The sequence below is a fragment of the Ranitomeya imitator genome, chromosome 6 (assembly GCF_032444005.1).
Source record: "Ranitomeya imitator isolate aRanImi1 chromosome 6, aRanImi1.pri, whole genome shotgun sequence".
Classification (NCBI taxonomy): domain Eukaryota; kingdom Metazoa; phylum Chordata; class Amphibia; order Anura; family Dendrobatidae; genus Ranitomeya; species Ranitomeya imitator.
In genome coordinates this window covers 462,729,289-462,801,377 of record NC_091287.1, presented here as the reverse complement: position 1 = coordinate 462,801,377, position 72,089 = coordinate 462,729,289, and positions in this window count along the sequence as shown.

Sequence of the window (72,089 nt, the reverse complement as noted above, 5' to 3'; positions counted from 1 at the left end):
ACCAAAGTAGCATCAATCTCACTAGAGTAAAAATAATATAGTAGGGACCGACAGGTCTTTTACTACACCCAGCCCAGCAGATGGACAGCCAACCAGGAGTGTACACATTTCAAAAAATTAGTGGCAGACACCCACAAAGTGGCATCAATTTCACCACAGTAGAAATAGTTTAATAGGGACCAACAGGTCTTCCACAACACCCAGACCAGCAAATGGACACCCAACCAGGAGTGTTCACATTTCCAAAAAATAGTGGCAGACACCAGCAAAGTGGCATCAATTTCACCACAGTAGAAATAGTATAATAGGAAACGATGCATCTTCCACTACAGCCAACTCAGCAGATGGACATCCAAGCAAGACTGTTCACATTTTCACAAATTATTGTTAATATTTGCAGCAGCAACAGCAGGCACAGAAGCCCCAAGAAAGATATCACAGACTGCAATTATGTGAGAACAATGCAGCACACTAAGAAATACAACATCCAGTAGCAAAATTATTCAGTTGTCCTTGGATAGGACGTGACATTGTTGGTTCACTAGTGCTTTTGCAAACATTACCACCTACCGCGCACACCTGGAACACCAAGCCTAATCCCCCTTTCACTACGACCTTGCCTTTTCCAGTCATGTTGCTCACATAGTATGCTACGATCACAGTATTAGCAACTAAAGATTAGATTTTTTACTCTGCACCACCGCTGTACACAGCTAACTGTCAGCAAAACTAAATGAGAAGGTGAAATTTGGCATGCTGAATTGAGCTAGTCACAGATTAAAGAATTGTTTCAGTGTGGATGAGTCCTGTGTAGTATTGTTTAGATGTGCCAAACAATTTCAAAGTGAGATATCCCCTACTGTATGAACAGGAGAAATACTTGTTTAAGTGTGGATGAGGGCTGTATGACACAGACTATATGCTCCAAACAATTTTAAAATTATATCTCCTCTATTGTATGACATTAGTAACCAACATTTTTTTGGGCCTGTGGATGAGGCCTATATAACATTTACTAGTTTCTACAAACAATTTCAAAGTGAGATATCTTCTACTGTATGATGTTAGAAAGAGAAGAAATATTTTTGGTCTGCGGATGAGACCTGCATAACATTGACTAGTTTCTACAAACAATTTCAAAGTGAGATTTCCCCTACTGTATGATGTTAGTAGCAGAAAAAAATGCTTTAAGTGTGGATGAGGCCTGTATAATCTAGAAAATAGGCTCAAAACAATTTCAAACTCAAGTCTTGGCTGCTGTATCACGTTTGTAAGAAAATTATATATTTAATGTGCAATAGCTCTGCACACAGAACAATTTCAACACCACTAAATGACAAGGTGAAGTCTTCAGACAGCTTCATATCAGCATTTTTCAACAGAAAAACATTTTTTTTTCATCTGCATTAGCTCTGGAGGCAGCTTCTTATCACCACAACAAAATTACAGCATGGGATATGGTGGGATGTATCATGCTTTGCAACTGAAAAACATTTTTTCATCTGCATGAGCTCTGCAGACAGTTTCATATCACCGCCACAAAATTACAACGTAAATATTGTGAGGACTGGTGAAACGCACTGAGTTAATATGGATGTTATAATTGGTGCGTTCGCAGCCTGGGGTCCACTGTGCATGAGACAATCTGCTGCTAAAAAATGACAGCACTATAAGGCGGTATAAGTGAACTCAGTGACTTCACCGAGTCACACAGAAAAGAACACGCTGTGCCCTGTTATTATAGGAGAACACAGCTAACTGCTGAGCTAATGGCAGTCCGTGGTCACGCACGCAGAGAAGCACACAAACTCCTCACCGGAGGTGCCGGTATTCTAGGGGCTTATTTCAAGCCAGGTCCCTGAATAAAATCATACAAACTCCTCACTGAAGGTGCCGGTATTCTAGGAGCTTATTTCAGCCGGGTCCCTAAATGCAATCATACAGGCGCGACCACAATTAGCAAGCTCATAATATGAAGTGATACTAGCGCATGGCTGTGCGGCCATGCAAACCTTTTATAGCTACAGCAGCTTCAGGACCTTCCTAGAGGACTAATGGAAGCTGCTACACTACCAAAGCAACTTCAGGACCTTCCTAGAGGACCAATGGGAGCTGCAGCAGTGCCTGAGCATGTGACCCCTGACCTTCAATGAGAGGTCTTACCTTGGGCATGCTCAGAAGGGAAAAAGCAGGACTTCGTCCCAGAGACATCTGCTCACCGCTGACCAGTACTGGCTACAATGGCTGAGCCTGGGAAAGCAGATCACAAAATCCGCACAGTATCAGGCTGAGCCAGATGCTGGGACTGACGTCTCCACTGCGGCAGGAGATGAATGGGATACCTCAGAGAAGATGGCTCGAGATTCCCCCTGTGCAGAGATGGGAACTCGACCCCTAACAAATATGGCAGGCTGTATCATGTTTTGCAACAGAATTTTTTTTTTTAAAGTGAACCTGTCACCTGAATTTGGCGGGACCGGTTTTTGGTCACATGGGCGGAGTTTTCGGGTGTTTGATTCACCCTTTCCTTACCCGCTGGCTGCATGCTGGCCGCAGTATTGGATTGAAGTTCATTCTATGTCCTCCGTAGTACACGCCTGCGCAAGGCAAGATGGCCTTGCACAGGCGTGTACTACGGAGGAGATAGAATGAACTTTAATCCAATATTGCGGCCAGCATGCAGCCATGCAGCCATGGTGGAAACATCATGCTTTGGGGCTGTTTCTCTGCAAAGGGGCCAGGACGACTGATCCGGGTACATGAAAGAATGAATGGGGCCATGTATCGTGAGATTTTGAGTGCAAACCTCCTTCCATCAGCAAGGGCATTGAAGATGAAACGTGGCTGGGTCTTTCAACATGACAATGATCCAAAGCACACTGCCAGGGCAACGAAGGAGTGGCTTCGTAAGAAGCATTTCAAGGTCCTGGAGTGGCCTAGCCAGTCTCCAGATCTCAACCCTATAGAAAACCTTTGGAGGGAGTTGAAAGTCCGTGTTGCCAAGCGAAAAGCCAAAACTAGGAGTTAGTCATACCGGTAATGGTATTTCCAGGAGTCCATCATGACAGCACCACAGGAGGTTGCTCTTCATATCCTTGATAGGGACAGGAACACAGAAGAGGTTAAATAGCCCCTCCCAACCTCCACCCCTCAGTGATTTTACAAAGTACCACATCAGGATGGATACAACACAATTTTATTGAACTTCCTCTCTACATGTTCGTATCACATATTAGACAAGAGTTCAAGGGGGGGCAAATAATGGGTGCTGTCATGATGGACTCCTGGAAATACCATTACCGGTATGACTAACTCCTAGTTTCCAGGTCGTCCACATGACAGCACCACAGGAGAAATACCAAATAACTCCTATTAGGGCGGGATTACAGCTTGGAGGACTTTTCTCCCAAAGCTAGTCTGCTGCTTTGAGAGAACGTCCAGCTTGTAGTGCTTGCAAAAGGTATTTGAGCTAGACCAAGTTGCCGCCCGGCAAATTTGATCCATGGATGCACCCGCACTCTCTGCCCATGAAGCAGATACTGCTCTCAGTGAGTGGGCTTTTAGGTGATCTGGAGGAGATTCACCGGCTGAAATATACGCAGCGCAAATGGTAGATTTGATCCATCTAGCCAGAGTCGCTTTTGAGGCTTTTTTGCCTCTATTTTTCCCAGACATCTGGATAAAGAGATTTGAGTCAATTCTCCAGCTGTCTGTAAGTTTTAGATACTGCAATATTGTTCTCTTAACATCCAGGGAATGAAGAGAACGTTCTTTTTCGTTATTGTAGTTCTGGCAGAACGTAGGCAAAACTATTTCCTGGTTTCTGTGAAAGTCCGTCACAACTTTTGGAAGAAATGAAGGATCCAACTTTAAAACGATGCAATCTTCCTGTATCTTTAAGTATGGATCTGTTATGGACAGGGCTTGAATTTCGCCTATTCGCCTTGCTGTCGTTATTGCGACGAGGAAAACAGTCTTGAATGTCACAGATTTTAAGTCTGCCTGATCAAGTGGCTCGTACGGAGCTTTCCGTAGCTCATTTAGCACCAAAGTGAGGTTCCATGAGGGTACTGAGCTTCGTATTGTTGGTCTAAGACGTTGTGTAGCTTTGATGAATCTCATTATCCAGGGATGATTTGCTAGTGGATAGTCATAAAAGGCAGTTAAAGCTGAGATTTGTACCTTTAGCGTACTAGGTCTCAAGCCCATATCAAAACCTGTTTGGAGAAAATTTAGTATTTGAGGAATATCTGGTTGTTGGAGAATGGATATTGGAGTATTGGTCTGTGCACAAAATTTCTTCCAAATCTTCTGGTATATAGCTGAGGTCACCGGCTTTCTACTTTTTTTCATAGTTGAGATAACTGACTCAGACAGTCCTTTGATCTCAAGATCTCCCTTTCAAGATCCATGCTGAGAGTTGTAGCATCTTTAGATTTTGATGGACCAATGGTCCCTGTATTAGAAGATCCCGTCTCAGTGGTAGTAACACTGGGTCCTCCACCGCCATCCACTTCAGCAGAGGAAACCAGCTCCTCTTGGGCCAATATGGCACTATTAGGATCACTACCGCTAGACTTTCCTGGATTTTCCTCAGAACTCTGGGAATTAGGGCTAGTGGCGGGAACGCGTATGCGAGTTCCATATCCCAATGTTGGGTCAATGCATCTATGCCAGTTGGATTGTCTCTTGGATTTAGCGAAAAGAATTCTTTCGTTTTTGTATTGCTCCTTGAGGCGAATAAATCTATTTGTGGGGTGCCCCACTGTTGGATTAACTGAGTAAAGATTTCTTCGTTTAGAGACCATTCTGACGGCTGTACCTTCTCTCTGCTGAGAAAGTCCGCTATTTGGTTCTGTGAACCTTTTAGGTGTACTGCCGTGATGGACTTTACGGTATTTTCCGCCCAGGAGAATATTTCTTCTGCTAGTGCCTGAAGTGGACGGTGCCTTGGTCCTCCTTGATGTAGGAGAAAAGCTACCGTGGTCGAGTTGTCTGAGAAGACTCGGATGTGGTGTCCCTGAAGCTCGTGTTGGCACCTTTTTAGTGCTTCCCAGACCGCTCTGAGTTCCCTGTAGTTGGAGGAACTGTCGCGTATCAATGGTGGCCATGTTCCCTGAAGGTATCGACCTTCTATGTGGGCTCCCCAGCCCCTTGAGCTTGCATCGGTGGTTATATTTATGCATGGAGATATTTTCCATGGTTTTCCTCTTTTGAGGTTTTTTATGTTGATGCACCATGAGAGGGACTGCTTTACCCTGCTGGGTAACCACATCCTGTTGTCTAGTGAATCTTTTCTTCCGTTCCATACCGAAAGAACTTCCTTTTGAAGCGTTCTGGAGTGAAACTGGCTCCACTGTACACTGGGAATGCATGAGGTCATGAGACCTAGAATCCTCATTGCTTTCCTGATGGAGATGTATTTCCGTTTTTTTATTGATTGAAGTTCTTTTTTTATTGACCGTTGTTTTTGGTCTGGCAGGAAGGAGTATTCTAGTTCGGAATTTAGTAGTACCCCTAGAAATATCTTCTGCGTCTCTGGTTCGAGACTCGATTTTTTTGTATTTATTACCCACCCCAGACGTTTCAGGAGTGACGTGGTAATTCCTAAGGATTCTTCCATCTGTTGGGATGAATCTGCGATCAGCAACAGATCGTCCAGATATGGTGCGATGAGAACTTCCTTCTCTCTTAAGTAGGCCATGACCTCCGTCATGAGCTTCGTAAATATCCTTGGGGCAGAGGAGAGACCAAATGGTAGGCACTGAAACTGGAAATGAAGTATTTTCTTGTGGTTTCTTATTGCGAACCTGAGGAATTTTTGATCTGAGGGATGGATGGGAACATGATAGTAAGCATGTTTGAGATCTAGCGTGCACATTACAGAGTTCTTTTTTATTAGCGGTGTAATTGATCTGAGAGATTCCATCTTGAAGCGTTTGTACGCCACCCATTTGTTTAATGGTTTTAAGTTTATTATTGTTCGGTAATCTCCGTTTGGTTTTCTTATGGAGAACAGACTGGAGTAATGCCCCTGAAAATGTTGATGATGGGGTACCGGTATTATGACGTTTAATTCTAAGAGTTCCTGTATGTCTGTTATCAGCCTTTGATGTACTGCCGATGACTCTGTCTGTGTTACGCAGAATCTCTTGGGGGGTAGATGAGTAAACTCTATCCTGTAACCTTGTGCCACTGTCTGTAGAATCCACTGATTCTGAGTTATGTTCTGCCATCCTTCTTGGAAGTATTGTAGTCTCCCTCCTATATTGTTGGCGTCATTGTTTGCTGGGTCCTGTTGATTGGTCTCGAAAGGAACCTCTTCCTCTGCCTCCTTTAGGGTAGCTCCACCTACCGGACTTCCCCTTGCCTCTGTAGTCCTGTCTTGGGTGGGAGCGAGTTTTCCGGAAGAATTGCGGTTTCTTTGGCTTCTCCTCAGGGAAACCTTTCTTCTTATCAGATGCTTTTTCAAGTAGCTCGTCAAGGACTGGACCAAAGACGTGAGAACCTGAGAATGGAATCGAACACAGCTTGTTCTTGGATTGGGTATCTCCCGTCCACGATCTCAGCCATAAGGCCCTTCTTGCTGCGTTTGACAGTGCATTATTCCGGGCAGCAAAGCGTACGGATTCCGCTGAAGCATCTGCCATGAAATCAGTCGCCATCTTTAAAACTGAAAAGGATTTAAGGATTTCTTCCCTTGGAGTTCTATTTTTAATATGACTCTCCAGCTCGTCCACCCAAAGACTCATGGACCTTGCTACAGAGGTAGCCGCTATATTCGTCTTCATAATGGCGGCTGACGATTCCCAGGCTTTTTTAAGAAGATCTTCTGACCTCTTATCCATTGGGTCTTTTAACCCTGACGAGTCCTCAAAGGGAATAGCCGTTTTCCTTGTGACTTTGGCCACCGGAATGTCGATCTTTGGAACCGACTCCCAGACTTTAGTCCCTTCTGGGTCAAAGGGAAGACGGTATTTGAAGTCTCTCGGGACTACTAATTTTTTCCCCACATCTTCCAACTCTTCCATTATCATTGCAGTTATGTGATTGTTGACCGGGAAAACTCTATTCCTGCGAGTTCTCAGGCCCCCAAACATCTCGTCTTGAACTGATAAAGGCTCAGACGAGTCTTCTATTTTCATAGTGCTTCTTACTGCTTTTAGCAGTATATCCGTATTTTCGGATGAGAACAAGTATTTCTTCCGTTCTTCCGGAAGCACAGTTAATGTATTGTTCTCTTCGTCCGAGCCCGGATCGGAATAACCTGAGACCTCTCCTTCCTCGGAACTCACATCCATATCCCATCTAGGCCTTTTAGGCCGCGGAGATTGGGGTGGCACCATAGTAGACACTGTAGCTTGGACTTCGTCTCTAATCATAGATTTAATATTATCTAACAGCGAAGCCTGCTCGTCTTTGAGAAGTTTAGCGATGCATTTTTCACATAATTTCTTGTTATAGCCCTCTGGGAGTTTGGTGGCGCACAGTGGGCATCTAATAGTCCTTTTTTTAGTAGTTGACCTCTCGGGAATGTCCTTATCCTGAAATGTAAAGGAGATCCCTGTAGGTACAGAACTAACTTTTTGGAATGCATCCCGTACCACATACTACTCACATGGTCCGTGTGCAGCTCTAAGGATTGGACGTCTGGGCGAGTAGCACCTTCCATGTTACTGGGTCAAGTGTGCTGTCAGATGTCAGTCATTAAGTAGCAATCTTACCCGGCTTCAAGACATCTGATTCGTCCTCCTTCCGAGCTCAGCTGCTGGCCTCCACGGTGATTTCAGGTTCCCAGCTGTACTGCGCATGCGTCATCTGGAACACATGCAGACCAGCCTGGGACCTGGAAACTGGCGCATAATCTCAGCCATTGCGCTCTGATCTCCCCCTGCAGCTCCCAGGCGCCCCGGAAACAACCGGCGCCGCCGACCCCCGGAATCCGGCCACGCCCCCCGGAAGTTGTCACCCCCGGCTAGAGCGCCAGACCGGAAGTTAGGGGAGCGATGCCAGCACCGGCCGCACGTGGAGCCTGAGGGAGCGCCGGACACCGCCGCCGCAGCCGCTGCCTCAGCGCCCCCTTTGATGAGGGGATGAGGCAGCGCATGGGAGCAGACAGCTTGACCTAGTCGCAGAGGGACCTCCAGCGGTATCGTGCGACTTCGGGAGTCGCCAGACTCTCACGGCCAGAGCCCCCTCCAGGAGGATGGACCGCACTCCGGAGCTCCTGCTCCAAGACCTGACCTCGGATCAGGTAAAGAAAAAAACCTAATCTTCTGGAGAACTCTCTCCTGCGTCTGTCCCTGATAGGGACAGGAAAAACACTGAGGGGTGGAGGTTGGGAGGGGCTATTTAACCTCTTCTGTGTTCCTGTCCCTATCAAGGATATGAAGAGCAACCTCCTGTGGTGCTGTCATGTGGACGACCTGGAAAACATCACTGCTCTAGAGGAGATCTGCATGGAGGAATGGGCCAACATACCAACAACAGTGTGTGGCAACCTTGTGAAGACTTACAGAAAACGTTTGACCTCTGTCATTGCCAACAAAGGATATATTACAAAGTATTGAGATGAAATTTTGTTTCTGACCAAATACTTATTTTCCACCATAATATGCAAATAAAATGTTAAAAAAACAGACAATGTGATTTTCTGGATTTTTTTTTCTCAGTTTGTCTCCCATAGTTGAGGTTTACCTATGATGTAAATTACAGACGCCTCTCATCTTTTTAAGTGGTGGAACTTGCACTATTGCTGACTGACTAAATACTTTTTTGCCCCACTGTATATATATATATATATACACATATGTATATTTTTTAATGTTCATGAGCTACACATACTGTGGAATTTCACCACCACCAAATAACAAGGTGAGATATGGCATGATGAATCATGGAAGCAACTCCCCCCCCATTTGTTTTCATGCCCAGCAGCTTAAATCACAGAACAATGTCACAACAACACTAAATGACACAGTGGGATATGTTATGCTGTTTCACCTTTAACAAGTGAAAAATTGTTATCTAGAATGCTATACTTGTGCATGAAGCACAACACACTTATTATTAATATTAATTTTATTATTTATTTATATAGCACCATTGATTCCATGGTGCTGTACATGAGAAGGGGTTACATACAAGTTACAGATATCACTTACAGTAAACAAACTAACAATTACAGACTGATACAGAGGGGCGAGGACCCTGCCTTGCGGGTTTACATTCTACAGGATTATGGGGAAGGAGACAATAGGTTGGGGGTTGCAGGGGCTCCGGTGTTGGTGAGGCGGTAGCTTCAGTAGTGATGAGGAGGCAGCGGGGTTAGTGCAGGCTGTAGGCTTTCCTGAAGAGATGGGTTTTCAGGTTCCGTCTTAAGGATCCGAATGTGGTTGATAGTCGGACGTGTTGGGGCAAAGAATTCCAGAGGATGGGGATATTCAGGAGAAGTCTTGGACGAAATTTGGATGAGGAGCGAATAAGTGTGGAGGAGAGAAGGAGGTTTTGGGAGGACCGGAGATCACGTGAGGGAAGATATCGAGAGATTAGTTCAGAGATATATGGGAGTAGACAGGTTGTGGATGGCTTTGTAGGTCAGAATTAGTCATTTGAACTGGATACGCTGAGGGAATGGGAGCCAGTGAAGAGATTTGCAGAGGACGGAAGCAGAGGAGTAGCGAGGAGAGAGGTAAATTAGTCGGGCAGCAGAGTTAAGGATGGACTGGAGAGGTGCAAGGGTGTTAGCAGGGAGGCCACAGAAAAGGATGTTGCAGTAGTCAAGGCGGGAGATGATGAGGGCGTGCGCAAGCATTTTAGTAGATTGACGGTTGAGGAAAGGACGGATTCTGGAGATATTTTGGAGCTGGAGGCGCCAGGAGGGGGAAAGAGCTTGGATGTGCAGTTTGAAGGACAGGGCAGAGTCGATGGTTACTCCGAGGCAGCAGACTTCCGGTATGGGGCAAAGCATGATGTCATTGATTGCGATAGATACGTCAGGTAAGAAAGATCTATGGGATGGAGGAAAGATGATGAGTTCAGATTTGTCCACATTGAGTTTGAGGAAGCGAGAGGAGAAGAAGGAGGATATGGCTGATAGGCACTCTGGGATTCTGGACAGCAGAGCGGTGACGTCTGGGCCAGAGAGGTATATCTGAGTGTCATCAGCATAGAGGTGGTACTGGAATCCATGGGACTTTATGAGTTGTCCCAAGCCAAGTGTATAGATTGAGAAAAGTAGGGGTCCTAGAACAGAGCCTTGGGGGACTCCAACAGAGAGAGCGTGGGATGAGGAGGTAGTGTGGGAGTGGGAGATGCTGAATGTGCGGTTGGAAAGGTACGAGGAGATCCAGGATAGGGCGAGGTCTTATATGAAATGTGTCTTTGTATGTGAACCTAAGTAATGACACACACAAAAAAAAATCTGCTGCATGGTCAATTTCACAGCCACACAGGACACTATCTAGCTAAACTGTCTGACTAACTAACAACAGCCTAGTTAATTACCTATAATCTAGCTGCAAACAGTGCCAGCATCCGAAGCAACCTCTCTGAGCTGTTACAATGTTAAAATGATGCTAAAACAAGATGTCAGCTCTTTATATGGAGAAGGACATGTGATTTCAGCAGCCAATGACACAAGCCGTTGTGTCAGGACGTTGTGAATGTTTCATGCACTCTGAATGGCTAGCCGCAATGAGCACATATAAAGTTGGAAGAAAAAATTACAGTTCACAAGCACGTGGCAACCCTACCCTCAAACACTTGCCCCACGCTAATTATACACCACCATTATCATTGCAAAAGTGCTGAAAATACTTTAGTGGCAGCGCAAATATTTTCCTGCACTTTTTACCAGAAGTTTCCGATTCTTTCTACTTTTATAAAATGTTGCTTGTGTTTCCGATCACGAATACAAATGTGCCATATTTTGCTGATATTTTGTTTGGCGATTGTTTTTTGAACAAATTCTCTCATCACTAGTGTTGAGCGATACCGTCCGATACTTGAAAGTATCGGTATCGGATAGTATCGGCCGATACCCGAAAAATATCGGATATCGCCGATACCGATATCCGATACCAATACAAGTCAATGGGACATCAAGTATCGGAAGGTATTCTCATGGTTCCCAGGGTCTGAAGGAGAGGAAACTCTCCTTCAGGCCCTGGGATCCATAGGGATGTGTAAAATAAAGAATTAAAATAAAAAATATTGATATGCTCACCTCTCCGGCGGCCCCTGGACTTCACGCTGCTAACCGGGAGGCTTCTTTGTTTAAAAAGCGCGCCTTTCGGACCTGTGAATGACGTCCCGGCTTCTGATTGGTCGCGTGCCGCCCATGTGACCGGCACGCGACCAATCAGAGGCCGCGACGTCATTCGCAGGTCCTTAATTCCTAGAATTAGCAGTTTTGTGAATGAGAATGACGTCGCGGCTTCTGATTGGCCGCGTGCCGCCCATGTGACCGGCACGCGGCCAATCAGAAGCCGCGACGTCATTCTCATTCACAAAACTGCTAATTCTAGGAATTGAGGACCTGCGAATGACGTCGCGGCCTCTGATTGGTCGCGTGCCGGTCACATGGGCGGCACGCGACCAATCAGAAGCCGGGACGTCATTCACAGGTCCGAAAGGCGCGCTTTTTAAACAAAGAAGCCTCCCGGTTAGCAGTGTGAAGTCCAGGGGCCGCCGGAGAGGTGAGCATATCAATATTTTTTATTTTAATTCTTTATTTTACACATCCCTATTGATTCGATACCGATACCCGATATCACAAAAATATCGGATCTCGGTATAGGAATTCCGATACCGCAAGTATCGGCCGATGCCCGATACTTGCGGTTTCGGAATGCTCAACACTACTCATCACTATTAATAGGATTCTTGATGAGCAGAAAATAATACAATATACTGGTTTCTGACTATAACTTTCTACAACAGAATTTTTACTGAATGCCAAATTGATGAATAGCAAACCTACTAATGCATTGTAACATCAACAGTTGATGATTTTAAAACTATAATTTAGATTTGAGTAAAGTTCATTACTCATATAGAAAAGTGGTATAATTTGCAATAATTATCATATAATTACAGTACTCATCCTTGAGATTAATCATAACACTTATATGATATTCTAATTACTGTAAACTCAAAGGTTCTGTTCTGAATTGCTAATTTTGTAAGCTAACACAATTTGAAATAAATCTAAAAAAGAGGTAATTTTATAAGAGTTTTATACAAAAACCATTGTCTTCCCACCGTGAAGATTCAGATGAGTTTTTCATAAACAATATGGAACACAACAGCACAACAATCACCAGAATGATATATCATTAAGATGGCTTTAGCTGCGTCGAAAATTATTTCATTTTTTCCTGATGGCATGACTATGGGGTTTATTTATTTTAGAAAAGAGGCAATAAACAGGACACTATGCACTTTTCATGTTATTACTTCCATGGGATTGCAAAATATGAAAGATATATGAGGTCTATAAAAAGAAAAGATTTTTTATTGCAGTAAATTTCTTTTAATATAATGAGTCCTGGAGACTAGTTCACCGGCAGGCTATGGAAAATGTGTTCTTATGTACATGGCTTAAAAGTGTAATTATTATTTCATATTAATTTAGCACAATACGTGTTTTGGCTCTGCGGTTGTTGTATTTGTTGTCCGACTTTTAATTGCTAGGTTTGATTGACTTAGTCAACATTTTCTCCTCCTTCTGGTCCTTCGTCTTGTCAGTTGTGGCTAGATTGATAAAATGCAAATGAACAAATCATTAACGAGTACAAGTTATGAATCTCTCAGGCAGTTCAGGACCCTATCAAATCCTGCACCTATTACTTTGCGTGATTGATGTACTATTGTAAGTGATTGTTCCTGATCTTATTAAATCTTATTGATTTTTTTTTTCCCAGTTTCTATTTTATGCAGGACCAGGCTTGGACTATTATGAATGTTGCTGAACACCGTTAATCAAGCTTACACAGCTATTTTGATGGGAAACAATTAAAACTCTTGTGCTCTACCTTGCAGTTTGCTGCGGGGATATGAACCACAGCTCTGTAATAATGAAAAAGAAATTCTCCTCCAAGCAGTGTAAGCCAATTTACAATTATGACGCCAAATAACAAATTGATAGAATATACACATACATTAACATTTCATTATGAATAAAATAATTGCAAAATAAATCTATAGTTGTTGGGGATAAGACATGAATAACAAACATGTAGTTTATGGAGTAGTAAAATTTACTAATTGTCATCTGGAATTAAGTAATAATGTTCCTCCTTCCATCTCAATATATAAATACAAATGTTATAAACTGAAGGTCTCAATGCAATAGAGATAGACCAGAGTATATCATTCCTGCTCATAGTTATTTCTTGAATAGCTTATTCACAGATTTTCACCCTGATGTTATTTAAGAGTTTGGGCTTGCCACACCATTGCCATAGTGTTATGCTGTTTATAAACCATAATTTTCCCATGAAATGTTTAAGTGGGACAGTGTAAAATAGGGTCCTGGGTTCAAATCCCACCTATGACAACATCTGCAAGGAGTTAGTATGCTCTCCCCGTGTTTGCGTGGGTTTCCTCCGGGTTCTCCGGTTTCCTCCCACACTCCAAAGACATACTGATAGGGAATTTAGATTGTGAGCCTCATCGGGGACAGCGATGATAATGTGTGCAAAAACTGTACAGCGCTGCGGAATATGTTGACGCTATATAAATAAAGAGATTATTATTATTCCGTCCTGATTTCTAATCACCTATTTACAAAAAATACCCCAAGGTTGGTTTGACAACTTTTGTCCTTATATTTTAACTTGTATCACATATTCCTTTGCAAATTCTTCAGATATTTTTCCTACAATGGATATTAAGAATACTGGTCAATAATTACAAAGGAAAGACCTGAAGCCCTTTTTGAAAATGGGCACCAAATTAGCTTTACAATAGCTGCTTGGCACCGCACCGGTCACTAGAAAGTGTCTAAAAATCATATAAGGAAACATAAGAGTTCCTTATGAACTCTTAGATGCTGTCAGGAGTTCAGGATTTTTTAAATTCATTGTATTTATTTAGCTGTGCTTGAACCACATCTATATTTAAGCAACTAAGTGTATTAGATAATCTATTAAGAGCACTTGGATCAACTACATCCAAAGCTCTCTCTTTCTTTGGTATCTACAGAGCTAAAAATCCCATTTAATTATTCTGTCTTCTCTTGACCCTCAGTAACCAACACCGTGTAACAAATCACTTAACGTTTCCACCTGTGCAGACCTTGATGATTTAAAATTTATATATTTAAATAATTTACTTGCATTGCTCTTGCTTTCCTTGGCTGACTGCAGATAATTTTCTACCTTAGCTGATTAATGAGAAAAAAAAGTGAACTTTTTTGAATTTACCAAATGGCTGCAATGAAACAAAGAGTGAAAAATTTAACGGGGTCTGAATACTTTCCGTACCCACTGTATGTGTCTATGTAAGAGAGCGGAGTGTGAATAATACACACGACAGAGAGTCATTACTAATACATTTTTTATGTCCCTATTATACTGAAATGCTTTAAATTAGTGATAAAGAATAGTGATGAGCAAGCATGCTCCCCACTGCTCGATACTCAATCGAGCATTGGGATGCTCGATCACCATGATTGAGTCCCCGCCAAGCATTTTTTGCAGCTTTTAGACAGTCAAACATCCGGGATTGCCTGACTTACATGGTTATACAGTGCCATGTTCGCTACGGGCATTACTGGTACTGGCTGGGAGCAGTGCTGCATTGGGCCTTATATAAGACCCAGTGACGCAATGCTCGGCAGCAGTTCAGGCAGAGTTGATCTAGGAGGAAGAGCTTAGATTAGAGCAGGCATATAGGCACTGTTTAATTGCTATTGCAGTACTTATTGCTGCTGTACCCTTAAGACAAAAGTTCTTTTCAGGACAACATACTGTCCTTTCTTTAGTAAAATTACTGTTACCTGCATTCAGTGTAGGGATAACTGGTGAAGGAGAGATAGTTTTGGAATTTATTGTTTTTCAGTTCTTCTATAGTTATACTGCTGCTGCAACCTAAAAACAAAATTCCTTTTCAGAGCCACATATATTTTTATCCTTATTAATAACAAGGTGTGTGGTACGGGACAGGGAAGTGGGCGTGCTGCTGATGGTGCACACTGAGGCTGTGGGCCACGTAAACATGTCATCAAAGCACCTGACTACATGGGATGCACACCTGAGTGACACCACAGATTCTTCCAGGGCTTCATGCTTGACAGACTGTTTGCATTAAAAATGTTGCCATTTAGACTTGTGAACACAGAGGTTTTCCGCAACCTCATAGCAGCAACCATTAATGATACTCAGTCCCCAGTCACCACTATTTTTCCTGGTGTGCTGTCCCCGACTTACTCCAACACATGTCCTATAACATCATCCATGCCCTGACCGATGCATTTACTGGGAGTGTCCATTTAACGACACATGGAAATAGTGCATGTGGCCAGGGACGCTGCATTTCCCTGATGGCACATTGGATGAACCTTATGTAGGCCAGGACCAAGTTAACCCTGGGACAGCACATATGTTACCAATAGGGTTGAGCGAAATGGATCGGTCATTTTCATAAGTTGCCGACTTTTGGCAAAGTCGGGTTTCATGAAACCCGACCCGATCCCTGTGTGGGGTCGGTCACGCATTCAGCGCCATTTCTAAGCCAATGAAGGTGGACGCAGAGTGTGCGCAGCGTGATGACATAGTTCCTGATCCCCGCCATCTTAGAGAAGGGCATGGCAGTGATTGGCTTGATTTCTGCGGCGTCACAGGGGCAATAAAGGGGCGTTCCCACCGACCGCCATCTTACTGCTGCTGATCTGAGCATAGGGAGAGGTTGCTGCCGCTTCGTCAGAAGCAGGGATAGCGTTAGGCAGGGTACATTAACCCCCAAACCGCTTGTGCTGTAGCGATTTCCGCTGTCCAACACCACCTTTTGTTTGCAGGGACAGTGGACGCTACATTTTTTTTCCTCAGCGCTGTAGCTCATTGGGCTGCCCTAGAAGGCTCCCTGATAGCTGCGTTGCTGTTTGTACGCCGTTGTGCAAACCAACTGCTTTTTTCAAAGCACAAATCCTGTTGCTCCTTCCTTTCTGCACAGCTATCTTGTTTGTTTGTCCACACTTTTGACTTTTTTGTGCAGCAGTCCACTCCTTTTTATTGCTGCCTGCCATACTTTGCTGAGATTACTGCAGGGAGATAGTAATTGTAGGACAGTCCCTTTTTTTTTTTTCGTTATATCTCTTCAAGCCACTTTCTGCCACAGAAAATATACTCTAATACAGTGGCCCAGATTTATTCACTAGTCTCCCTGAAGAAAAAAAAAAAGGGTGCAGGTTAAAATTGGCAAATCTGCATCAGTGGCAGTCCTGTGTGTGGCATCTGTGTCTCATTTTCTGGCACAGAAAACATACAGTCTAACAGTGGGCCTGATTTCTTGCCAATTCTCCCATAAATAAAAAAAAAATCGTGGGAGATTAAGATTGGCAATTCTGCCTCAGTGCCAGTCCTGTGTGTGGCATCTGTCTCTCATTTTGTGCCACAGAAAACCTAGTGTGTAAGACTGGGCCTGATTTCTTGACAATTCTCCCACAATAAAGTAAAACAAGTGGGAGATTAAGATTGCCCATTCTGCCTCTGTGCCAGTCCTGTGTGTGGCATCTATCTCTCATTTTGTGCCACAGAAAACCTAGTGTGTAATACTGGGCCATATTTTTTGACAATTCTCCCAGGAAAAAAAAATAGTGGGAGATTAAGATTGGCAATTCTGCCTCTAGCTTTCCTATAAAAAGGTCTTGCTTGTGGACTGGTCTTACTGACTGTTCCAATCTCTTAATTTGCAGCTGCTGTTTGTCCAGCATATGACATGTTTACACCTCCCTAAATGGGCTAACTCCCCCCACAGGGCCGTGGTCTCGCCACTTGGCGCAAGCACCCGTGAGAGTGCCGTTTGTCTGAAGAGGTGGGTGTGCCCGCTTTTGGTCGACGGCACTGCCACTGGGTCCCTCATAGTACAATAAAGTCTCTCTGGCGGTGGTGGTGCGCACCCAACGTCAGACACACCATTGTAACATGAGGGGCCCTGGGTCTGTACCGCCGGCCACAAGAGAGTTTCCCCCCCAGCTCAAACAGTGCTCTACCACTTGCAAAATTATCTCTCACAGCTCCACCAATGTTTGGTCTATGCGCTGACATCCTTCAATGCCTGGCACTGACAATACCAATTTGTTGACATGTATGATGCTAGTTAAAATAGTCAATGTCAGTGTCCTATATTGACACCAGTAAATACTTAGCGCCAAATTACTATGTCTGAAACTCAGCAGAGGAGCCCACCCCTGTACCTAAGTATGCCACCTTTTTTTTTTTTTTTGTTGTTGTTTTGCGAGGCATTAACATCTATTTCTTTTTTGGGAGTACTAACTGTGTCAGACACTCCTTCCAATTGTCCTCCGCTGACCACAGCAATGCTGCCTGTGTACCCCTGCCACATAATCGAAGCTGCTTTGAGCCTATTTTTTTAATTTTAGGCCTGCTAAGTCTGTCTGTGGTCCCTCCTTCCAATTGTCCTCCACTGAGCACACCAATGCAGACTGTGTACCCATGTAACCTTTTTTAATCCTGCATCGAGCCAACTTTGTGGTGTAAGGCCTACTAGCAGTGTCTGTGCCACTCAATACAGCTGTCCTCTTAAAAAAAATGACCTGCAATTGTCAGGTTTTCAGCCTATTGGAATTTTAAAACTGCAGTGGGGCACTTGGGCTACAAGTTTGGTTGGGGCCTACTAACACTGTCTGCCGCTCCAAGGTGTTCTCCAGGTTAACTTTCCTGACCTTCTATCTTCAGGCTCTTGTTAAATAGTTGTTAAATTGAAGAAATGCAGTGGGGCTCCAAGTTTGGTTGGGGCCTACTACTTATAGTGTCTGCCACTCCAAGGTGTTCTCCTGGTTTCCTGTCCTGAAATTCGATCTTCAGGCTCTCGTTAACTAGTTATTAATATTACACTGCATTTGGCCTATTAGTGTGGTTGGGGCCTACTAACTGTGTATGCAGCTCCGTGCTGTTCTACTGGTTTCCTGTCCTGAACTTCCATTTTCAGGCTCTCGTTAAGTAGTTGTTAATGTTACACTGCATTTGGCCTACTAGTTGGGGCCTACTAACAGTGTCTGCCGCTCCTTGCTGTTCTCCTCCACTGAACAAAGCTGTGCCACCTGTTTACTACTATTGCCAATTTTGAACTGCATTTAGACTACTTACTGATTTGGGCCTACTCTCTGTGTCAGCCTCTCATTACAGTTGTCCTCCACTGAACAAAGCAATGCCACCTGTTTAGTCCTGTTACCAATTTTGAAATGCATTTAGCCCACTTTATTATTTGGGCCTAGATCTGTGTTTCCTCCTCATCCTGCCCATTGCCCAGCCAGTGCTAGATGACACTGCTGGTACATTGACCCAGACTGCTACATTCTCCTTGCACGCTACACAGCCAGATTCTGACCCTGCTGAATGTGAGGTTCCCCTTCCCGCATACTATACCACCTTACACGGGGACAAATAGGAAGGTGCAGATGAAAGTGCAGGTTCCTTCATCAGGTGGGGGGGCCCAGTTGTTCGCATTGCCACTGGCACAGGACCCCTCATAGTACGCAAAAGTGTCGCTGCCGGTGGGAGGCGCCCCCGCCGTGCAAACACACCACCTTACTTTGAGGGGCCCTGTGCCAGTGGCAATGCGAACGAGTGGGCCCCCCCTGCTTGCTCAGGATCACAGTACTTGCAAAGTTGAAATACTTACCTCTCCCTGCTCCACTGCCGTGACGTGGTCCACGTTTCCTGGGCGCACTAAATACTTGACCCAGCCATACCCCCCACAAATTTTGCTAAATTACCCCCAATGTCCAATGCCTAACTATTATTATAAGGTAAATTAAGATTGACAAGCTTCAGTACCAAGAATGGATGTTTTGGCCATTAAAATGGGCACTGTAGGTGTTTTCCTGGCCTCCACTCACTGCCGACTATGCTTCCCCATTGACTTGCATTGGGTTTCGTGTTTCGGTCGATCCCCGACTTTTTTGCGATAATCGGCCGATTTCACTCGACTCGACTTTTGAGATAGTCGGGTTTCGCGAAACCCGACTCGACCCTAAAAAACTAAAAGTCGCTCAACCCTAGTTACCAACACTGAGAATTGCATGCTTTATTTCCAGAATTGTAATCTTGAAATGTGTCATCAATATCATTCAGAAGATGTAAGCACTGCAGCATTGCCTCATGATGCAGCAACAGGCTCTGCTGATATTCATTTATTTAGGTGACAAGTAGCACACCATTGTAGAGCTCTGGAAAAGCATAACAGACCCTACAGATCCGTGGCTCTCATCGCTGAACCTACAAACAGGTATGGTCGTGTGTGATAATGGCTGTAAAGTGGAGGTGGCTCTGAAGTTTTACAAGCTCTCATACATACCATGCCTTGCCTATGTGCTCAACTTTGTGAGCAGCAGAGGGCAGAAGTTGAATATCAGATACCAACATGCCCATCCGCATTCCAGTCAGCCTCCGCACATCGCAGCCGATGACTTACCAAGAATGTGTGACATCTCTGAGATTCTTCGAAACTTTGAGGAATCAACCAAGATGGTGAGCGGTGATGATTAGTGTTGAGCGATACCGTCCGATACTTGAAAGTATCGGTATCGGATAGTATCGGCCGATACCCGAAAAATATCGGATATCGCCGATACCGATATCCGATACCAATACAAGTCAATGGGACATCAAGTATCGGAATGTATCCTCATGGATCCCAGGGTCTGAAGGAGAGGAAACTCTCCTTCAGGCCCTGGGATCCATATTAAAGTGTAAAATAAAGAATTAAAATAAAAAATATTGTTATATTCACCTCTCCGGCGGCCCCTGGACATCAGCGGGAGGATCCGGCGTCCGGCACGGCTTCTTTCTTCAAAATGCGCGCCTTTAGGACCTGTGGAATGACGTCCCGGCTTCTGATTGGTCGCGTGCCGCCCATGTGACCGCCACGCGACCAATCAGAAGCCGCGACGTCATTCCTCAGGTCCTAAAAGGCGCTCATTCTAGGACTTTAGCTGAGGAATGACGTCGCGGCTTCTGATTGGTCGCGTGGCGGTCACATGGGCGGCACGCGACCAATCAGAAGCCGGGACGTCATACCACAGGTCCTAAAGGCGCGCATTTTGAAGAAAGAAGCCGTGCTGGACGCCGGTTCCTCGCGCAGATGTCCAGGGGCCGCCGGAGAGGTGAATATAACAATATTTTTTATTTTAATTCTTTATTTTACACTTCCGATACCGATACCCGATATCACAAAAATATCGGATCTCGGTATCGGAATTCCGATACCGCAAGTATCGGCCGATACCCGATACTTGCGGTATCGGAATGCTCAACACTAGTGATGATGCCATAATTAGAGTAACCATCCTGCTTCTGAGTCTACTCAAATGTTCACTGCTTACAATTTAAGAGGAAGCTTTGCATGTGGAGATGGAAGAAGAACGCACACAAGGAGGCTGAGCAGGAAAAGGAGATGGAGAGTCGTCCTCTTTGTGGGAACAGGGAAGTCTTGCTTGTTGGGAATCTGGTACTCATAGGTGTCTTTATGTCTCTCTGTGTTCCCCATGACCCTCGCGTTATACGCATTATGGCCAACAATGATTACTGGTTGTTCACTCTTCTTGATCCACCCTACAAGTAGAACTTTCCATCTCTCCTTTTTGCGGCGGAGAGGGCTAGTAAAATGGTGCAATACTAGAAGGCCCCAGTGAAACAATAAGCACAAAGATTCTCATCTAATAACACTGACGGCAGAGGTAATAGTTACTTGGGCAACCAAGAAGGAGAGAGGAGGGAGACACACACACACAAGTTCCAGCAGAGGCAGGGGAACACTATCAAAGATCTAGGACACTTTCATTAGACCCTCAAAGCTCTCAGGCCCTGATGTGCAGGGTTGTCTGCAAGGAGGGAATTGTTTTGGATGATGGTGAAGGGGTATCTAGCAGGCAATACCAGCTTCCTCCATGATTCCTCTGTGGCTTACAACTTTTGAGTATCCAAGCTGGACAAATGGAACTGCTCGTCTACGATTTGGAGGTGCTGACCTGCCCTGCCACTCGAGTTTTGTCAGAGAAGGTTTTTAGTGCCATGGGGGCATAATAACTGATAAGCACATCTGCATGTCACCTGAAAATGTTGACAAGCTGACTCTTATCAAAATAAACATGGCTGGATTGGCACAAACTTCTCAATTCTACTGGATGACAGCAGAGGAACATAAAGCCAATTAGATGTTCCTTTTTTTATGTATTCCCATGCATCCCTTCTGACCCAAACGAGGAAAAATGGTTCAGGGTTTCTTCATTTTCTTGTCCTCCTCTTCCTACTTCACAATATTAACAGGGTCATCAGGTGGCCTTCATTCAAATTTTTTTAAGCATAAATAGGCAGCCCTTACTAATAATTTGTAGCCCTTTCATAAGTGATTTTAATAAATCCTTGGTTTAAAATTTTGTCTTGAAGCACTCTCAACATTTTCTTCCTTCTCCTGTATATCTACAGTGTGTAAAGTAGTGTAGGCGCATCAATATACTTATTGATTGCCTTTTCTAGGTTTTTTGAGAACTTCTCTTTGCCGGCTCACCCAGGTTCCATTTTAAGGGGTGGTGAAACTTTCTCGATGTAATCCTCAAGGGCCATAGAACAAGGCTCTGTAGCCTTGCATTGTGATAATTAGGGTTGAGCGACTTTTCTTTTTTTGAGGTCGAGTCGGGTTTCTCAAAAGTCAGGTCGAGTGAAATCTGCCGATCTTATTGAAAAGTCGGGGTCAGGGATCGGCCGAAACACGAAACCCAATGCAATGTCAATGTGAATTTTTTTTTATATATATTTGCTTCAGCTCGATATAGCAGAAAAGCCGGTAATTCAATTGCCGGCTTTTCATTTCTCCTGCCTAAACCCGACATGATATGAGACATGGTTTACATACAGTAAACCATGTCATATCCCCCTTTTTTTTGCATATTACACACTACTAATGTTAGTAGTGTGTATGTGCAAAATTTTGGCGCTCTAGCTATTAAATTTAAGGGTTAAATCGCGGAAAAAATTGGCGTGGGCTCCCGCGCAATTTTCTCCGCCAGAGTGGTAAAGCCAGTGACTGAGGGCAGATATTAATAGCCTGGAGAGGGTCCATGGTTATTGACCCCCCCTGGCTAAAAACATCTGCCCCCAGCCACCCCAGAAAAGGCACATCTGTAAGATGCACCTATTCTGGCACTTGGCCACTCTCTTCCCACTCCTGTGTAGCGGTGGGATATGGGGTAATGAAGGGTTAATGTCATCTTGCTATTGTAAGGTGACATTAAGCCAGATTAATAATGGAGAAGCGTCAATTCTGACACCTATCCATTATTAATCCAATTGTCAAATTGCTGATCTGTTTCGCTCAACCCTAGTGATAATGTCTTCCAGTTTACACATAAACCAGTGTGAATTCAGCAAGTCAAAATTTAAATCATGTGACCCAGGAGAGGAAATAACCAGTGCTGGAATCTGGGGAAGACATTGATTTGTATGTAAATCAAGGTATATACATTAAACTACATATATACACAGAATTAATGGAAACAAATAGATGGGAGCCCTGATTTAAGGAAGCAAACAGTGGTCACTTTTTTTTACATAGTTAGCAATGAATTGCAGAATCCACTTTAAAAACTATTAACTGGGATTTTCCCAAATGTGGGGTCTTTCTCAACTGCAATTTTAATAGTGGTGAGCGAACATGCTCGCCTCTACTCATTACTCGCCTGAGTATCGCTATGCTTGGTGTACTTGGCGAGCAGCGAGCATTTCCGGGATTATTCGGCGGTAACTGCAGTCTCCACCCATATATCTGCATGCTCCAAGTTTGGTCATTGTAGGCCGGTTTACCCCTTTTTTTGCTGTTTGATAATCTAATTCTATACAGCACTATTTAGTTTCCAAAATAAAAAAAGACATATTTGCCAGTGTGTTATCGCTGTCAGACGTCTGATGTATTTGTGGCCTACAAAATGTGGAAATTCAGGCCTACATTCAGCTGTATTTGATGTCTGTTACTCTAGTTCGGTACACTATTTTAGTTTACAAAATTAACAAATACAGGTCACATATCGAACAGTGTGGTATCTCGTTAAAAATACTTCTCTTTCAAGTTGTTAGGGCTGCTTCGTGACTGTGTTAAATGCTCCAACTCCAACTACCACCATCATCATCTTCTGCCTAGTGGCAGTCACTGCGCACAAAGAAAGTCTGAGTAGCAGAGTGTGAATGCTTTTGCGGTGTTGCACTCTGTCTCTGTATTACGAAGGCATGAGCTCCCGCCAATAAAAGCATTACTGCCAGAAAGCGAGGAGCCATGTTCACAGTGACAGCCAGAAAGTGAGGCACCGTGCGCTCCATGACCGTGAGTACAGCACACGTTCGCAGTAGGGAGACAGTTCATGTTCCGTGTTCAGCTTTGAAAAACAATAATTAAAGGCCACAAAGGAATGACAGAGGACGTTGGTACAGTCAGCAAGGCACTCCCTCAGCATTTTCCAAAACAAAGCACTCCTTGTTATAGTCCTCCACGCCTCAGGGCCAGGGCGATAGGAGGGTGTGAGAAAATTCTCCCCGAACCTTGGCAGTGGTCCACTGCTTCTGCTGGATTGGAGTTGTGTCTCTCTCACCTGTACTACTTGCTTGGCCAACGAACTGTGACCTCTTCTGGGAGCATTTTCAGATGAGAAATATTTTAATAATTCAGCATCAAGAAGGGCCCTATGGTCCTCCAACATTGTACTACACCTCTCTGCCTATGGAATAAGATAAATTAAGTTCTCCTTATAGCATGGGTCTGGAAGTGTCACTAATCAGTATTCCCTGTCACCCAAAATTTTGAGAAGGGGAACGGCAGCGGAACATAAACTCAGGCATGCGTGTAAGACTGCTAACAATCGATACTTCCGTGTCATCACCAAGAGGACAACTGACCATGCTCTCCTCCTCCTTGTCCTCCGGCCTCCACAACTTTCAACAAACCTCAGTAATATCATTGTAAATACATCTCCCTGTAGTTTTTATCTCCCCCACCTCATTGTAGATAGTAAGCTGTCACGAGCAGGGGGTTTAATTATTGTTCTCGTTGTTACTTTGTGTAGATTGTAAGCTGTCATGAGCAGGGTTGTTTTATTTCTGTTTAATTATTGTATTATTGTTATGGTTGTTACTTAGGACTGTTGTGTTTCAAACTGTAAATATGTTGAAGCTATATAAATAAGTGTAAATATTTATATTATAACACAGAGAAGCAGGATGGAGATGTTAATTATGGCGTCATTGCCACTCACCATCTTGGTGAATTCCTCAAAGTTTTGGAGGATGGTACATATGTCTGACATTCATATCCACTCCTATGATCTTATGTGTGAAGTCAGAACTGAATACCAACGGCCTTGTTGATGTTGGTAGTCAACAACTGCCCTCTCCTGCTCACAAATCCTTTCCAAAATATGCAGTGTAGAGTTCCAATGCATGGGGAGGACATCACACACCAGTCGGTGAGCCAAAAGCTGCAAGTGCTGCAGAATCACGGCAAGGGAGGATAAATCTGTAGCTGACTTTCCAAAATGGGTACGCAGAGCCTTGTACTTTTCCTAGCAGATCTGGCACCTGCGTGTCGCTTTTCAGGAAATGATGAAGAACGTGGTTAATCACATGGGCCAGGTATGGCACGTGTGTGAGCTTGCCTTGACACATAGCAGCCACCAGGTTCCAGCCATTGTCACACATGACCATGCCTGGCTGTAGGTTCAGTGGTGTCAGCCACAGATCAGCCAGCTCTTTCAGAGCGGTCCACAACTCTTCATCATTTTGCGGTTTGTCACCTAATCATATTAGCTTCAGCACAGCCTGTTGCCGATTGCCTGAGGCAGTGCTTTAGTGCTTCCAGCTTGTGACTGATGTGTTACTTTCGGAGATGGAGGCTGAAGAGGATGCGAAGGAGGAGGAGGTGCAGGAGCTGTTGACTGTGGTGGCAACCCAGATTGATGTAGGGCCAGCAATACTCGTTGGGATGACGTGCACTATCCCAAGGTCGGACTGTGTCCGCTTCCACTATGTTAACCCAGTGTGCCTTTAGTGAGATGTACCGTCCCTGACCACAAACACTTGTCCACGTGTCTGTGGTTAGGTGTACTTTCCCAATAACAGCATTGTGGAGGGCACGGGTAATGTTGTGGGACACGTGCCTGTGTAATGCCGGGACAGCATACCGGTACAAATAGTCCCACATGTTCGGGGTCTCGGGGTGATCCTCGACTCTGCCCTTTCTTTCAAAGAAACATATCCAAGACCTTGACCACTACAACTCAAACACTTCCAGGATGCGTACATTCAAACAAACTGCAAAAATGTTTGCACACGCCCTCATGATCTCTCACCTACACTATTGCGACCTTCTACTCTCTGGCCTCCTCTCTAGCACTCTTGCACCACTCCAATCTATCCTAAACTCTGATGCCTGAGTAAACCAACTGTCCCTCTGTTATTCCCCAGCCTCTCCTCTCTGCCAGGCCCTTCACTGTCTTCCAATTGCCCTGAGGCTACAGTTCAAAACCCTAACTATGACAGACAAAGCCTTCCACAACCTGTCTCCATACATCTGCAACATGGTCTCCGAATGTCCGACTCGTTCATGGCTTCCTCTACGCTAACCAGTGTGCCGTCAGTGAGATGTACCATCCCTGCCCACATGCTCTTGTCCAAGTGTCCGTGTTTCAGTGCACTTTCCCTGTAACAGAATTGTAGAGGGCCCGGGTAATGTTGTGGGATATGTGCTTGCTTGTTGAATGTCATGACAGCAGACAGGGAAAAATTGTGGCAGCTGGATACCTTGTGATGGTAACCACCATCAAGTTGCTGAAAGCTTAGGTTTCACACGGGCATAAAATGCAACATTTTGCACGTAAGCACATGAGAAATGTGTGAATTTACTACTGTGGCACTGGCTGCTTATTTGCGCTTGCGTTCCAAAGAATGGGGTATGGACAACTGAACGCTGCACTGGGACAAGGACGTGAGTGTGCTTGTTGATGGTGCTATTTGAGTTTGTGTGCAATTGCAGATGCAGAGCATGAGGCATCTTTGCATGCACCATGGACAGGGGATTTGCTTGCACGCACAACATTGGAAGAAGCAGTGGAATCCCCCGCAGACACTGTTCATGGTCATGGAGCCTTGTGTTCAACCAACAAAGTCCGGTGCTTTGCTGCCATGTGCCTGATCATGCTTGTGGTGGTTAGGATGGGAGTTTTGCTACCCCTGCTGATGCGCGCCTGGCTGTTGGTGCAAATTGCCTTCTGGTGGTTATCGGCAGAGTCTTTAAAAAACAACCTGGGTGTTACGGGGCCATTCAGTGTCTCCCTCTCCCCAACCACCTCCTCACCTTGACCACGGTTTTTTGTTGTTCCCCAAGGCTCAGTTCTAGGACCCCTACTCTTTTCCATCTACACCTTTGGCATGGGACAGCTGATGAAATGCACAGTTTGCAATATCATCAGTACGCCGATGACATGCAGATCTACCTATCTGTAACTGACAGTACCCCCTTACTGACCCAAATCACACATCTTGCCGCTATTTGATCCTTCTTTTATGACTGCTTTCAAAAAGTGGACATGGATAAAACAGAATACACTAGATCAAATAATTTGTGACTGTGACATTTGAATATTATTGGTAATATGTATGGGTGTAAATGAAGAAGCTTGTGCCACGTGTGTGTTTATAGTTACGGACGGTGCACTCCTCTTTTTTTAAATCTTATAGTTTTGTATTAAAGCATATGACACACAGTAACACAGTCTGACACATTTTCCAGACAGGTACCACTAATACCAAATCGATTAATACATTTTCATTTTACGAAAACAGGAACCTTACCCCATAACCAACCCTCCCTCATCCGTGTCCCTTACCCATTATCCAATACAACCAACTGACAACATCACCTCTTGAAAATTGTCCAACAGTACATGTAAAAGTCCCTCCAGTATGCTCCGACCCATCCTTTCCCTTCAAAGCAGCTATATGTGTGGAGTCTCTCTGTGCTGCCAGTATTCTAGAATGGAGGTGACCCGCCTTGTCCCTCTCCTCGTGCACTCCTCTTTAAACTTAGTTTTTCACAAGTATCCCTCACTTTGTTTTGTTTTCCTCCAACACTGATCTGCTTTCTATAATTCAGCATCTCACAAACATGTTGCACTTTGCCCTTTAGACAGACAAGTGCGTCTTTGGTTTGGCAACATATTTTTGACAGGTATTTTTTAAGGCCGAGTCAAACACGCGCATCTGTTACACCGATCTTCTGACAGGCATGAAACACATTCTGGTAATCGGTGATGGCTAAATCACCACTGTTAGTAATCATGCACGTTCCCATTCCTGTCATCACCATGGCACTTTTCCTGATCACTTCATCCAAAGATTTGTCCGCCATATTTTTACTACAAACCTGCACCTTCCCAGCAGCAACTGCATACGAACCACTTTACAGTTTTGCAAGATGCTTATGATGCCCGTAAACAATTAAAAAAAAAAATTGCCACCGCCATGGGGAAATGTTTGTCAGCCCATGCACTTAGTGTATAGGTATTACAAGTGTAGGAGACATAATCCTTTACATTGGGCCTATGTTTTAATGAGGCCTTCAGCAATGTCTGCTCATATTCCACCACTAGAACACCATGGTTTACGTGTTCCCTGCTGCTACAAAAGGTAAATTTTTGGGAAAGGGTGTCTAGGATCCACATGAACAATTTTTTACAAATTAACCACCTATGAACAAATGCTTGTCAGGCCAGGCACTCCATCACAAGTCTAAGAGACCCACACCCCAAGATTGGGCCTACTTCTTAACTGTGTCTCCTGCAATGTGTCCTTTACCTGCCACTAGATGACCAGGGTTAACGTGCTCTGTACGGTGTATTTTGGGCAAGGGGCTGTTATGGCACTATTTTTTTTAAGTCCAAATAGGACACCACATTGGGGAATTGGGTACGACATTCCATTGAGCCTGCTTCTTAACTCGGTCTCCTGCAATGTGCCCTTTAACTGCCACTAGATCACCAGGGTGAACGTGCTCTGTACTCTTATAGGCCAGTGAATTTTGGGCAAGGGGCCTGCGATGGCACTAGAATATTTTTAAAAAAGGAACCCCACATTAGTGAAACCACATCCTTGTTGGCAAAGACTTCATAACATTTGTGTACCTTAAAGGGCTCCCTTAAAAGGCTCCTTTTTGTGTTGCCTGGTTGCTTACATTGGACACAATACACTTCGTATAAATTTGATAAAGCAAAGCTGTTAGTTTGGCTCTGTAGTTCATTACAAATGTTTCTTTGTAGACTACATTAGTTTCTCTCCATGAGAGCCATAACTTTGTCTGCCTCAAATATACAAATGGCGATTTGTAACCAAGATTTAAATACTGTTTACAAAATCCATTCAGACAATCACATAGCTGCATTTCTTAATTTACAGATGTGACAGACAATGCTCATAGTGACAGAATCTTGATAAATGTTTGTTTATTTACTTCACAAACAGTTCTAAGCCTCTATATATGTTTGCTGATTGTCATTGTAAAACATTAAACATTAAGGGTTACTGAAAACAATGACGGTGGTGGTTTGATCTAAATCCTTGTGGCTATTATTTTCTAGGGATTTATGGACCCTCGTCTGATGAGTCCATGATATCTCCGCTGCATCCAACCTTGAAAAGTGGCCTCTTGAAGGTCTGGGTTAAACTAGAGTTAAAACACAGCGTAAATCACTATATAAAACCAGAGAAACATGACTAAGACAGATGCCAATACGGAAGTACCTGTATATGTACTGATACCTAAATATAAAAAAACTCAAGGCACAGTGCACACAGGTACTTATGTTTTGTGAATTCTGTTGTCGGGCTCCCTCCTGTGGTCATGAATGGTACTTCGGCTGTTTCTATCCATGGACTTCCTCTGGTGGCTGTGCGTGTTTCTGAGTTTCCTTCCACAGGTGACGAGGTTAATTCGTTAGCTGGCTGCTCTATTTAACTCCACTTAGATCTTTGCTCCATGCCACCTGTCAATGTTCCAGTATTGGTCTTGTTCTCTCCTGGATCGTTCTTGTGACCAGTCTTCCCAGCAGAAGCTAAGTGCCTGCTTGTATTTCTCTGGTTTGCTATTTTTCTGTCCAGCTTGCTATTTGTTTGTTGTCTTGCTTGCTGGAAGCTCTGGGACGCAGAGGGAGCGCCTCCGCACCGTGAGTCGGTGTGGAGGGTCTTTTTGTGCCCTCTGCGTGGTCTTTTTGTAGGTTTTTGTGCTGACCGCAGCGCTACCTTTCCTATCCTCAGTCTGTTCAATAAGTCGGGCCTCACTTTGCTAAATCTATTTCATCTCTGTGTTTGTATTTTCATCTTTACTCACAGTCATTATATGTGGGGGGCTGCCTTTTCCTTTGGGGAATTTCTCTGAGGCAAGGTAGGCTTTATTTTTCTTTCTTCAGGCCTAGCTAGTTTCTTAGGCTGTGCCGAGTTGCATAGGGAGCGTTAGGAGCAATCCACGGCTATTTCTAGTGTGTCTGATAGGATTAGGGATTGCGGTCAGCAGAGTTCCCACGTCCCAGAGCTCGTCCTATATTATCAGTAACTATCAGGTCATTCCGTGTGCTCTTAACCACCAGGTCCATTATTGTCCTGATCACCAGGTCATAACAGTACAGGTGGCCCAAAGTACTAATGCATCTCAATAGAGGGATAGGAGAAGTTCTGAGACCATTTTTTTTTCTTTGCAGTGTGTTTTGTCTCTCTTTTCCCCTTTACATCTGGGTGGTTCAGAACACAGGTGTAGACATGGACATTCAAGGTCTGTCCTCTTTGATGGATAATCTCACTATAAGTGTACAAAATATTCAGGATTTTGTGGTTCAGAATCCGATGTCAGAGCCTAGGATTCCAATTCCTGATTTGTTTTTTGGTGATAGATCTAAGTTCTTGAATTTCAAAAATAATTGTAAATTGTTTCTTGCCTTGAAACCTCGCTTCTCAGGTGACCCTGTTCAACAAGTAAAGATCATTATTTCTTTGTTACGTGGTGACCCTCAAGACTGGGCATTTTCCCTTGCGCCAGGAGATCCGGCATTGCGTAATGCTGATGCGTTTTTCCTGGCGCTTGGATTGCTTTATGACGAACCTAATTCAGTGGATCAGGCAGAGAAAATCTTGCTGGCTCTGTGTCAGGGTCAGGATGAGGTAGAGATATATTGTCAGAAGTTTAGAAAGTGGTCTGTGCTCACTCAGTGGAATGAATGTGCCCTGGCAGCAATCTTCAGAAAGGGTCTCTCTGAAGCCCTTAAGGATGTCATGGTGGGATTTCCCATGCCTGCTGGTCTGAATGAGTCTACGTCTTTGGCCATTCAGATCGATCGACGCTTGCGTGAGCGTAAATCTGTGCACCATTTGGCGGTACTATCTGAGCATGGGCCTGAGCCTATGCAATGTGATAGGACTTTGACCAGAGCTGAACGGCAAGAACACAGACGTCGGAATCGGCTATGTTTTTACTGTGGTGATTCCACTCATGCTATCTCCGATTGTCCTAAGCGCACTAAGCGGTTCGCTAGGTCTGCCACCATTGGTACGGTACAGTCTAAATTTCTATTGTCCGTTACTCTGATTTGCTCTTTGTCATCCTATTCTGTTATGGCTTTTGTGGATTCAGGCGCTGCCTTGAATTTGATGGACTTGGAGTTTGCCAGGCGCTGTGGTTTTTTCTTGGAGCCCTTGCAGTATCCTATTCCATTGAGAGGAATTGATGCTATGCCTTTGGCCAAGAATAAGCCTCAGTACTGGACCCAATTGACCATGTGCATGGCTCCTGCACATCAGGAGGATATCCGCTTTCTGGTGTTGCATAATCTGCATGATGTGGTCGTTTTGGGGTTGCCATGGCTACAGGTTCATAATCCAGTATTGGACTGGAAATCTATGTTTGTGTCCAGCTGGGGTTGCCAGGGGGTACATGGTGATGTTCCATTTTTGTCTATCTCGTCTTCCACTCCTTCTGAAGTTCCAGAGTTTTTGTCGGATTATCGGGATGTATTTGATGAGCCCAAAGCCAGTGCCCTACCTCCTCATAGGGATTGCGATTGTGCAATTAATTTGATTCCTGGTAGTAAGTTTCCTAAGGGCCGATTGTTCAATTTATCTGTGCCAGAACACGCCGCTATGCGGAGTTATATAAAGGAATCCTTGGAGAAAGGCCATATTCACCCGTCGTCATCACCGTTAGGAGTAGGGTTCTTTTTTGTGGCCAAGAAGGATGGTTCTTTGAGACCTTGTATTGATTACCGCCTTCTCAATAAAATTACAGTCAAATTTCAGTATCCTTTGCCGTTGCTGTCTGATTTGTTTGCTCGTATTAAAGGGGCTAGTTGGTTCACCAAGATAGATCTTCGAGGGGCGTATAATCTTGTGCGTATTAAACAAGGTGATGAATGAAAAACAGCATTTTATACGCCCGAGGGCCATTTTGAGTACCTGGTTATGCCATTCGGGCTTTCCAATGCTCCATCAGTATTTCAGTCCTTTATGCATGACATCTTCCGAGAGTACCTGGATAAATTCCTGATTGTGTATTTGGATGATATTTTGGTCTTTTCGGATGATTGGGAGTCTCGTGTGAAGTAGGTCAGAATGGTGTTCCAGGTCCTTTGTGCGAATTCTTTGTTTGTGAAGGGGTCAAAGTGTCTCTTTGGAGTTCAGAAGGTTTCATTTTTGGGGTTCATTTTTCCCCTTCTACTATCGAGATGGACCCTGTTAAAGTCCAGGCCATTCATGATTGGACTCAGCCGACATCTGTGAAGAGCCTGCAAAAGTTCCTGAGCTTTGCTAATTTTTATCGGCACTTCATCGCTAATTTTTCTAGTGTTGCTAAACCATTGACTGATTTGACCAAGAAGGGTGCTGATGTGGTCAATTGGTCTTCTGCAGCTGTAGAGGCTTTTCAGGAGTTGAAGCGTCGTTTTTCTTCTGCCCCTGTGTTGTGCCAGCCAGATGTTTCGCTCCCGTTTCAGTTTGAGGTTGATGCTTCTGAGATTGGAGCTGGGGCTGTTTTGTCGCAAAGAAGTTCTGATGGCTCGGTGATGAAGCCATGTGCTTTCTTTTCTAGAAAGTTTTCGCCTGCTGAGTAGTGTTGAGCGATACCTTCCGATATCGGAAAGTATCGGTATCGGTTTGGATCGGCCGATATTCAAAAAATATCGGATATCGCCGATACCGATACCCGATCCCAATGCAAGTCAATGGGACCAAAATATCGGAATTAAAATAAACCCTTTCTTTCCTTGTAGGTTCATTCTACATGAAGGAAAACAACTAAGAATAATGTAGGATGTATGGGGGAGGTGGCGGAGACATTAAAGGCAATGAGGATTAGTCCAATCAAATAGAATAGCATGATTTTTTTTTTTTTTAAAGACGTTCGGATTGAAAAAGATATTGACTATGTAAATTTTTTTTTATTTTGTCAGATATTGATGTTTCACTATTCCACGACCTTCCCCTTCTTTTTTTTCCTTTTCCCACACTTTCATCTTCATCATCATCAGCATCTTTGACATCAACTTCTTCACCTTATTCATCTTCTTCTTCATCTTCTACCTATTTTTTTTTTTTATTACATTCTTCATATTCATTTTCTTCAACTATTATTATTCTTCCTATTCTACATATTCTTTTTATTCCACTGTTATTATTCTTCCTATTCTACTTCTTCATCATATTCTCATTTGTGACAGGCATTCCCGTAGTTGTTATCTATAAAAGTTGGAAGATTACACCTTCCGTTCTGCCAGTCACAAAAGTTACATTTGTCCGCGTTCAGTTTGGCCTGCAGCATCAGGCTTTATCCAGGGGCACCACGAGGAGGAACGGACTCACCCCCATACACTGCTTAGTCTTCTTCTGCATATAATTTAGATAATATCTTTTGCTCTGATATTAAGTGTTATGCTTAATGTTCTTCTGCTCTTTGTTCTGCAGCCTCTTGTTCTTCTGCTTCTCGGTCTTCCATGTCGTCGTCTCCAGGGTCGTCGTCTTCAGTGTCGTCATCTCCGCCGTCGTCGTCTCCGCCGTCGTCGTCTCCGCCGTCGTCGTCTCCGCCGTCGTCGTCGTCGTCATCGGGGTGGTCTTCCGGGTCGTCGTCGTCGTCGTCATCGGGGTGGTCTTCCGGGTCGTCGACTTTAGGGTCTTAAACTTGGAAATGTAGCAGAAGGTACAAGAAGGCTGAGAAAATGCCAAGAACCAGCTGATGGAACTGGAACTCGGATGGCTACCCGAAGGTTCAAGAGCCTATGGAACTACCGAGGACCAGCTGATGTTACTGGAACCCGGTTACTAAGCAGGAGGTACCCGTGCTAAAAAGCACTACCAAGGACCGCCTGACGTTGGCGGAACTCGGATACCCAGAAGGAGGCACCTAAGCCAAAGGCTCTGCCCGGAACCAGCTGACGTTACTGGAACCAGGATGGGGAGCAGAAGGTACAAGAGCAAAAGACACTGCCGAGAACCAGCTGACGGTACTGGAACCCGGATGGGTAGCCGAAGGTCCAAGAGCCAATGGAACTACCGAGGACCAGCTGACGTTACTGGAACCCGGTTACTAAGCAGGAGGTACCCGTGCCTGAAAGCACTACCAAGGACCACCTGACGTTGGTGGAACTTGGATACCCAGAAGGAGGCACCTAAGCCAAAGGCTCTGCCCGGAACCAGCTGACGTTACTGGAATCAGGATGGGGAGCAGAAGGTACAAGAGCAAAAGACACTGCCTAGAACCAGCTGACGGTGCTGGAACCAGGTGGTGGACCCGAAGGCCCACAGGAGAGGAGAGAACAGCTAGGCCGCGAGGCAGCCGCAGTTACCGAACCCCAACAGTCCTACAGGGGGAGCTGGGCCTACTGGCACTACAGAACCAGCCTTGACTACCAGTTCACGCAGTCCACATAGGAAGCTCCTAAACTGGAGGCACCCTGGAGTTGGCTAACTCGACCGCACCACGACGGGGCAAGCATAGGCGTCTCAGTGAAGTTGACACAACCCGGAAACAGCTGACGGTGCTGAAACCAGGTTTGGCACGAGGGAGTACCTGTGACAAGAACACTGCCAAGAACCAGCTGGCGGTGCTGGAACCCGGATGCGTTGCCCCAGTGTGCAAGAGCCAATGGCACGACCGAGGACCAGCTGACGGTGCTGGAACCCGGTTACTAAGCTGTAGGTGCCCGCGCTTAAAAGCACTACCAAGGACCGCCTGGCGTTGGCGGAACTCGGTTACCCAGGAGGAGGCACCTAAGCCAAAGGCTCGGCCCGGAACCAGCTGACGGTGCTGGAACCAGGTGGTGGACCCGAAGGTCCACAGGAGAGGAGAGAACAGCTAGGCCGCGAGGCATCCACAGTTACCGAACCCCAACAGTCCTACAGGGGGAGCTGGGCCTACTGGCACTACAGAACCAGCCTTGACTACCAGTTCACGCAGCCCACATAGGAAGCTCCTAAACTGGAGGCACCCTGGAGTTGGCTAACTCGACCGCACCACGACGGGGCAAGCATAGGCGTCTCAGTGAAGTTGACACAACCCGGAAACAGCTGACGGTGCTGAAACCAGGCTTGGCACGAGGGAGTACCTGTGACAAGAACACTGCCGAGAACCAGCTGGCGGTGCTAGAACCCGGATGCGTTGCCCCAGTGTGCAAGAGCCAATGGCACGACCGAGGACCAGCTGACGGTGCTGGAACCCGGTTACTAAGCTGTAGGTGCCCGCGCTTAAAAGCACTACCAAGGACCGCCTGGCGTTGGCGGAACTTGGATACCCAGGAGGAGGCACCTAAGCCAAAGGCTCGGCCCGGAACCAGCTGACGGTGCTGGAACCAGGTGGTGGACCCGAAGGTCCACAGGAGAGGAGAGAACAGCTAGGCCGCGAGGCAGCCGCAGTTACCGAACCCCAACAGTCCTACAGGGGGAGCTGGGCCTACTGGCACTACAGAACCAGCCTTGACTACCAGTTCACGCAGCCCACATAGGAAGCTCCTAAACTGGAGGCACCCTGGAGTTGGCTAACCCGACCGCACCACGACGAGGCAAGCATAGGTGTCTCAGTGAGCTTGACACAACCCGGAAACAGCTGACGGTGCTGAAACCAGGTTTGGCACGAGGGAGTACCTGTGACAAAAACACTGCCGAGAACCAGCTGGCGGTGCTGGAACCCGGATGCGTTGCCCCAGTGTGCAAGAGCCAATGGCACGACCGAGGACTAGCTGACGGTGCTGGAACCCGGTTACTAAGCTGTAGGTGCCCGCGCTTAAAAGCACTACCAAGGACCGCCTGATGTTGGCGGAACTCGGATACCCAGGAGGAGGCACCTAAGCCAAAGGCTCGGCCCGGAACCAGCTGACGGTGCTGGAACCAGGTGGTGGACCCCAAGGCCCACAGGAGAGGAGAGAACAGCTAGGCCGCGAGGCAGCCGCAGTTACCGAACCCCAACAGTCCTACAGGGGGAGCTGGGCCTACTGGCACTACAGAACCAGCCTTGACTACCAGTTCACGCAGCCCACATAGGAAGCTCCTAAACTGGAGGCACCCTGGAGTTGGCTAACCCGACCGCACCACGACGAGGCAAGCATAGGTGTCTCAGTGAGCTTGACACAACCCGGAAACAGCTGACGGTGCTGAAACCAGGTTTGGCACGAGGGAGTACCTGTGACAAAAACACTGCCGAGAACCAGCTGGCGGTGCTGGAACCCGGATGCATTGCCCCAGTGTGCAAGAGCCAATGGCACGACCGAGGACTAGCTGACGGTGCTGGAACCCGGTTACTAAGCTGTAGGTGCCCGCGCTTAAAAGCACTACCAAGGACCGCCTGATGTTGGCGGAACTCGGATACCCAGGAGGAGGCACCTAAGCCAAAGGCTCGGCCCGGAACCAGCTGACGGTGCTGGAACCAGGTGGTGGACCCCAAGGCCCACAGGAGAGGAGAGAACAGCTAGGCCGTGAGGCAGCCGCAGTTACCGAACCCCAACAGTCCTACAGGGGGAGCTGGGCCTACTGGCACTACAGAACCAGCCTTGACTACCAGTTCACGCAGCCCACATAGGAAGCTCCTAAACTGGAGGCACCCTGGAGTTGGCTAACTCGACCGCACCACGACGGGGCAAGCATAGGCGTCTCAGTGAAGTTGACACAACCCGGAAACAGCTGACGGTGCTGAAACCAGGCTTGGCACGAGGGAGTACCTGTGACAAGAACACTGCCGAGAACCAGCTGGCGGTGCTGGAACCCGGATGCGTTGCCCCAGTGTGCAAGAGCCAATGGCACGACCGAGGACCAGCTGACGGTGCTGGAACCCGGTTACTAAGCTGTAGGTGCCCGCGCTTAAAAGCACTACCAAGGACCGCCTGGCATTGGCGGAACTCGGATACCCAGGAGGAGGCACCTAAGCCAAAGGCTTGGCCCGGAACCAGCTGACGGTGCTGGAACCAGGTGGTGGACCCCAAGGCCCACAGGAGAGGAGAGAACAGCTAGGCCGCGAGGCAGCCGCAGTTACCGAACCCCAACAGTCCTACAGGGGGAGCTGGGCCTACTGGCACTACAGAACCAGCCTTGACTACCAGTTCACGCAGCCCACATAGGAAGCTCCTAAACTGGAGGCACCCTGGAGTTGGCTAACCCGACCGCACCACGACGAGGCAAGCTTAGGTGTCTCAGTGAGCTTGACACAACCCGGAAACAGCTGACGGTGCTGAAACCAGGTTTGGCACGAGGGAGTACCTGTGACAAAAACACTGCCGAGAACCAGCTGGCGGTGCTGGAACCCGGATGCGTTGCCCCAGTGTGCAAGAGCCAATGGCACGACCGAGGACCAGCTGACGGTGCTGGAACCCGGTTACTAAGCTGTAGGTGCCCGCGCTTAAAAGCACTACCAAGGACCGCCTGGCGTTGGCGGAACTCGGATACCCAGGAGGAGGCACCTAAGCCAAAGGCTCGGCCCGGAACCAGCTGACGGTGCTGGAACCAGGTGGTGGACCCGAAGGTCCACAAGAGAGGAGAGAACAGCTAGGCCGCGAGGCAGCCGCAGTTACCGAACCCCAACAGTCCTACAGGGGGAGCTGGGCCTACTGGCACTACAGAACCAGCCTTGACTACCAGTTCACGCAGCCCACATAGGAAGCTCCTAAACTGGAGGCACCCTGGAGTTGGCTAACCCGACCGCAACACGACGGGGCAAGCATAGGCGTCTCAGTGAAGTTGACACAACCCGGAAACAGCTGACGGTGCTGAAACCAGGCTTGGCACGAGGGAGTACCTGTGACAAGAACACTGCCGAGAACCAGCTGGCGGTGCTGGAACCCGGATGCGTTGCCTTGCCTATTAAAGATTGTCTTCCTAGAGCCCCAACTAGCGGTGTTGGAGCAAAGGGTAAGCAGGGGGAGATGAGTGTAGGCCGAAGCCTGCACTGGAGGCAGCTTTGTGTCTGCGTTGCGTTTGCAGGACACTTTGCCGGCTACACACTGGGGGAACAGCTGGCGTTGCTGAACCCCACTAACACAATGGCGTGTGTTTTTCTCTGTGCAGCTAGCACTTGCGGGCAAAAACTAGCGATGTTAGAGCCCGTGTTGAAGCAGGAGGAGGAGGAGAGGAGCAGAGTGTAGGCCGAAGCCTAGTTGAACCAATTTCAAAGGAAACCTTTAACCCCCCCCTCAGGTGTTACAAAGTACAAGAGACACACCTTGTGCAGTATTAATGCTGCACAAGTGAAAGGTTGCTCTATTAATTTGTCTACTTGCACACGCTGAATGAAAGACATACACAATTTACCCCATTCTACAGTCAAACTGTAGTGGATGCGTGACTTGGTTTTTTGATGAGACGCAGCACAGGTGTCCAAAATAACGCCTTGGTGCTTGGCGCAGCTTCCTGAGCGTTGTTATTTGCTGTACAGGAGTCTGCGCTCTTGTGTTATCCCTTGGCAATGCCCTGTTAGCGCTGCCCATCTTATGACATCATTTCATGTTGGCCGGTGCGGTTAACGATGGCCATAAATCCCAGACCCACAGTGCCTTTTCATAAAGTCACACTGCGGTGCTGTGATTCGTGGCCTTGAGCAGTAAATATTTTGGCCGCTCACACACGTCCTTACACCTGCTTCAGACTGGGCGGCCTCTGCTGATCCCTTCTCGCATGCCGCGGCCATGAGGCTGCACAGTCTGAAGAAGGCGGAAGGAGATGAGTTAAGACAGGCGAAGATATGCACTGCTCGTGCCCATCAATCACACCCTCGCAGTCAAAATAATTAAGACAACGAGGAGCATTTTATTCAGGCAGGGCGGACGAACAGGCGCAAGTAGCCAACCAATGATGTCAGAAGACGGGAAGCGCTACCAAGGGGGGTGCTGCGTATCATTACAAAGGAAAGTCACACCTCAGGGACAGTGGAATGGTCTCAAAGAGACACATTTTGTACGTGTTGAGTTCCACGTGGGCAAGGAGAAAAAGTCAGCCACCTTGTACAAATGCAGCAGTACTGCTGTACAAGGTGGCTGTTATACATAGAAACACCTGGGGGTGGGGGCCAGGCTCCCTTCAATTTCAGTTCATGTGCCTGCGTGGCGTTTGCAGGTCACGTTGCAAGCTGCACAGCAGGGGAACAGCTGGCGGTGCTGAACCCCACTAACACATTGGCTGGTGTTTTTCTCTGTGCAGCTAGCATTTCCGGGCAAAAACTAGCGGTGTTTGAGCCCAGGGTCAGCAGGAGGAGGAGGAGAGGAGCAAAGTGTAGGCCGAAGCCTGCACTGGTGGCAGCTTTTGGTCGGTTGTGCCAGCGTGGCTTGTGCTGGACACGATGCCGGCTACACAGCGGGGGAACAGCTGGCGGTGCTGAACCCCACTAACACATTGGCTGGTGTTTTTCTCTGTGCAGCTAGCATTTCCGGGCAAAAACTAGCGTTGTTAGAGCCCAGGGTCAGCAGGAGGAGGAGAGGAGCAGAGTGTAGGCCGAAGCCTAGTTGAACCAATTTCAAAGGTTACCTTTAACCCCCCCCCTCAGGTGTTGCAAGGTACAAGAGCCACACCTTGAACAGCATTAATGATGCACAAGTCAAAGGTTGCTCTATTTAATTTTGCTCCTTGCACACGCTGAATTAAACACGTACACTATTTAGCCCATTATACTGTCAAACAGTAGTGGAGGCGTGACTACTAGTCTTTTTAAGGAGACGCAGCACAGGTGTACAAATTTACACCTAGGTGCTGTGCGCAGATTCCTTACCGTTGTTATTTGCAGTACAGGAAACTGCGCTCTTGTGTTATCCCTTGGCAATACCCTGTTAGTGCAGGCCGTCTCATGACCTCATTTCATGTTGGCCGGTGCGGTTAACGATGGCCATAAATCCCAGACCCACAGTGGCTTTTCCTAAAGTCACACTGCGGTGCTGGGATTCGTGGCCTTGTGCAGTAAATATGTTCGCCGCTCACACATGTCCTTACACCTGCTTCAGACTGGGCGGCCTCAGCTGATCCCTTATCGCATGCCGCGGCCATGAGGCCGCACAGTCAGAAGAAGGCGGAAGGAGGGGAGTGAAGACAGGGGAACATATGCACTGCTCGTGCCCATCAATCACACCCTCGCAGTCAAAATATATGAGACAACGGGGGGCGTTGTGTCGGGCAGGGGGGACGCACAGGCACAGCCAGCCAACCAATGATGTCAGGAGACGGGCAGCGCTAACAATGGGGGTGCTGCGTGTCATTAAAAAGGAAAGTCACACCTCAGGGACATTGTAATGGTCTGTAATGAGACACATTTTGTACTTGTTGAGTTCCACGTGTGCAAGGAGAAAAAGTCAGCCACCTTGTACAAATGCAGCAGTACTGCTGTACAAGGTGGCTGTTATACATAGAAACACCTGGGGGGGTGGGGGGCAGGCTCCCTTCAATTTCAGTTCATGTGCCTGCGTGGCGTTTGCAGGACACGTTGCCAGCTACACAGCAGGGGAACAGCTGGCGGTGCTGAACCCCACTAACACATTGGCTGGTGTTTTTCTCTGTGCAGCTAGCATGTCCGGGCAGAAACTGGCGTTGTTTGAGCCCAGGGTCAGCAGGAGGAGGAGAGGAGCAAAGTGTAGGCCGAAGCCTGCACTGGTGGCAGCTTTTGGTCAGTTGTGCCAGCGTGGCTTGTGCTGGACACGATGCCGACTACACAGCAGAGGAATAGCTGGCGGTGCTGAACCCCACTAACACATTGGCTGGTGTTTTTCTCTGTGCAGCTAGCATGTCCGGGCAGAAACTGGCGTTGTTTGAGCCCAGGGTCAGCAGGAGGAGGAGAGGAGCAAAGTGTAGGCCGAAGCCTGCACTGGTGGCAGCTTTTGTTCTGTTGTGCCAGCGTGGCTTGTGCTGGACACGTTGCCGACTACACAGCAGGGGAACAGCTGGCGTTGCTGAACCCCACTAACACATTGGCTGGTGTTTTTCTCTGTGCAGCTAGCAGTTCCGGGCAAAAACTAGCGGTGTTTGAGCCCAGGGTCAGCAGGAGAGGAGCAGAGTGTAGGCCGAAGCCTAGTTGAACCAATTTCAAAGGTTACCTTTAACCCCCCTCAGGTGTTGCAAGGTACAAGAGCCACACCTTGTGCAGCATTAATGCTGCACAAGTAAAAGGTTGCTCTATTTGTTTTGCTCCTTGCACACGCTGACTAAAACACGTACACTATTTAGCCCATTATACTGTCAAACAGTTGTGGAGGCGTGACTTGTCTTTTTAACGAGACGCAGCACAGGTGTCAAAATTTGCACCTAGGTACTGGGCGCAGATTCCTGAGCGTTGTTATTAGCTGTACAGGAGTCTGCGCTATTGTGATCCCTTGGCCATGCGCTGTGAGCGCTTCCTGTCTTCTGACCTCATTTCATGTCGGCCGTTGCGGTTAGCGATGGACATGAATCCCAGACCCACAGTGTGTTTTCAAAAAATCACACTGCATGGCTGGGATTCGTGGCCTTGTGCAGTAAATAGGTTTGCCGCTTACACATGTCCTTACACCTGCTCCAGACTGGGCAGCCTCAGCTGATCCCTTATCGCCTACCACGGCCAGGAGGCCGCACAGTCTGAAGAAGGCGGAAGGAGATGAGTTAAGACAGGCGAACATATGCACTGCTCGTGCCCATAAACCACACCCTCGCTGACAAAATAAATATGACAACGAGGGGCGTTGTTTCTAGCAGGGCGGATGCACAGGCGCAGCCAGCTAACCATGATGACAAAAGACGGGAAACGCTACCAAGGGGGGTGCTGCGTATCATTACAAAGGAAAGTCACACCTCAGGGACAGTGGAATGGTCTCAATGAGACACATTTTGTACGTGTTGAGTTCCACGTGGGCAAGGAGAAAAAGTCAGCCACCTTGTACAAATGCAGCAGTACTGCTGTACTAGGTGGCTGTTATACATAGAAACACCTGGGGGGGTGGGGCCAGGTTCCCTTTAATTTCAGTTCCTGTGCCTGCATGGCGTTTGCAGGTCACGTTGCTGGCTACACAGCAGGGGAACAGCTGGCGTTGCTGAACCCCACTAACACATTGGCTGGTGTTTTTCTCTGTGCAGCTAGCACTTCCGGGCAAAAACTAGCGGTGTTTGAGCCCAGGGTCAGCAGGAGGAGGAGAGGAGCAGAGTGTAGGCCGAAGCCTGCACTGGTGGCAGCTTTTGTTCTGTTGTGCCAGCGTGGCTTGTGCTGGACACGTTGCCGACTACACAGCAGGGGAACAGCTGGCGGTGCTGAACCCCACTGACACATCACCTAGTGTTTTTTCTGTGTAGACAACACTTCCAGGTGGCAACTGACAGTGTTGAAACCCAGGGAATCAAAGAGGAGCAGAGTGTAGGCCGAAGCCTGCAGTGGAGCAAGTTGAAAGGGAACCTTTAACCCCCCCCCCCCCCCCCCCCCAGGCATTTGTTGCTGAAAGAGCCATCTTGTACAGCAGTAATACTGCACATGGAAAATGGTGGCTCCGAAAATTATGCTCCTTGCAAACGCTGAAGTACACACTCATATAATGTGTCCCCTCACACCGTCAAACCATCCCGGAAGTGGGACTTTCCTTTGTAATGTGACACAGCACAGCCGTCATTCCAGCCCCCTTGGTGCCGGGCGCCACCTCCTCAACGTTGTTTGGTTCTGTCACGGAGCCCGCGCTGTAATGTTATCCCTTGGCCATGCACAGTTAGCGGTGCCCGTCTTCTGACATCATGTAGGTGTCAGGCTGGCAGTGCCTGTGCGTCCAAGCTGCCCGAGATCCAACCTTGCAGTGTCATCTAATGTAGTCCCACTGCGGGCCAGGGATCCATGGGCATGCGCAGTGCATATCATCGCCTCTCACTCACCTCCTTCCTGCTTCTTCAGACTGTGCGGCGTCACGGCCATGGCATGCTATTAGGGATCAGCTGATGCCGCCTAGTCTGAAGAAGCGTGAAGAAGGGGAGTGAGAGGCTAGTATATGCACTGCGCATGGCCATGGATACCAGGCCCACTGTGGGATCACATTAGACGACACTGCGAGGTGTGATTTCGGGCAGCGTGGACGCACAGGCGCAGCCAGGACGACAACAAATGATGTCAGAGGACGGGCAGCGCAAACTGTGCATGGCCAAGGGATAACATAACAGCGCAGGGTCCATGACGGAATCAAACAACGCTAAGGAGGCAGCGCACGGTGCCAAGGGGGTAGCAATGATGGCTGTGCTGCGTCACATTACAAAGGAAAGTCCCACCTCCGGGACGGTTGGACGGTGTGAGGGGACACATTACATGAGTGTGTAGTTCAGCGTTTGCAAGGAGCATAATTTCAAGAGCGACCTTTCCCTTGTGCAGTATTAGTGCTGCACATGGTGGCTCTTTCAGTAACAAACGCCTAGGGGGGGGGGGGGACAGGTCCCCTTACATTTTAGTTGTGCCAGCGTGGCGGTCGCATGACACATTGCCGGATACACAGCTGGGGATCAGCTGACGTTACTGAACCCCAATAACAGAGGAGCGACTGTTGACTGTGCACACAGCACTTCCAGGCACCAACTGGCGGTGTTAGAGCCCAGGGACAGCAGGAGGAGCAGATTGGAGGTATTGCCGCACACACAGCTGGGGATCAGCTGACGTTACTGAACCCCAATAACAGAGGAGCGACTGTTGACTGTGCACACAGCACTTCCAGGCACCAACTGGCGGTGTTAGAGCCCAGGGACAGCAGGAGGAGCAGATTGGAGGTATTGCCGCACACACAGCTGGGGATCAGCTGACGTTACTGAACCCCAATAACAGAGGAGCGACTGTTGACTGTGCACACAGCACTTCCAGGCACCAACTGGCGGTGTTAGAGCCCAGGGACAGCAGGAGGAGCAGAGGAACAGAGTGTAGGCCGAAGCCTGATTGGAGCAAGTTGAAAGGAAACCTTTAACCCCCCCCCCAAGACGTTTGTAGCTGAAAGAGCCATCTTGTGCAGCACTAAGGATGCAAAAGGAAAAGGTTGCTCTTTTAATTATGCTCCTTGCAAACACCGAAGTAAACACTAAAAATGTGTCCCTTTATACCGTTAAACCGTTCCGGAGGTGCGAATTTCCTTCGTAATGGGACACAGCACAGCTGTCATTCCTATCCCCTTGATGCCGTGCGCTGCCTCCTCAGCGTTGTTTTAAAGCTGTCACGGAGCCTGCGCTGTTCTGTTAGCCCTTGGCCATGCCCAATTAGCGCTGCCTGTCTTCTGACATAATTTGGTGTCAGGCTGTCAGTGCCTGTGCGTCCACGCTGCTCCAGATCCCACCTCGCAGTCTCATCTAACGTAATCCCACTGCGGGCCTTGGAACCATGGGCATGCACAGTGCATAACCTCGACTCTCACTCCCCTCCTTCCCTCTTCTTCAGACTGTGCGGTGTCACGGCCGTGGCATGCTAGGGATCAGCTGACGGCGCACAGTCTAAAGAAGGCGGAGGGAAATGAGCGAGAGCCCGAGGGGAAGATATGCACTGCGCATGCCCATGGATCCCAGGCCCGCAGTGTGACTCAATCAGAAGACACTGCGAGGCGGGATCTCGGGCACCGCGGCCGCACAGGCGCAGCCAGCCTGACACCAAATTATGTCAGAAGACAGGCAGCGCAAATAGGGCATGCCCAAGGGATAACAGAACAGCGCAGGCTCCGTGACAGCTTAAAACAACGCTGAGGAGGCAGCGCATGGCACCAAGGGGGTAGGAATGACGGCTGTGCTGCGTCACATTACGAAGGAAAGTCCCAGCTCCGGGACGGTATAACGGTATCAGTGAACACATTTTGTAAGTGTTAAGTTCTGCGTGTGCAAAGAGCTAAAAAAAAAAAAGCTACCTTTTCCTTGTGCAGCATTACTGCTGCACAAGATGGCTCTTTCAGTAACAAACGACGGGGGGGGGGGGGGACAGGTTCCCTTACATTTAGGTTGTTGTGCCAGCGTGGCGGTCGCAGGACACATTGCCGGCTACACAGCTGGGGATCAGCTGACGTTACTGAAACCCAATAACACTGGGTCGTATGTTTTTACTGTGCAGCCTGCACTTCTGAGCCGCAACTGGCGGTGTTGGAGCCCAGGAATAGCAGTTCAGGTGGTAGAAAGATGAACACAGCAGGAGACCTGGATGACACCCAATTACTTAATCAGGCAGAGGAGTGGCAAATTCCTGCGAGATCCAGGCCTGGTTCATTTTCAGGAAAGTAAGCCGGTCAACGTTATCGGAGGATAGTCGCATGCGACGGTCTGTTAGTACACCACCTGTGGCACTAAAGACACGTTCCGATAAGACACTAGCCGCAGGGCAAGCCAGCACCTCCAATGCATACTGGCTTAGCTCTGGCCATGTATCCAGCTTAGAGACCCAAAACTTGAACGGGGAAGAGCCGTCTGGGAGTACAGTAAGAGGGCAAGCCATGTAGTCTGTCACCATCTGACGGAACCGTTGCCTCCTGCTGACTGGAGCCGCCGGTGATGGTGTAGACATTTGGGGCGGGCACACAAAAGTGTGCCAGAGTTGTGCCATACTGGGCTTGCCTTGGGCAGAGGCACTGCTTCTGCTCCCTCTTTGGGCAGAGCCTCCCCCACTGCCTCGACGCACTGAGCTGCTTTGTAAAGCACTAGCAGCACTCCTCTCAGTTGGACAGGAGAAGATGATGGAATTCACCAGTGTGTCGTGGTACTCCCGCAATTTACGCTCCCGGGTCAACGCAGGGATGAGGTTTTGGACGTTGTCCCGGTAGCGAGGATCGAGGAGGGTGAACACCCAATAATCAGGCATGTTGAGAATGTGGTCGACGCGGCGGTCGTTTCTCAGGCACTGCAGCATGAAATCCACCATGTGCTGCAGAGTGCCAACTGGCCCAGAAACGCTGTCCCCTGCTTGAGACATGATCTCTGCCCGCTCGTCATCACCCCACCCTCGCTGTACACACTGACCACTGGACAATTGTGTCGCTCCCTCCTCTGGACGGAGCTCTTCCTCCTCCATTGACTCCTCCTCATCCTCCTCACAAATTGGCCCCTGCGTACCCCTTTGTGAGGAACCACGTGGCGCTGACTCTCCAGAAGCTGATGGAAAAGGTGACTCCTCATCCTCCACCTCTTCCACCACATCATCCCTTAACCCTTGCAAAGTTTGCTGAAGCAGGCAGATAAGGGGGACAGTCATGCTGACTAGTGCATCATCTGCACTTGCCATCCGCGTGGAATAATCAAAAGGTCGCAAAACCTGGCAGACGTCCTTCATAGTGGCCCACTCTGTGGTTGTGAAGTCTGATCGGCGCTGACTGCGACTTCTTTGCGCCTGATGCAGCTGGTACTCCATAACTGCTTGCTGCTGCTCACACAACCGCTCCAACATATGTAACGTGGAATTCCACCGGGTAGGTAGGTCACATATGATGCGGTGTTCCGGAAGGCGGAATCGGCGCTGCAGAGCAGCAATGCGGGATCTGGCCAAGCTGGAACGCCGCAAGTGAGCACACTCTAGGCGGACCTTGTGCAGCAGGGCATCAAGATCCGGATAGTCCCTCAGAAAACTCTGCACAACCAAATTGAGCACATGTGCCAGACATGGGATGTGAGTGAGGTTGCCAAGGGCCAAAGCTGCCACCAGATTTCGGCCATTGTCACACACTACCATGCCTGGCTGGAGATTCGCTGGCAGTAACCACACATCGCTCTCCTGCTTTATGGCATTCCAGAGCTCCTGCGCTGTGTGGCTTCGATGCCCCAATGAAACTAGTTTCAAGACGGCCTGCTGACGTTTGGCCACGGCTGTGCTCATGTCGGTCATAGGTAAACGTTCACGGGTCCATGTGGGGGTGGACTGTGACGGATCCTGCAGAGAGGAATCAGAGGAACTGGTGTAAGAGGAGGAGTCGATGCGTACAGACTGGATTCCTGCAATCCTTGGAGTGGGCAGGACACGTCCTGCGCCACTCGCACGATCTGTACCTGGCTCAACAACATTAACCCAATGGGCAGTGAGGGAAACATATCGCCCCTGTCCATGCTGACTGGTCCACGCATCGGTGGTGAGGTGGACCTTGCTACTGACGGCGTTCAGTAGCGCATGTTTTATGTTTGCCTCAACATGCCTGTGCAGGGCAGGGACAGCCTGCCTGCTGAAGTAAAAGCGGCTGGGCACCTTGTACTGTGGGACTGCCAATGCCATCAAGTCATGGAAGCTGTCAGTCTCCACCAGCCTGAACGAGAGCATTTCCAGGGACAACAGTTTGGCAATGCCTGCATTCAGAGCCTGTGCTCGGGGGTGGTTGGCCGAGAATGCCCGCCTTTTCTCCCATGCCTGTACTACCGATGGCTGTAGAGTAGACTGGGAGTGTGAGGATGACTGGGAAGGTGGTGCTGTGGGTGGAATTACACAAGGTCTCTGGGAGGAAGCCAAACCAGCTGTGCGTGAGCTGGAGGAAGAGGCAACACGAGCTGAAGAGGTGGTAGCTGCCGCTGTTGGTTGGCCTACATCTTCAGTGTGTTTCTGTAACTCCACCGCGTGCCTGGTCCGCACATGTTTCCACATATTTGTGGTATTGAGGTTGCTGACATTTTTCCCTCTTTTTACTTTATGATGACACAGCTTGCATTTGACAAAACAAATGTCATCTGCAACTGTGTCAAAAAAGGACCAGGCACTGCAAGTCTTGGGAGCGCCCTTTTTGGCTTTGGAAAGAGACAGGCTCCTAACGGGTGCCAAAGTGGAGGCTACAGGCTCCGCAGTCTTCCCCCTCCCTCTCCCTCTTTGGCCCGTAAGAGGAAGCTCTTCCTCTGAGCTGCTCCCACCACCTTCCTGTTCCTCACGCCACGATGGGTCAAGGACCTCATCATCTCCACTACCCTCTGCCACCAACTGCTCCTCCTGGGTAGTCTCAGCAGCACAGTACGCACGAGAAAGCGGCACCTGAGTTTCATCATCAGATGCGTACTGCGCTGTGGTCACCGGAGGCACTGGCCCACCTGCCTCTTCAGAGTCAGAGAGAAAAAGGTGTTGGGCATCACTGCACACTGCCTCTTCTTCCATTTCTCCAATGCTGCTTGGCTGGCCCCCTGTTTCCAAGCCAAGAGATTCAGAGAACAGAAGTAGAGACGGCTCCTGTCCTGGGCTCTCTGACTGCCTGGCCAATTTGGCAGGTGGTGAAGAGACAGATGGCTGCTCTCCAGTGCTCTGTGCCTGAGAGGATGTGGCACTAACTGAAGTCGATGCCGAGGCGTTAGCTGCCATCCACCCGACAACGGCTTCAATTTGGTCTTCACGCAGCAGCGGTGCACGGCGCTCTCCGACAAAGCTGCGCATGAAGGACTGTTCCCTGCTGAAACTGAGTGACGACGAGTCACCGGCGCCCGCAGCAGGCACAGAATCACCACGTCCTCTCCCTGCTCCTCTCCCTGCTCCGCGCCCACGCCCACGTGCCTTACTCCCTGCCCTCTTCATCTTGGTTGACAGATAAAGATAAGCAGAAAAGTACTAAGGCCTTAGTGTGCTTATTCCTGTAATGCTCCTCCTAACAGGTGTAAGAAACACTAATGTTGTAAATTGTGGACTAAACTTTATTATTTTTCAAATGTGGCCTACACAAGTGTTAAGTTGTGTTTGGTGAACTTAACTTTTTTTTTGGTGCAGATCGGGCTACAGAGCTAGTTTAAATCACACGGAGACCGTGCAGACAGCCGTAAACGGCGCTGCAAGGCCAAAAAACCCTCCTCTAGGTTATCCTATATAGTATTTTTCCACTATTTAGCTGGATACAAGTGGAAAGACACTAATAGGAATTTTTTTTTTCAAATTTTAAACTGGCTGCACTATTTGAAAAAAAGGAAATTGTTTTTCAAGGTATGAGGCAGTAACGCACCCTGAGCTGAATCCAACCGGCTATGGCTGCACACAGACTACAGGGCGAGCTGCGCTCACACAGAGACCGTGCAGACAGCCGTAAACGGCGCTGCAAGGCCCAAAAAAAAACCTCTAGGTTATCCTATGTAGTGTTTTTCCACAATTGAGCTGGAGACTGGTGGAAAGACACTAATAGGAATTTTTTTTTTTTCAAATTTTAAACAGGCTGCACTATTTCAAAAAAAGGAAAATTTTTCTCAAGGTATGAGCCAGTAACGAACCCTGAGCTGAATCCAACCGGCTATGGCTGCACACAGACTACAGGGCGAGCTGGGCTCACACGGAGACCGTGCAGACAGCCGTAAACGGCGCTGCAAGGCCAAAAAACCCTCCTCTAGGTTATCCTATATAGTGTTTTTCCACTATTTAGCTGGATACGAGTGGAAAGACACTTATAGGATTTTTTTTTTTCAAATTTTAAACAGGCTGCACTATTTGAAAAAAAAGGAAAATTTTTCGCAAGGTATGAGCCAGTAACGAACCCTGAGCTGAATCCAACCGGCTATAGCTGCACACAGACTACAGGGCGAGCTGGGCTCACACGGAGACCGTGCAGACAGCCGTAAACGGCGCTGCAAGGCCAAAAAACCCTCCTCTAGGTTATCCTATATAGTGTTTTTCCACTATTTAGCTGGATACGAGTGGAAAGACACTAATAGGAATTTTTTTTTTCAAATTTTAAACAGGCTGCACTATTTGAAAAAAAGGAAAATTTTTCTCAAGGTATGAGCCAGTAACGAACCCTGAGCTGAATCCAACCGGCTATGGCTGCACACAGACTACAGAGTGAGCTGCACACACACACACACACACACAGAGACCTTGCAGAACGCTGTTAAAACAGCGCTGCAAGGCAAGAGCAAGGTGAACAGTGAAGAACACACAGCGTTTTGCTAAATTAACCTTTGGAAAGGAAAATAAAGCAATTAGCAAGCTCAACTGGCCCTCAGTTAGAACACAGCGTCCTGTCCCTAACTGAAATCACAGCAGAGTGAGCGCAAAATGGCGGCAGCGCTTTTTTATAGTGCAGAGTGACATCATTTCAGCAGCCAATCCCAGCCTTGCCAGTACTTACATGCCCACCATGCTAAACAGGATGTGCCCACACTTTCATTCATTCCTCATTGGCTGCTGCGTTCAATTTGAATTCTGGGAACTTCCGATTCCGGTATCCGATACGCGGGAAGTATCGGAATTCGGTATCGGAATTCCGATACCACAAATATCGGCCGATACCCGATACTTGCGGTATCGGAATGCTCAACACTACTGCTGAGCGCAATTATGATGTTGGTAATCGTGAGTTGTTGGCCATGAAGTGGGCATTCGAGGAGTGGCGTCATTGGCTTGAAGGAGCCAAGCATCGCGTGGTGGTCTTGACAGATCACAAGAATTTGACTTATCTTGAGTCTGCCAAACGGTTGAATCCGAGACAGGCTCGATGGTCGTTATTTTTCTCCCATTTTGATTTTGTGGTTTCGTTACTTCCGGGCTCTAAGAATGTGAAGGCTGATGCCCTGTCAAGGAGTTTTGTGCCTAACTCTCCGGGTGTTCCTGAGCCGCGAGTATTCTCAAAGAGGGGGTAATTTGGTTTGCCATCTCCCCTGATTTGCGGCGGGGGCTGCAAAAATTTCAGGCTGATAGACCTGACCGTTGTCCAGCGTAGAAACTGTTTGTCCCTGATAGATGGACTAGTAGAGTTATCTCTGAGATTCATTGTTCAGTGTTGGCTGGGCATCCTGGAATCTTTGGTACCAGAGATTTGGTGGCTAGATCCTTTTGGTGGCCGTCTTTGTCACGGGATGTGCGTTCTTTTGTGCAGTCCTGTGGGACTTGTGTTTGGGCTAAGCCCTGCTGTTCTCGTGCCAGTGGGTTGCTTTTGCCCTTGCCGGTCCCGAAGAGGCCTTGGATGCATATTTCTATGGATTTTATTTCGGATCTCCCCGTCTCTCAAAAGATGTCGGTCATTTGGGTGGTTTGTGATCGCTTTTCTAAGATGGTCCATTTGGTACCTTTGTCTAAATTGCCTTCCTCCTCTGATTTGGTGCCATTATTTTTCCAGCATGTGGTTCGTTTACATGGTATCCCGGAGAACACCGTTTCTGACAGAGGTTCCCAGTTTGTTTCGAGGTTTTGGCGATCTTTTTGTGCTAGGATGGGCATTGATTTGTCTTTTTCCTCGGCTTTCCATCCTTAGACTAATGGCCAAACCGAACGAACTAATCAGACCTTGGAAACATATCTGAGATGCTTTGTTTCTGCTGATCAGGATGATTGGGTGTCCTTTTTGCCATTGGCTGAGTTCGCCCTTAATAATCGGGCCAGCTCGGCTACTTTGGTTTCGCCGTTTTTCTGCAATTCTGGTTTCCATCCGCGTTTCTCTTCAGGGCAGGTTGAGTCTTCGGACTGTCCTGGTGTAGATACTGTGGTGGATAGGTTGCAGCAGATTTGGACTCATGTGGTGGACAATTTGACATTGTCCCAGGAGAAGGCTCAACATTTCGCTAACCGCCGGCGCTGTGTGGGTCCCCGACTTCGTGTTGGGGATTTGGTTTGGTTGTCGTCTCGTTATGTTCCTATGAAGGTTTCCTCTCCTAAGTTTAAGCCTCGTTTCATTGGTCCGTATAAGATTTCTGAGGTTATCAATCCTGTGTCATTTTGTTTGGCCCTTGCTGCTTCTTTTGCCATTCACAATGTGTTCCATAGGTCGTTATTGCAGAGATACGTGGCGCCTGTGGTTCCATCCGTTGATCCTCCTGCCCCGCTGTTGGTTGAGGGGGAGTTGGAGTATGTGGTGGAGAAGATTTTGGATTCTCGTATTTCGAGACGGAAACTCCAGTACCTGGTCAAGTGGAAGGGTTATGGTCAGGAAGATAATTCCTGGGTTTTTGCCTCTGATGTTCATGCTGCCGATCTGGTTCGTGCCTTTCATTTGGCTCATCCTGGTCGGCCTGGGGGCTCTGGTGAGGGTTCGGTGACCCCTCCTCAAGGGGGGGTACTGTTGTGAATTATGTTGTCGGGCTCCCTCCTGTGGTCATGAATGGTACTTTGGCTGGTTCTATCCATGGACTTCCTCTGGTGGCTGTGCGTGTTTCTGAGTTTCCTTCCACAGGTGACGAGGTTAATTCGTTAGCTGGCTGCTCTATTTAACTCCACTTAGATCTTTGCTCCATGCCACCTGTCAATGTTCCAGTATTGGTCTTGTTCTCTCCTGGATCGTTCTTGTGACCTGTCTTCCCAGCAGAAGCTAAGTGCCTGCTTGTATTTCTCTGGTTTGCTATTTTTCTGTCCAGCTTGCTATTTGTTTGTTGTCTTGCTTGCTGGAAGCTCTGGGACGCAGAGGGAGCGCCTCCGCACCGTGAGTCGGTGCGGAGGGTCTTTTTGCGCCCTCTGCGTGGTCTTTTTGTAGGTTTTTGTGCTGACCGCAAAGCTACATTTCCTATCCTCAGTCTGTTCAGTAAGTCGGGCCTCACTTTGCTAAATCTATTTCATCTCTGTGTTTGTATTTTCATCTTTACTCACAGTCATTATATGTGGGGGGCTGCCTTTTCCTTTGGGGAATTTCTCTGAGGCAAGGTAGGCTTTATTTTTCTTTCTTCAGAGCTAGCTAGTTTCTTAGGCTGTGCCGAGTTGCATAGGGAGCGTTAGGAGCAATCCACGGCTATTTCTAGTGTGTCTGATAGGATTAGGGATTGCGGTCAGCAGAGTTCCCACGTCCCAGAGCTCGTCCTTTATTATCAGTAACTATCAGGTCATTCCGTGTGCTCTTAACCTCCAGGTCCATTATTGTCCTGACCACCAGGTCATAACACTTATGTAAGGGAGGAAACCATCACCACCAGTGTGCACCAATAGGAATTGTACTGGACCATCGGAAAACAAGCAATAAGAACGAAGAAAGAACCCAACACACAGTCCAAAATGGAGTATGCTATAACAATCTTTATTATTAAAAATATATGTACAAAAGGGACAAAAATATGGCAATAAAACAATTCAAAATGAGACCACAATGGGAATTTTTGATATACGTGCATAAATATATATATATGTATGCCATACAATATAAATGGCAGAATACCAGATATAACCAATAAAGTGCATGTGCAAAATCAACAGGGTGGCTGCAGCATAATAGGGCAAAAAGGGGAAAATTATATATGGGGCAACTAAATCTGTGCTGTGACACAAAGTATGCAAACCTATTTAGTAGTGAGCAATGTGTAAGCCAAATAGCTAATATGTGTGCCAAAGAATGAAGAAAGAAAGCCACCTGGTATTACCTGCATGCTATAGTAGTAGTCCCTGGGATGTGCCGAGCCCCGACGTGCGTTTCGGCGTCTGCCTTCGTCAGGGGGTGGCAACATCCAAGGGAGATGAGGTATATATAGGGCCTTGTGCAGGCGTGTACTATGGAGGAAAGAGAATAAACTTCAATCCAATATTGCAGCCAGCATGCAGCCAGTGGGTAAGGAAAGGGTGTATCAAACACCCGAAAACCCCGCCTCCATGGCTGAAGATTGTTCCCTCCAAATTCAGGTGACAGTGTCCCTTTAAAAAGACCCCCGGGGGATCGCGGTAAAAATAGTCGGGTCTCCCATATACTTACATTGGGCTTGTTGTTCTGGCCGAGTACCCAAGTATTCCAATTTGCTCGACCCGAGCAACGAGCACCCGAGCATTTTAGTGCTTGCCCATCACTCATTTTTAAACTAGAACATGCTCTAAAATGGAGCTCATGTTGATCGTTGTAACTTATCCAATTAGGTATTGCTGGGAAACACAGACAGCAGCATGCAGTGATGCAATCCTAAGGCTGCTTTCACACATCAGGTTCTCTCATTCTGGCTGATTATGGCTCTTTTCTGAAAAACCGGAAGCGGCAAAAATAAAAACCAGAACCGGTTTTTCCCCATTGCCTTATTAGCGCCGGATTGCACCGGATGGCACAGCGTTCCTTCCGGATCCGTCGCAAATTTCGATTCCGGCATCTGGAAAAAACCTCTACTGTAACTTTTTTTGTCTGCGGTGAAAAAGCTGGAAGGGCCGGATCCGGCTCTTCCGGCTTTTCGCTACAATGCATGTCTATGGACGCTGGATCTGGAAAAAGGTAGATCCGGCGGCCTGATCCAGTTTTTTATCTGAGCATGCTCAGAACCTATAGGGCTGCCCCCAGGACACATACAGTTAGGGCCAGAAATATTTGGACAGTGACACAAGTTTTGTTATTTTAGCTGTTTACAAACACATGTTCAGAAATACAATTATATATATAATATGGGCTGAAAGTGCACACTCCCAGCTGCAATATGATAGTTTCCACATCCAAATCGGAGAAAGGGTTTAGGAATCATAGCTCTGTAATGCATAGCGTCCTCTTTTTCAAGGGACCAAAAGTAATTGGACAATGGACTCTAAGGCCTGCAATTAACTCTGAAGGCGTCTCCCTCGTTAACCTGTAATCAATGAAGTAGTTAAAAGGTCAGGGGTGGATTCCAGGTGTGTGGTTTTGCATTTGGAAGCTGTTGCTGTGAGCAGACAACATGCGGTCAAAGGAACTCTCAATTGAGGTGAAGCAGAACATCTTGAGGCTGAAAAAAAAGAAAAAATCCATCAGAGAGATAGCAGACATGCTTGGAGTAGCAAAATCAACAGTTGGGTACATTCTGAGAAAAAAGGAATTGACTGGTAAGCTTGGGAACTCAAAAAGGCCTGGGCGTCCACGGATGACAACAGTGGTGGATGATCGCCGCATACTTAATTTGGTGAAGAAGAACCCGTTCACAACATCAACTGAAGTCCAGAACACTCTCAGTGAAGTAGGTGTATCTGTCTCTAAGTCAACAGTAAAGAGAAGACTCCATGACAGTAAATACAAAGGGTTCACATCTAGATGCAAACCATTCATCAATACCAAAAATAGACAGGCCAGAGTTAAATTTGCAGAAAAACACCTCAAGAAGCCAGCTCAGTTCTGGAAAAGTATTCTATGGACAGATGAGACAAAGATCAACCTGTACCAGAATGATGGGAAGATAAAAGTTTGGAGAAGAAAGGGAACGGCACATGATCCAAGGCACACCACATCCTCTGTAAAACATGGTGGAGGCAACGTGATGGCATGGGCATGCATGGCTTTCAATGGCACTGGGTCACTTGTGTTTATTGATGACATAAGAGCAGACAAGAGTAGCCGGATGAATTCTGAAGTGTACCGGGATATACTTTCAGCCCAGATTCAGCCAAATGCTGCAAAGTTGATTGGACGGCGCTTCATAGTACAGATGGACAATGACCCCAAGCATACAGCCAAAGCTACCCAGGAGTTCATGAGTGCCAAAAAGTGGAACATTCTGCAATGGCCAAGTCAATCTCCAGATCTAAACCCAATTGAGCATGCATTTCACTTGCTCAAATCCCGACTTAAGACGGAAAGACCCACAAACAAGCAAGACCTGAAGGCTGCGGCTGTAAAGGCCTGGCTAAGCATTAAGAAGGAGGAAACCCAGCGTTTGGTGATGTCCATGGGTTCCAGACTTAAGGCAGTGATTGCCTCCAAAGGATTTGCAACAAAATATTGAAAATAAAAATATTTTGTTTGGGTTATGTTTATTTGTCCAATTACTTTTGACCTCCTAAAATGTGGAGTGTTTGTAAAGAAATGTGTACAATTCCTACATTTTCTATCAGATATTTTTGTTCAACCCTTCAAATTAAACGTTACAATCTGCACTTGAATTCTGTTGTAGAGGTTTCATTTCAAATCCAATGTGGTGGCATGCAGAGCCCAACTCGCGAAAATTGTGTCACTGTCCAAATATTTCTGGCCCTAACTGTATATAAAAGAATGCCATTGAGGCCCTCACTCATTTCCAGCCTTCCAGCAAGAGAGCCAACATCCTGCCACACCCTGCCTTCCAGCAAGAACCTAGCCTGCCTGCCAGCAAGAGCCTAGCTTGCCTGCCTTCTAGCAAGAGCCTAGCCTGCCTTCCAGCAAGAGCCTAGCCTGCCTGCCTGCAAGAGCCTAGCATGCCTGTCTTCCAGCAAGAGCCTAGCCTGCCAGCAAGAGCCTTGCCTGCCTGACTTCCAGCAATAGCCTAGCCTGCCTTCCAGCAAGAGCCTAGCCTGCCTTCCTTCCAACAAGAGCCTTGCCTGCCAACAAGAGCCTAGCCTGCCTGCCAGCAAGAGCCTAGCCTGGCTTCCAACCAGAAAGAGCCTAGCCTGCCTGCCAGAAAGAGCCTAGCCTGCCTGCCTTCCAGAAAGAGCCTAGCCTGCCTGCCTTCCAGCAAGAGCCTAGCCTGCCAGCAAGAGCCTAGCCTGCCTGACAGCAAGAGCCTACCTGCCATCAGCCATGTCTTCTTCTGGGAGCCCTCCCTCTAGTCAGCAGCGCACTGAGATGAATATATCTTTTTTATATAATTTCTAGCTCAAGCTCTCTTGCGCTCTCTCTCTGTCTTGCTCTCTCTCTAGCTCTCTCTTTGTCTAGCTAGCTCTCTATTTCTCTGTCTAGCTCTCTCTCTGCCTAGCTCTCTCTCTGCCTAGCTCTCTCTCTGCCTAGCTCTCTCTTTCTCTCTGTATAGCTCTCTCTCTGCCTAGCTCTGTCTAGCTCTCTCTCTCTTTGTCTAGCTCTCTCTCTCTTTCTCTAGCTCTCTCTCTTTCTTTGGTGCTTCCGGATGAAGACTGAAGGGGTAGAGAAAGATCTGGAGTGGGATCACAATTGGTATGTTTTTTTTTCATGCATCGTGGAACCACAAATCACACACTACACCCAACACATAAAAATAAAAGATTACAGAAAGAACAATGCACACAACACTTAGAAACAGATCATTGGACACATCGCACGACATGAACAAAATGATCATTAACAGATATCAAAATGTACACAACACATAAAAAGGCAAGCTACAAGCACATAATTGTTATGTTTTTCTTTTAGAGTTCGGATTCTGGTGCTCCATCAAGAGGTCCTCCGAGTGGCTCCCAGGGTCGTCGGCGAGAGAGTCGTGGTGGCCGTCATCATGTAAGCATCTTTTTTTTTGTTTGGTTTTTGGTATTTTCTTTGCTTTGAATCTAATTTTATTTTTTGGCCCTTTTTTATAACTGGCTTTACAGCGTGCTCCTGATTCGGACAGTGAGGAGGTCGGCCTCAATATTGACTTCCTCATCGATCTGATCCGAGACAGGGAGCTGCTGTGGAACATGGGTGACCGCCGCCATGCTGATGTCATAGTGACCCGTTGACTCTGGGAACAAGTATGCCAACAGCTATTTGAGAACTGGGAGGACCTCGATGTACAGGCCCAGAATCAAGAACATAAGTATACACAGTTCAGTTATGTTGATGCATTCAAAGGATTGTATCTCAACTAATTTGTGTTTCTCCTTTTTTACAGGTGAGAGGATTGTGAAGCGGTGGCGGTCTATCAGGGATCGCTTTAAGAAGGAGTTCGACAAAGAGATGCGGGCCCCGAGTGGTTCTGGAGGATGTAGGAGCAGATACAAATATGCCCAAGCCTTGTCGTGCCTCAGGTCAACGATGGTGACCGGAAGGTAAATATTACCCACCACATGTAATAAGCAATGTTTTACATGTCTAACCCTCTTTTATTTTTTCAGCAAGGGCCATGCAATATCAGTATATTAATTAGTTTTTAATTACAGCACTGTCGGGAGCACTCAAGAGCCTGCAGCTGCGCTGAACACTTTTGGGGCGATCCCTCAGGAGTCCGCCACCGTGGGATACTTGACAGTCCCGGCCCCTCTGCACCTTCCCAGCCTTCCCACCCATCTGATCCCTCGGTACCATCCACCAGCGCTGGAGCATCCTGGCGGGTTCCATTGCATGAATCTGCTAGTGAGTATATAGCTTTTCCTGTACCCACCCCTCTGCTGCTGCCACCTCTAGTACACCTGTGGTTTTGGGGCGCCAGCGGCAGAGGGTCAGGTACAGAGCTATGCGCCCGAGTTCTTGCACCTGAACGCATCCTTTCAGAACTGTCTCAAAGTTTTGTCCGAGCAAATGGCTGCAGGTTTCAATTTAATAAATAAAACATACTCGAGTTGCATACACTTCTGCTAACGATGCGTTCAGAGGCAAGTCAGTCACCGAACTACACTTTATTCCAGTCGGTACTCGAGCAAATGGAGAAGCTATCTACTTATCAGCAGATGCAAGTAATGGAAGCCTGCCAGTCTACTCTAGCGCTCATTGCCTCCAAAGACACTGCACTTGCCACCCCTTCTGTACCTGCCCCCCCTTCAGCCACTGTCCCTCACTACAGCCACTACATCCACCTAACCCATACCAGCAACGTGCCCGGGCCCCGTCTCTCCAACCTCACCATTGCCCACATCGTAACCGTACCCCGTCCCACCATCCAGACCACTTCCTGCGTCCCACCCGTGCCCCTTCCCACCATCCAGACCAGTATGAGCATCCCTCCCCATACCAGTTTAAAACAACATCTTCCATGCCTCCTCTCCCTGCCCACTACCATCAGCCTCATGTCATATCCCAATCCCCATCTCCACCCCTCAACGCTTCAGCCTCCCAAACCATCAGCAACACCCCTCCATCATACCAAATTACTAACCCAACTCCCAGTTTGCTGTCCACCCGTCCACTTGCTTTCTCCACCCCATCACCACTGCCTATTGATCCTTCCCCACCCCCACCACCACATTCCTCTCTCCACACTGCCACTGTCGACGGGTCCCTATCTGACAGCTCCTCCAGCATTATGTCCACCCCGACGTATTCAAACCTCTAAGTTTTGGCGCAGCCAAATAAAGTTTATTTTTGTTTTGCCAAACAGAATTTTATTATTGTTTTGTTCAAAAAAGTTTTAATAAAACTGTGTTTTTAAAGCAAATTTGTATTTTCTTTATAAGGTATAGGTAACACTTGGGTTAAAGATGGTTTATTGGTAGAGGTAAAATACTTTGGGTAGAACCCAAACAGGTACACAACTTGTGTAATAGAAGGTAAAATACTTTGGGTACAACACAAACAGATATACAACTTGGGTAAAAGAAGGTATAATACTTTGGGTGCAACACAAACAGGTATACAACTTGGGTAAAAGAAGGTAAAATACCGTTACAAGGTCAAAGACAAATTGTTCAAACTTGCTCATCCTGCCAGTTGATTCTTCCTTCCGGTGACATAAAGTATTCTGTGAATTGGTCCCTAATTTTGGAAACTGTCACAGAACTTCTATACATTATGTTGTTATAACCAGCCAAGGTGGTTTCTTCAGAGTGGTCTTCAATGGAAATCTGTTCCTTGGAAATCACAAAATTGTGCAGGGCAACACACGCTTTCACCACCTCGTCAACAGTGTCTGTATTCAAGTTCATAGATGTCAGTAGAACTCTCCATTTGGCGGTCAAAATCCCAAAAGCGCACTCCACCATTCTCCGTGCACGTGTGAGGCGGTAGTTAAACATTTTTTTAGTTTGGGTTAATCCACGACTGGAGTAGGGTTTCAGCAGATGTTCTGACAGCTGGAAGGCTTCATCCCCAGTTTGAAAACTTGGGAATCATTAGAGCCGCCATATGCCCCAATATCCACTGCTACAAATTTGTAATCCGCATTGGCGATGGCCATCAGCACAATGGAAAAGTACTTTTTATAGTTAAAATATTCTGATCCACATGCAGCCAGTTTCACAATACGAATTTGTTTCCCGTCCACCGCGCCCAAGCAATTGGGAACCTGACACACTTGCTGGAATTTCTCGGCTACTTCCAACCAATTCTCCATTGTGGGATGTGGTATAAATTCACTGTGCAAAGAGTCCCACAGTGCACGGCAAGTGTGCTTTACAATTCCAGAGATGGTGGAAATTCCCAGTCTGAACTGGAAATGTAGTGACGAAAGGGATTGTCCAGTAGCAAGGAATCTGTGAGCAAACTCAAGGCAGAAATGACTACAAAATCAATTTACAATCAATCAAAGTGTACTACAGGAGTACATACAATAAAAATGGTTTACCAAAGAGTGACCATCAGACGCTCGGCCAGTGAAATAGAGAAATGGCAATACGTATCACTCCTTCGGATGAGATGTTCAATTCGGTCCACCAATAGATCAAAGTACTCCGCTTTCATCTGCACATATGAGAAAAATTTATCTGGGTTTCCTCGTAGCTCCATGTGCAGAGTAGAAAACACCCCACGTGTCATTCACGTTCAAACACCAGGGATTGTCTTACCGCTGTCTCTAACATCATGTCCTCCCTCTATCTGAAACTAAACCTGTCAAAAACTGAACTCCTCATGTTCTCTCCCTCTACTAACCTACCTTTGCCTGACATTGCCATCTCCGTGTGCGGTTCCACCATTACTCCAAAGCAACATGCCCGCTGCCTTGGGGTCATCCTTGATTCTGACCTTTCATTCACCCCCCACATCCGATCACTGGCTCGCTCTTCTTACCTGCATCTCAAAAACATTTCTAGAATTCGCCCTTTTCTTACTTTCGACTCTGCAAAAACTCCTGTTTCACTTTTTAATTCTCGTCAGGACTATTGTAACTCTCTACTAATCGGCCTCCCTCTTACCAAACTTTCCCCGCTCCAATCTGTCCTGAATGCTGCTGCCAGGATCATATTCCTCACCAACCGTTACACCGATGCCTCTACCCTGTGCCAGTCATTACACTGGCTACCCATCCACTCCAGAATCCAGTACAAAACTACTACCCTCATCCACAAAGCACTCCATGGCTCAGCACCACCCTACATCTCCTCTCTGGTCTCAGTCTACCACCCTACCCGTGCCCTCCGCTCCGCTAATGACCTCAGGTTAGCATCCTCAATAATCAGAACCTCCCACTCCCGTCTCCAAGACTTTACACGTGCTGCGCCGATTCTTTGGAATGCACTACCTAGGTTAATACGATTAATCCCCAATCCCCCCAGTTTTAAGCGTACCCTAAAAACTCATTTGTTCAGACTGGCCTACCGCCTCAATGTATTAACCTAACGATCCCTGTGTGGCCTATTTAAAAAAAAAAAAAAAAAAAAACTATTGTTTTTATTTATTTTTTTTTTAAAATAGGCAATTTAAGGTTCCTCGCATCATGTTCTCATTCACTTTATGCAGTTAATAGCCCTCTGTGTCTGTACTGCTACATACTTAGGCAGTTAACTAGTTCATGCAGCTTTACATGAACACCCGAGCCTTACACTATGGCCGGTCCGAATAACTAAAGCAATTGTTACCATCCACCTCTCGTGTCTCCCCTTTTCCTCATAGTTTGTAAGCTTGCGAGCAGGGCCCTCATTCCTCCTGGTATCTGTTTTGAACTGTATTTCTGTTATGCTGTAATGCCTATTGTCTGTACAAGTCCCCTCTATAATTTGTAAAGCGCTGCGGAATATGTTGGCGCTATATAAATAAAAATTATTATTATTATTATTCTCTGTGCGGTGATGGGGTGGATCCACAAACTGCATCGGCGCAGACGCATGATGCATTGCCTCTCTCACTCCTTCTCCAGAACAATTGCTTTCAAGTGATTCGCCTCCACAATGAAATCCACGTTGTTCTGCAGAATCTTCGCAATAACGACATCCATCTCTCTGCAAATACTTGCTCCTCTCCAACCTGTGACTGATGGGCTGTAGGAAGACTGTATATATAGTTTTGAGGGGGCCAATCACATTTTGGAGCCTCCCAGGGGCTTTCTTAAAAACCGGATCCGTCAAAAACCGGATGGAAAACCGGACGAAACGGATGCCAACCGGATGGGACGTATCCGGTTTCTCACCAGATTCAGACATTGGATCCGGCTGAAAACTGGATCTGTCCCATGCGGTTTTTACAAATTACGCCGGATCAAAATTGGCATGCGGTGAAAAAACTGATGTGTGAAAGTAGCCTAAGAGAGGGAGAAAATTCATTTTACAATACACTAGGATAGTAATTGCAATGTATAATTTGCAAGTGTTCAAACAGGTTTACAGATGAAAAAATACTTTAACCCCTTTCTGCCATCTGACGTACTATCCCGTCGAGGTGACCTGGGACTTAATTCCCAAGGACGGGATAGTACGTCATGTGCAAACAGCCGCGCTCACAGGGGGGGGGGACGATCGCGGTCGGGTATCAGCTGATCATTACAGCTGAGATCCGGCATTATGTGCCAGGAGCGGTCACTGACCACTCCCGGCACTTTAACCACTGGAACACTGCGATCAAATATGATATAATCGCAGTGTTCCAGCAGCATAGGGAAGCATCGCGCAAGGAGGGGGCTCCTTGCATGCTTCCCTGAGACCCTCGGAACAAAGCAATCTTATTGTGTTGTTCCAAGCGTCTCCTCCATCCTCATCTTTGCAGGCCCCACATCCAAGATGGCCATGGGAGGCCTTCCGGGCCCTGCAGTAAGGTGGCTTGCAAGCGCCTGCTGAGAGCAGGCACTGCCTGTCAGGTCGCTGATCTGTCACAGTGCTTTGCAAAGTGTCAGATCAGCGATCTGACACTATACAATGTTGTCCCACCCTGGGACAAATTTAAAAAAAAAATCCTAAATAAAGGAAAAAAAAGTTCCAATAAATACATTTTTCTTTATGTAAAAAAAAAACAATAAAAGTGCAGATATTTAGAATCGCCACGTCCGTTATTGTGAATTCTGCTTTTGGGCTCCCTCCGGTGGTTGTAGGTGGTAATGCAGTTGTCTCTGGGCTGCAGTCCTGGACAGGTGTATCTACTGATTGCAGTTCTGACAGGGGTATTTAGGTTTGCAGGACTCATTAGTCCTTGCCAGTTGTCAATGTTTCTTGGGAAGTGTTGAATCCCTGTCCGGCTTCTCCTGCTTAGCTGCCAATTCAGCAAAGATAAGTGTCTGTTTCTTTTTCTATGGCACACAAGCTGTGTGCTTGTTTTTTTATTGTATTCCTGCTCTGAGTTTAGTAGTCTCTGGAGTTGCAGATATACGTTCCACGTCTTTAGTTAGATGGAGGAATTTTTGTATATTCTGCTATGGATATTTTTGGAAGGGTTTTAATACTGACCGCACAGAACTCTGTCCTATCCTTTCCTATTTTAGCTAGAGTGGCCTCTTGTGCTAAATCCTGTTTTCTGACTGTGAGTGTCTTTCCTCTCCTACTCACAGCCAATATTTGTGGGGGGCTGCCTATCCTTTGAGGTTCTGCTCTGAGGCAAGATAGTATTCCTATTTCCATCTTTAGGGGTATTTAGTCCTCCGGCTGTGACGAGGCGTCTAGGGCTTGTTAGGTACACCCCACGGCTACTTCTAGTTTTGGTGTTAAGATCAGGATTTGTGGTCAGTATAGCTACCACCTACTCCAGTGAAAGTTTTCATGCAGCTCCAAGGTCACCGGATCATAACAGTACAACTGGCCAATAATGAGTTAAATGCATCTCAGAAGAAGGGAAGAAAGGTGTTGAGCCATTTTTTTTTCTTCAGTCTGTTTTATCTTCTCTTCCCTCTTTATCTCTGGGTGGCTGAGGAGCCTTGTGCAAGCATGGATGTTCAGGAATTAGTTTCTCGTCTAGACCAGCTTGCTGCTAGGGTACAGGGTATTTCTGATTATATTGTTCAAACTCCTGTTTTAGAGCCGAAGATTCCTACTCCTAATTTGTTTTTTGGAGACAGGTCCAAATTTTTGAGTTTTAAAAACAACTGTAAACTATTCTTTGCTCTGAGACCTCGATCCTCTGGTGATTCCATTCAGCAGGTTAAAATCGTCATCTCCCTGCTGCGTGGCGACCCGCAGGATTGGGTGTTTTCCCTGGAATATGAGAATCCGGCTTTGCTTAATGTAGACTCCTTTTTTCAGGCTTTAGGATTATTATATGATGAACCTAATTCTGTGGATCAAGCTGAGAAGACCTTGTTGGCCCTGTCTCAGGGTCAAGAGGCGGCAGAATTGTATTGTCAGAAATTCAGAAAATGGTCTGTGTTGACTAAATGGATGTATGATGCTTTAGCGGCAATTTTCAGAAAGGGTCTTTCTGAATCCGTTAAAGATGTTATGGTGGGGTTTCCCACGCCTTCCGGTCTGAGTGATTCTATGTCACTGGCCATTCAGATTGACCGGCGCTTACGGGAGCACAGAACTGTGCGCGCTGTAGCGTTGTTCTCAGAGCAGACTCCTGAGCCAATGCAGTGTGATAGGATTCTGTCTAAAACGGAACGACAAGGATTCAGACGTCAGAATAGGTTGTGTTATTATTGTGGCGACGCTTCTCATGTCATTTCTGTCTGCCCTAAGCGGACAAAGAGGATCGCTAGTTCATTTACCATCAGTACTGTACAACCTAAATTTCTGTTATCTGTGTCCTTGATCTGCTCATTGTCATCATTTTCTGTCATGGCGTTTGTGGATTCAGGCGCCGCCTTGAACTTAATGGACTTTGAGTTTGCCAGGCGTTGTGGTTTTCCCTTGCAGCCTTTGCAGAACCCTATTCCTTTAAGGGGCATTGATGCTACACCCTTGGCTAAGAATAAGCCCCAGTTTTGGAAACAGGTGACCATGCACATGGCACCAGCCCATCAGGAAGATTGTCGATTTCTGGTGTTGCATAATTTGCATGATGCTATCGTGCTGGGTTTTCCGTGGTTGCAGGTACATAATCCTGTGTTGGATTGGAAGTCCATGTCTGTGACTAGTTGGGGTTGTCAGGGAGTTCATAATGATGTTCCTTTGATGTTAATCTCCTCTTCTTCCTCTTCTGAAATTCCAGAGTTTTTGTCTGATTTTCAGGATGTATTCGATGAGCCCAAGTCCATTTTCCTTCCACCGCACAGGGACTGCGATTGTGCTATTGACTTGATTCCAGGCTGTAAGTTTCCTAAGGGTCGACTTTTCAACCTGTCTGTGCCTGAACATACCGCCATGCAGAGCTATATTAAGGAGTCTTTGGAGAAAGGGCATATTCGGCCATCTTCTTCACCATTGGGAGCGGGGTTCTTTTTTGTTGCTTAAAAAAGATGGTTACTTGAGACCCTGTATTGATTATCGCCTCTTGAATAAAATCACGGTCAAGTTTCAATACCCTTTACCTTTGCTTACCGATTTGTTTGCTAGGATTAAGGGAGCTAGTTGGTTTACAAAGATTGACCTTCGGGGGGGCATATAATCTTGTTCGTATTAAACAGGGTGATGAATGGAAAACTGCGTTTAACACACCCAAAGGCCATTTTGAATACCTTGTGATGCCATTCGGGCTCACTAATGCTCCATCTGTTTTTTCAGTCTTTCATGCATGATATTTTCCGGACTTATGTTGATAAGTTCTTGATTGTATATTTGGATGATATTTTGATTTTTTCTGATGATTGGGAGTCTCATGTGTAGGGTTGAGCGAAACGGGTCGGCCATTTTCAGAAGTCGCCGACTTTTGGCAAAGTCGGGTTTCATGAAACCCGACCCGACCCCTGTGTGGGGTCGGCCATGAGGTCGGCGATCTTCTGAATCTGGTATCGGAATTCCGATACCGAGTTCCGATATGTTTGCAATATTGGAAATCGGTATCGGAATCCATATTTAAGTGTAAAATAAAGAATTAAAATAAAAAATATTGCTATACTCACCCTCTGACGCGCCCTGGTACTAACCGGCAGCCTTCCTTCCTTAGAATCAGCGCGTGAAGGGCCTTAGATGAGGTCGCGGCTTGTGATTGGTCGCGCGACCGCCCATGTGACCGCTCGCGCGACCAATCACAAGCTGCGACGTCACCGAAGGTCCTTCAAACGCTGATTCTTAGGAAGGAAGGCTGCCGGAAAGAAGCAGGGCGCGTCCGAGGGTGAGTATATATTATATATATGTATATGTTATATATACTATACACCGTATTGTGGTCTTGACCGATCATAAGAATTTGATTTACCTCGAGTCTGCCAAACGGCTGAATCCTAGACAGGCTCGATGGTCCTTGTTTTTTTCCCGTTTTGATTTCGTGGTCTCGCACCTTCCGGGTTCTAAGAACATTAAGGCTGATGCCCTCTCTAGGAGTTTTTCATCTGATTCTCCTGAGGTCTTAGAACCGGTCGGTATTCTGAAAGAAGGGGTGGTCCTTTCTGCCATTTCCCCTGATTTACGACGGGTTCTTCAGGAATTTCAGGCTGACAAACCTGACCGCTGTCCTGTGGGGAAACTGTTTGTTCCTGACAGATGGACTAGTAGAGTGATTTCTGAGGTTCACTGTTCCGTGTTGGCTGGTCATCCTGGCATTTTTGGTACCAGAGACTTGGTTGGTAGGTCCTTGTGGTGGCCTTCTTTGTCGCGTGATGTGCATTCTTTTGTGCAGTCCTGTGGGCCAAGCCTTGTTGTTCCCGTGCTAGTGGGTTGCTTTTGCCATTGCCGGTCCCTGAGAAGCCCTGGACGCATATTTCTATGGATTTTATTTCCGATCTTCCGGTTTCCCAGAGGATGTCGGTTATCAAGGTTGTTTGTGACCGGTTCTCTAATATGGTTCATTTGGTGCCTTTGCCTAAATTGCCTTCCTCTTCGGATTTGGTTCCATTGTTTTTTCAGCATGTGGTCCATTTGCATGGTATTCCGGAGAATATTGTGTCCGACAGAGGTTCCCAGATTGTTTCTAGATTTTGGCGGGCCTTTTGTGCTAGGCTGGGCTTTGATTTGTCTTTTTCTTCTGCGTTTCATCCTCAGACAAATGGTCAGACCGAGCGAACTAATCAGACTTTGTAGACTTATTTGAGATGCTTTGTGTCTGCTGATCAGGATGATTGGGTGGCTTTCTTGCCATTGGCCAAGTTTGCCCTTAATAATCGGGCTAGTTCGGCTACTTTGGTTTTGCCTTTCTTTTGTAATTTTGGTTTTCATCCTCGTTTTTCTTCTGGGCAGGTTGAGCCTTCTGACTGTCCTGGTGTGGATTCTGTGGTTGACAGGTTGCAGCAGATTTGGGCTCATGTGATGGACAATTTGGTGTTGTCTCAGGAAGAGACTCAACGTTTTGCTAACCGTCGTCGGTGTATTGGTTCCCGTTGGGGATTTGGTCTGGTTGTCTTCCCGTCATGTTCCTATGAAGGTTTCTTCTCCTAAGTTTAAGCCTCGGTTTATTGGTCCTTATAGGGTTTCGGAGATTATTAATCCGGTGTCTTTTCGACTTGTGCCTCCGGCCTCTTTTGCTATCCATAATGTCTTCCATAGATCTTTATTGCGAAAATATGTGGAGCCCATTGTTCCCTCTGTTGATCCTCCGGCCCCTGTGTTGGTTGGTGGGGAGTTGGAATATGTTGTTGAGAAGATTTTGGATTCCTGTTTTTCGAGGTGGAAGCTTCAGTACCTGGTCAAATGGAAGGGTTATGGCCAGGAGGATAATTCTTGGGTTTTTGCCTGTGATGTCCATGCGGCTGATTTGGTTCGTGCCTTTCATCTGGCTCATCCTGATCGGCCTGGGGGCTCTGGTGAGGGTTCGGTGACCCCTCCTCAAGAGGGGATACTGTTGTGAAATCTGCTTTTGGGCTCCCTCCGGTGGTTGTAGGTGGTAATGCAGTTGTCTCTGGGCTGCAATCCTGGACAAGACTATCTGCTGATTGCAGTTCTGACAGGGGTATTTAGGCTTGCAGGACTCATTAGTCCTTGCCAGTTGTCAATGTTTCTTGGGAAGTGTTGGATCCCTGTCTGGCTTCTCCTGCTTAGCTGCCAATTCAGCAAAGATAAGTGTCTGTTTCTTTTTCTATGGCACACAAGCTGTGTGCTTGTTTTTTTATTGTATTCCTGCTCTGAGTTTAGTAGTCTCTGGAGTTGCAGATATACGTTCCATGTCTTTAGTTAGATGGAGGAATTTTTGTATAATCTGCTATGGATATTTTTGGAAGGGTTTTAACACTGACCGCACAGAACTCTGTCCTATCCTTTCTTATTTTAGCTAGACTGGCCTCTTGTGCTAAATCCTGTTTTCTGACTGTGTGTGTCTTTCCTCTCCTACTCACAGCCAATATTTGTGGGGGGCTGCCTATCCTTTGGGGTTCTGCTCTGAGGCAAGATAGTATTCCTATTTCCATCTTTAGAGGTATTTAGTCCTCCGGCTGTGACGAGGTGTCTAGGACTTGTTAGGTACACCCCACGGCTACTTCTAGTTTCAGTGTTAAGATCAGGATTTGTGGTCAGTATAGTTACCACCTACTCCAGTGAAAGTTTTCATGCTGCTCCAAGGTCACCGGATCATAACAGTCCGTAACGAACTGACCTACAAAACTGTCCCACTAGTTAACCCCTTCAATGAACACTGTAAAAAAATAAATAAAAAACAAGGCAAAAGACAATGCTTTATCATCATACCACCGAACACAAAGTGGAATAACACGCAATCAAAAATCCCAGTTGGGGTTAAGTACGCTGACTGCTCGCTCGCGCTTTAGGTGCGGTGCCGCGATCCTGTGACGCAGCAGGATTGCTCCCTTCACGCTGGGTGAGGTTGAACCCACGTGTATATACTTTAGTGTACCGCCATACAGTCTGCTATTTACTAGCAGCAGGGTTTCTCCTGCACGGTGGACCCCGGACTGCGAACGCATCTTTCTTGGTGCGTTCCGCAAGTCCTAACAGAATACTAGCACCAGGGACTGGCTAGTAAATGGCGGACGACCAGCGTTTACAGAGGTACATCCAGCAGCTGGAGGGAAGGTTGGCAGCTCTTGAGCGTACAACCTCAGCTGTGGATGTCACTGCTGTAGCTGTTCAGGCTGCTAGTGTAGCCGCAGCCAGTTTGTCCGCTGCCACCCCTGCTCCGACTTTATCCCGTCTCCCGCTTCCTGACAAGTTTGCTGGCGACAGTAAACAATGTCGCGGATTCGTGAGCCAGTGCTCCATACATCTTGAGCTCCTGGCGTCACATTTCTCTTCGGAACGGGCGAGAGTGGGATTTATTCTATCTCTCTTGTCGGGCAGGGCGTTGGAGTGGGCAACGCCACTTTGGGAGCGAGATGATCGTGTGGTACAGAGTGCTCCTCTCTTCTTGGACACTCTGAAGCAGGTCTTTTTAGGACCTCGTGTTACCCACGATACCGCACTCCAGTTGTTGACTATTATTCAGGGCACGTCCGTGGTCAGCCAGTTTGCCATCCAGTTCCGGACTCTAGCATCAGAGTTAGAGTGGCCAGACAAAGTTCTTATTCCGGTGTTCTGGAGGGGACTGGCAGACCATGTGAAGGACGCCTTGGCCACCAGGGAGATACCCGCCACACTGGAGGAACTTATTTCAGTATCTACCCGCATCGACCTCCGTTTTCACGAGCGGAGGTTGGAGCGGACCCAGTGTAGGCAGAGGTTTCGGCTGGCTCCTACCTTCGCCAGACCTCTTGAATCTCCTGTCTTGGCGTCAGATTCCCATGAGGCCATGGAGGTTTCTCGAGCGGGACCTAAGTCTCAGGCCGCTCGAGTACCCGTGGTTTGTAAAAACTGTCATCAACTTGGACATTACGCCAATAAATGTCCGCGGCGGTCGGGAAGACGATCGCGTCTAGTAACCATTGGGGGAGGTTCACTAGACACAGCAGCATTTTCCTCCAAACTGTCCTTTAAAGGGACAATCCTGTTAGGCTCCTCCACTCTAACAGTCGAGCTTTGTGTGGATTCAGGAGCAGAGGGAAACTTCATGTCCTCTGCTTTTGCTCTACGCCATGCTATACCACTAGCCATGCTCGCCAAACCAGTTACAGTTAGAGTTGTGAATGGGGCGACACTTCCACTGCAGATCACACACCAGACAGTTCCGTTCACGCTGTCCATGTCTCCTTCCCACCAGGAGATTATTTCCCTTCTTGTTCTTCCCGAGGGAATGGATGAGATTTTGCTGGGAATACCCTGGCTCCGTTTCCACTCTCCACATATTGAGTGGTCCTCAGGGAGAATATTGGGTTGGAGTAAGTCTTGTATGGGCAGGTGTGTGAGTGAGTGTCTACAGGTTTCTACTACTGAGGTACCCGCAGACCTTTCATCTCTTCCTAGGTGCTATTGGTGCTATGCAGACGTATTCTCTAAGAAGGCTGCTGAGACCCTACCGCCTCATCGCCCCTACGACTGTCCTTTAGACCTCTTGCCTGGAGCTGAACCTCCTCGGGGAAGAGTATATCCCCTCTCTCTCCCAGAGACGGAGGCTATGTCTCAATACATTCAGGAGAATTTGGCAAGAGGGTTTATAAGGAAGTCGGTGTCTCCGGCAGGGGCGGGATTCTTCTTCGTACAGAAGAAGAATGGGGAGTTACATCCTTGCATCGATTACAGGGGTCTCAATGCTATCACCATTAAAAATAAATACCCGTTGCCCCTGATATCGGAGCTCTTTGACAGGCTAAGGGGAGCTAAGATATTCACCAAATTAGATCTGCGGGGTGCCTATAATCTGATTCGTATCCGTGAGGGGGACGAATGGAAAACGGCTTTCAATACCAGGGATGGGCACTATGAGTACCTGGTGATGCCCTTCGGGCTCTGTAATGCCCCAGCCGTTTTTCAGGACTTTGTCAACGATATCTTCCGGGATATGCTTTCCACCTCGGTTGTAGTCTATCTGGATGATATTCTCATCTTCTCTCCAGATATTGACTCCCACCGGAGAGATGTTGGCAGAGTCTTCGAACTCCTACAGGCGAATTCCTTATATGCAAAGTTGGAGAAGTGTGTGTTTGAGCAGGAGTCCTTACCTTTCCTGGGCTATATCATCTCGGCCCAGGGATTGGCTATGGATCCTGCCAAACTACAGGCAGTGATGGACTGGCAGGAACCCCATTCTCTTAAAGCGGTGCAGCGCTTTATGGGGTTCATAAATTACTATCGCCAGTTCATCCCCCACTTCTCAACTTTGGTAGCTCCCTTGGTATCCCTCACCAAGAAGGGAGCGAATCCCAAATTGTGGTCCGAAGGGGTCTCCAAGGCCTTCGCTTCTATAAAGTCCCATTTTGCTAGCGCTCCCATCTTACATCGTCCCGATGTAGATAAGCCATTCCTTATGGAGGTGGATGCCTCATCCGTTGGTGCTGGAGCAGTCCTCTATCAAAAGGATGCTCAAGGTCGGAAGCACCCATGCTTCTTCTTCTCAAAGACCTTCACACCAGCGGAGAGAAATTACTCCATCGGGGATAGGGAGTTGCTGGCAATGAAGTTGGCCTTTTCGGAGTGGAGACATCTCTTGGAGGGTGCTCGGTACCCATTCCAAGTCTTCACGGACCACAAGAATTTGGTCTATTTGCAGACAGCCCAGCGGCTGAATTCTCGTCAGGCCAGATGGTCCTTGTTTTTCTCCCGGTTCCACTTTACTCTACATTATCTCGCCGGAGAGAAGAACATTCGTGCTGACGCTCTCTCTCGCTCCCTTGTGTCAACTGAGGAGGAGGAGGACGAGCCTCGGCTCATTGTCCCTCCGGAGAGTCTGAGAACCGTAGCTCCGGTTTCGCTTGAGTCTGTGCCTCCGGGCAAGACTTTTGTTCCCATCAATTTGCGACCGGAGGTTCTCTCCTGGGCTCATTCGTCCAGAGTGGGTGGACACTTTGGGGCAAAGAGGACATCAGAGTTGCTGGCGAGAATGTACTGGTGGCCACATATGGTTCGTGACGTCGGAGACTACGTTCGGGCATGTGTCTCTTGTGCCAAGAATAAGTCTCTCCGTCAAAGGCCAGCTGGGTTGTTATACCCTCTGCCGGTGGCAGACAGGCCCTGGGAGATGGTCGGGATGGACTTTGTGGTGGGTCTGCCCAAGTCTCGTGGCTGTACAATTATTTGGGTAATCACCGACCATTTTTCTAAAATGGTGCATTTGGTGCCGCTTCCTCGGCTACCTTCTGCACGGGCCTTGGCAGCGTTGTTTATTAAACACATCTTCCGTCTTCAGGGTATGCCAGACAAAATTGTCAGTGATCGGGGTCCCCAGTTTGCATCTCGGTTCTGGAGAGAGCTTTGTCATCTTCTCACTATTGAGTTAAATCTCTCTTCGGCATATCATCCCGAGACGAATGGGTTGGTGGAGAGAGCTAACCAGACCTTGGTCACATATCTGCGACATTTTGTCTCTGCTAAGCAAGATGACTGGGCATCTTTGCTACCGTGGGCGGAGTTTGCTCTTAACAATGCTGTAGCTGACTCCACTGGACAGACCCCATTCCTCCTTAACTATGGTCAGCATCCGCGGGTACCTGTGCCCATGCCCGTGTCTTCCGCCGATTCCAGGGTGGCAGACTGGGCTGTGGAGGCACGGGACATTTGGGATCGCACTCAGGATGCCATTCGGGCTTCCAAGGAGAGAATGAGGTCCTCCGCCGACGCACATCGGCGCCCCGCTTCAACCTTTGCTCCTGGCGATTTGGTGTGGCTCTCCGCCCGTAACATCAGGCTGCGAGTTGAGTCTACCAAGTTTGCACCTCGCTACTTAGGTCCTTTTAAGGTCCTCGAACAAGTTAATCCTGTGGTTTACCGTCTGGCCCTTCCTCCACGCCTTG